The 63274-nt window shown below is 47.4% G+C and overlaps 2 protein-coding genes across 2 annotated transcripts in view; both read right to left on the bottom strand.

The window, feature by feature from the left end:
- Positions 1 to 3505: 3505 nt before the first annotated feature.
- Positions 3506 to 46013, bottom strand: CMTM7 (CKLF like MARVEL transmembrane domain containing 7). The gene is made up of 5 exons (XM_024743503.1): positions 45811 to 46013; positions 13006 to 13179; positions 8270 to 8368; positions 5588 to 5669; positions 3506 to 4091 (listed from the first exon to the last, which is right to left on the bottom strand). The coding sequence occupies exons 1-5, from the start codon at positions 45967 to 45969 to the stop codon at positions 4078 to 4080; spliced, it is 528 nt and encodes a 175-aa protein (XP_024599271.1). The 5' UTR covers positions 45970 to 46013; the 3' UTR covers positions 3506 to 4077.
- A 10430-nt stretch (positions 46014 to 56443) lies between these two features.
- The window catches only part of CMTM8 (CKLF like MARVEL transmembrane domain containing 8), an 89700-nt gene continuing 82869 nt past the window's right edge, over positions 56444 to 63274 (bottom strand). The window contains exons 3-5 of the mRNA XM_024743473.1: positions 62409 to 62582; positions 58307 to 58423; positions 56444 to 56877 (exon numbers count right to left, since the gene is read on the bottom strand). Of these exons, the coding sequence (XP_024599241.1) occupies positions 56794 to 56877; positions 58307 to 58423; positions 62409 to 62582 (375 nt within the window). The 3' untranslated portion in view covers positions 56444 to 56793. The remainder of the gene's footprint in view (positions 56878 to 58306; positions 58424 to 62408; positions 62583 to 63274) is intronic.

Below are 63274 nucleotides of genomic sequence, written 5' to 3'. Positions count from 1 at the left end.
CCCCAGCACCGCCGCCCCGGGGGCGGGGTAGTAAACCTGGGGCCCGCAGGCCGCAGCCAGCCCCACGCAAGTTTTTTTGGCCTAAAAATCCGGATTTTCACTTCGTTCAGTCACTTGGGGCATGAGGGTTTCTTTTTCCTTTTTACAGTTTTGGTCAGATCAATAGAGTGCCCATTTTCCTGGCGGCTATCACTCTTCAGAACTGAGCCCTGCGCGCTTCATACCATAGCATTTCCTCTTTTGCACAATTTTATATATTAATCATGGTCTTTTTTGGGCATAATTACTTATCTATACAGAAAATTACAGTAAATCCTCAACAAGCCACCAGTGGCCTCAGTCTCCTTACAAGGTCCAGAGGCACCAGATATTCTCACCGCGGTCTCCTGAGGAAGTTTCTCCCGGTGTCCGCCCCCTCCAACCTGGGCCGGTCGCTGTGTCCATTTGTCTGGTGCCCCGTGGGCAGCCTGGCAGCTCCCTTCAGTGCAGGGGGTGCCTGACTTTTTTTTCTTTTTTAAAGCAGAGAAATCCCCTTTCTCAATCAAAATCCCCCATGAAATTCCATTATATAAAACAGAAAATATAGTATTCATATAAATTACTCATTTACATTTATAACACTGACTTATTATGAAGTGAGTCTAGAAGAGTAATGGGATTAATTTGAAAAGCGTATGATTTGGAGGAAGGAGCTAACTGGGGCTGTAGCCTCATTTTCCATTCATTCCACTGCTTGGTGCTGGTGGCAGGAGTTGGAGGAAGCCTGGCTCGCCCAGGACGTCGTGGAAGGTTCTCAGCCACTCACCTCCCACTCCTGGTGTCTCCCTGGACCAGCCCAGGTGCAAGGCCAGCCTTCCCCAAGGGCTGCAAGAGGCCAGGAAGCCTGTGCTGGAACACGGCCGGCCCAGGGGTTCCCACCGTTCAGTGTGTGCCACTGATAGCAGAAGAGTGTGCGTTTTAAGATGTTAACATTATTTTGCACATAAAATCGACATCTGTGAGCTCCTCGGAGCACCTGTGAGAGTTCACAGGCTGCACTTCAGAAACCACTACAGTGGGGAAAAGATGGGGCTGAGAAGGGGCCCCAAGGTCTGCAGTGTTTCCATGGCAACAGAAGTTAGCTATCCTTACTAAGGAAGAGGCCTGGGAGGTGGTGGCACAGGGAGTGGGACAGCTCTGGGTCACCTGAGCATCCTGGCTGGAGGCCCAGGCTGAGGGCCGAGCAGGTCACCATGTCTGGAAGAGAAGCTGCCAGGCCCACTGCAGCACAAGGGCTGTGTCAGGCCAGGGCCTCTGTCAAGAACACACTTGTGGGGCTTCCCCGGTGGCGCAGTGGTTGAGAGTCTGCCTGCCAATGCAGGGGACACGGGTTCGAGCCCTGGTTCTGGGAAGATCCCACATGCCACGGAGCAACTGGGCCCGTGAGCCACAACTACTGAGCCTGCGCGTCTGGAGCCTGTGCTCCGCAACGAGAGGCCACGATAGTGAGAGGCCCGCGCACCGCGATGAAGAGTGGCCCCCGCTCGCCGCAACTAGAGAAAGCCCTCGCACAGAAACAAAGACCCAACACAGCCAAAAATAAATAAATAAATTTATTTAAAAAAAAAAAGAACACACTTGTTTCCTTCTCTGGGCCTCCTGCAGACACCAGGGCTACCCGCCTGTGGAGGAAACCAGCTGGCACAGGCTGGCTCTGGCCCCACCCGGCCTGCCCCCCCAGAGGACCTGGACTCAAATCCCAGCTCTAGCCCTAACCTCACTTCCCCTCGGCTGTCTCCTTGGGTCTCCCTACTCCACGGCCCGACCTTCAGGATAGATGTGCTTCCTAGCGGGGCCCTCAGAGAAAGAGGCAGTACGATGGCTGCACGCCACCTCCTGCAGAGAGAAGCACAGCTAAGCTGTTTTCCAGAGCCTCTCAGTCTTTCTTGTGGGTAGTGAGAAAACGCCTGTGCAGAGGCCTGCCAGACAAAGGGCACCAGGTCTCTGCTGGCCAGGAGCTGCCTGCTCGTGGGAGATGATGTGGGCAGACCCACTCTGGTCTCATCTCCCAGTGTCCCTAGTGCCCCAGGTGCCAACACCCTATCCCGGGCCTACGGTGGCCACAATGAGCCAAGGCTGGCTCTTGGTCCTTGGGGCAGGTACCTGACTCCCATCCTTCCCCCATGGGTCCAGTCTTCCCTCCTGTCACACCGTGGCTTGGTCCCGCCCAGCTGTCTGTTCAGTGGGTCACTTCCCCGTGCTGCGACAGAGTTTGGCTTACGCCTGGGCACTCCCCCTGGGTGAGCAGCCCCAGAGAGCACCTGGTGTAGAGAAGACACACACGTCCTGCAGCCTGTATCCTTTAGACCTGCGACGCTTAGCTGTTAGAACACGGCGCTGGCCTCTGCTGGACTGTGGTGCCTGCTGTGGGGTGTGCGTAATTGGACCTCTGCCTTCCTCCATTTCCCAAGTAGCTTTGCAGCTACTTAGGTGCCTTAGACAGAAGGTCCTGCATTGCTTTAAAAAAAGAAAAAATTGTGGTAAAATATACGTAACATAGAAGTTAACCGTTTTAACAAGTTTTAGTTACACAGCGCAGTGGCACTAATTACATTTAGATTATTGTGCAGCCATCACCACCGTCCATCTCCAGGATGCTTTTTTTTTTTTTTTGGCTTCTCGGCATGTGGGATCTTAGTTCCCCGACCAGGGATCAAACCTGTATCCCCTGAAGTGGAAGCACGGAGTCCTAACCACTGGACCACCATGGAAGTCCCAACCAGAATGTTTTCATCTTCCCAAATGGAAACTGTAGGCATTAAACATTCACACCAGGGCCCCTCCCTCCAGACCCTGGCAACCAACCACCACTTTACTTCCTGTCTCTCTAAATTCTGCCTACGCTATGCACCTCATGTAACTAAAATCATACAATATTTGTCCTTTTGTGTCTGGCTTATTTCACTTAACACAATATCTTCAAGGTTCATCCATGGGGTAGCATGTGTCAGAACTGCCCTCTTTTTAAAGGCTGCCTGTGTTGCTTTTGAGTCTTGTGTAAACTGTACTGGCTTCCACCCTTTATATCAATTTACTTTGAAAATACACAAGGACTTCCCTGGTGGCGCAGTGGTTAGGAATCCGCGTGCCAATGCAGGGGACACGGGTTCGACCCCTGGTGCGGGAAGATCCCACATGCCACGGAGCAATTAAGCCCGTGCGCCACAACTACCGAAGCCCGCGCGCCTAGAGCCAGTGCTCCACAACAAGAGAAGCCACCGCAATGAGAAGCCCGCGCATCCCATGGAAGAGTAGCCCCCGCTCTCCGCAACTAGAGGAAGCCCACGCCCAGCAACGAAGACCCAACACAGCCAAAATTAAATAAATAATTTATAAAAAAGAAAGAAAATACTCAAATCTTGAGGCCAGGACCATCTGCACCCTCCGCTCCTCTTACCTCCAGTGGGCCTCCAGGTAGCGCTCACTTCACAGCCTTCTTCTAACTTAATAAGAAATCCTTCTGCAATTGGCCAAGTCAACATTTTATTGAAAAACACACAAACAAGTACACAATGGTAACAACAAGAAAGGAGCCAAGACCTCCTATTTGGGGACAGGCTGACCGCATGGTGCTCCCGTAAGCCTCACTTTAAGAAAGAGGGTACCTTCAAGACCAGATTTCCAAGCGAGATAAATTAGGAGGTGGCTGTGTTTTCATAAGAGGATTTAAGGCAGCGCCCCTTCGAGGTCTGGGGAGAGGGGAAGGGTTCGGCAAAGTATTCAAAAACCACCCCTTCACCTTAACGAGGGGAGGGGGGCATCAGTCCCTGAGGCGGTTCTAAAGCAGGAGGGAGAGATCAGATTTCCCTGGAGGCTGCTTTTCTTTCCCGGACGGGGAGGAATATTCTCTGAGGAAGTGAAGAAGGCTGGCGAGAGAGGCTGGACCCGCTCAGGAGCCGGAGGAAGGGCCCGTCCCGCACCCACCGGCCCGGGGACCCAGACCCCGGTCTCTCCTGCGGCCGCCGGCTCAAGCCCCTCCATCAGCGTGGGTCACACGTCCTGCAGCGCCTCCTACAGGGCTGGCGGGCTGTTAGGGCATCAGACGGCGGCATCTGCGGAAGGAAACGGCAGAGTTGGGAGAGCTCGGCCGGCAGGGCCGCCCCACGGCTGCGCATGCGCTGCCTCCCCCCCGCCCGCACCACCTCCCGTGGGAACGATGATTCCTCTCCCTGCTCCTCTCCACCCCAGGCCTCTTCCTCAGAGGGACTGTAACTTCTTCAGCTGTTTGTTTTGGCTCTTCCTCCGTAATTTTACCTAGTATATGTATACTTACAGATTACGTTTAGACATTACCTATTAACTTTTTCGCATTCTTTTTTCATCATTCAATTTTTCTTAAACAGCTTCACAGACATATCATTCATATACCATACAGTTCACCCATTTAAAGTGTTCAATTCCGCCGTTTGCACTATATTCACAGAATTGTGCAGCTACCCCGATTTTAGAACATTCTCATCACTTCCAAAAGAAGCAACCCCTACCCTACTCTCTGTCTCTGTGGATTTGTCTATTTTGGATATTTTTCCTAAATGGAATCCTACAATATGTGGTCCTTGGTGACTGGCTCCTTTCACCTAGCCTTCTGTTAGCTTTTTGCCAGTGGGACCATTAAGATCGAAGCGCTGCTGTTGGCAACCTCTCTGCTGGGCAAGGTAAGGTGCTTCGATATTTTTAATGTATTTTTAAAAAACAAACAAAAAGAAGAAAGAAAGGAAGTGCTGGATCAAAGAAAGAAGTAAATTAACCGAAATAGCTGGTTTGATTTTCAGCAATTCTATTTCTAGAAATTTATTCTAAAGATAAAATATATTAAGTGTGTGTATAGGGATATATTTACAAGGATATTCATTACAGCACTGTTTAGTAGGAAAGAATTAAAAAAAAACAAACAAACGTAATGCCCCCAAATAGGAGACAAGTAAACTACGGCACCGACATGCAATGGAGCCAGTGCAACACTGTGGAGCCACGAAGGATGCCAGAGAAGGACACCTAATGATGTGGGGAAAGTGCCTGACAGGAGGCTAGGTAGGAGCAGAAGAGAAGGTTACAAAATAATACATGAACTCTGATCCTTTAATAAATGCACATGTGTTGGGACCTCCCTGGCGGTCCAGTGGTTTAGACTCTGTGCTTCCACTGCAGGGAGCATGGTTTCGCTCCCTGGTCGGGGAACTAAGATCCTGCCAGCCGCACGGGGCAGCCAAACAAACAAAACAAGCACATCTCTCTCTCTATATATATACTCAGAGAGGAAATGCAGGAGGGAGAGACACCCAGCAGGTGCTATTTCTGGGTACTGTGATAATGGTTTTTATTTTTTTTAATTTCTTTTTCTTATTTCGATTTTCTAAATGTACTACATTTTATTTTTGTCATTAGGAAACTCATTTAAAGAAAACGCTTGGCCATCAGAGACGCAGAGAGACGGAGCAGAGGGTCCTCTGCAGCAGGGTGGCTCCCTACTGCCGAGCTCCAGAGCCTGTGTCCCCCCGTGCCTGAGCAGAGGGAACCTTCTTGGTCATGTTTTCAGACCAGAACTCACCTGTTGACTGGGTCACGCACGAGATCTTGTAGGACAGCCACACGCTCGCCAGGCAGAGGAAGGTGGCCAGGAAGCCGAAGATCTGCACGGGAGAAAGGGGGCAGCAGACGCCCAGGCCAAGGGCAGTCACTCGGGCAGCCCCTTCTGCTGCTCATCCCTGGGCCTGTTTCCTATACCAGCTGTGGCTGGGAGGGAGCTCAGGGACTCAAGTGACCCGGCCACCTGTCCTCGCTCAGGTGTGGAGGTGATGCCCGGGCCCTGGCCGGGCCTGCAGCTGGGACACAGTCAGGCCTCCGGTCGCCACCCCTCGCCTCTTCTCTAGGCAGCTACCTGCCCACGCTCGGGTTTATGTTTACAACAGAGCTAGGGCCAAGCCACCGGACTTTAATTATCCTGGGCTAATAAGACAGAAGAAGGAGGATAAGACAGAAGAAGGAGGAACGGTACCTTTTAATTTGGGTTTTTAACACATTAACGTTCAAGTGGATTTTCTTGGTGTGGTGGCACCATCTGCACTTCACCCATAAAGGCTTTCTGTCTGTCTGGCTTTACAGCTGTGTCGGAGCCAGAAGCTGAGGCCCCAATACCTAGTCTTAGGTTTGCATGTATTTCAGTAACATTAGGCTGAAGTAAGTTCAGGCAGCGCTCCTTTCCTTTCTGTGCTCAGCTGTGAGCACCTAGCCCAGAGCGGCTGCCTCATCTGTGATAAGGAAAGGGCCTCACGGTGGCGCATTAAATGATGGAGCAAGAAACAGGCAGGGACTCAGGTGTCTCTGCCTGGAACTTGGAAGCCTGCAGCCTCTCCTGACTTGTCAACAACACTGGCAGCTGCAGCAGCTAACACTGACTGAGCACTTACTTCGTACCAGGCAGTGTTCTAAGCCCTTTAAAGGAACCCGCACAGCTCTGCCAGGTGGGCACGGCTGTTACGTCTCCCCCCATTTTTCAGCTCAAGAAACCAGGGACAGGAGGTCAACTCTTCAGCCCAGGAATGTGGAGCCAGCAAGGGCCAGACCAGAGATCTGAGCCCAGAGTCCACCTCTGCTTGCCTGTTGCCCAGGTGTCCTCGGGCCCTCCAAGTGCACGGCTGGGAGCTCCCTGAGGTCCAGCCCAGGAGCAGCCAGACCAAGCGCGGGATCATCCAACCTAGCTGCTGGTTTCCACACGTGGCTGCCCGTCACCCCACCCCCGACCCCGTCCACTGCCGTGCCTCCTTTTGTACCAAGTGTCTGCACCACATAATCAGCCTGTTAGAGCCTGTCCTGGCCTCTCATTGTCTGTTCCGCACAATTAGCACATTATACACCATCCCAGTCTCCAACTGTCCACACTGCATAACTGAACAGTTTAATATTGGGCTACACAACGCTCCTCTGGATGACAGTGCCTTGTGTGCTCATTGTTTCATGTGCCCCGGCCTAAGCTAGATCGCCACTTTCTCATCAGCACGGACCATGTCTTTTCATTTCTCCTGGCCCCTTGCCTGGCCCATGCTTGGTCCTAGGCACAGAGATCGTGTACGACAAATGGGGTTTACTGGGATTCCAGGGCTAACATTGTCATGTGCCACCTCAATGAGGAAACCCAGTGGGAATCTCCCCGCGTGGTCCTGAAACACAGCGGGCGCCAAGCTCTTCTGTCCCCCCCTCCGCCAGCCTGCCTGCAGCTGGGCAGGGGGCAACCATTCCTCTTCTTGGAAACTGCCTGGGGAGGGGGGGAAGGTGCTTAGGGGGCAAGAGTGCTCAGGGGTTTGGCTGCCCCTCCGCGGTGACCTTCTGCCCCATGCAGACTCCACCCCTCCGTGGAATTCCAGGCACTCATCCACTCTTGGCCCAAAGTCCAGAGAATTTTGGTACCGTGCGGAAGTGAGTGACTATCACACAGAGAGCTTTTCTTCAAACTCATTTGAAAAGTGAGGCAAATCAGTTCTGGCCTACAGACTTCCAAACTGTAAACAATTAGCTAAATCAGAAATCAGATGACAGCAATCTATAGATCTTTTTACAATAATGTATATACACATATGTGTATCTGTGTGATAAACATATATCGCTCCCATAGCACTATGTTCTGTCCACTTCCATGCTACTTCTATTCATGTTAGCAGATGGGTCATAGATAAATATATATAGCTCCCATAGCACTATGTTCTGTCCACTTCCATGCTACTTCTATTCATGTTAGCAGATGGGTCAATTTTCACCTATGAAAGGTATAGGAGTGTTATTTCCTGGCCTGAATACTGTTAAAAGTCAGGAAGGGCAAAGCTAGGACTCACGGCAGATTATCACTAGCTGATCACAAAAATGTTCCCCTGGGCTGGAAAAAGGCCTCAGAACCTTTCCCTGAACGGGGCTGAGACAGCCATGAGCAAATGACCAGAGTGAACATGAGAATTAAAACCTACTTGCCCTGTGATTTAAGGAGTGGCTGTAAGAGAAAGAGGCCTGGGCCGCTGGGGCCATTTGAGTTCGTAACAGTCCTGCCCATCCACCTTCTGACACCCTCCACCGTGGGCCCAAGTTTAAGGCTATTTGGAAACCACTGCTGGTGGATCATAGGTCCAGACTGATTCTGAGAAAGAAAGGCCCCAGAGAACAACCCCTTTGCTGCCCTGAGAGGAAGAAAATGAGCATTCGGAACAGGAATTCACTCCTGCCGCTTCCCGGAGAATGTCCTCACCGCTCCAGCCACCAGTCGGCTCTGGTTGTAACTCTTGGAAGCTGCCACGATGGACGCGATTAGGAGAAGCAGGGTACCGATTAAATAGTGCAGGAGTTCCTGGGGGCAAAAACAAAGCAGAGCAGTGGGTAGGGAGCTCCATTCCTGGTTCTCAGAGGCACCTGGGCGTTAGGAGAGATGAATGGAGGGGAGGGAGTGACACTTCCTCTTCTCCCTGTAACACCCTGGCAGGAGCAGCGAAGCTCACTGGCAATGAGAAAGGAAGGCCAGCCAGAATGAGGCCACACAAGAGAGAAAAGACGCCAGGCAGGCAGGAGGAGAGGCGACAAAGAGAAAGGATGCTTCTCGGGTGAGGAGAGATGTCCCCTAAGGACCACTCCCCTCCTGAGGTCAATCTGTCCACGGTACCTTGACCTCCGGCCAAAGCTACTAACAAGCAAATGAGCTGCTTCTAACTCCAAGGATGGAGAGTTTAAATGAAGCTCCAGCTCTGAGAAGCAAAGCCCCTTAAAAAGATGTGTGCCTTTGCTTCTGCTTCAGAGAAAGTTCTGGGCTAGCAATGTGCTGGTTTTGGTGGCTGCCTGGAGGGTCTCCCCATTCCATGAACAAAAGTCCTCCCAGTTCTGTCCTCATTTTGTCTTCCCTCTTCTTTTCTGTTGGAAGTGTGCCCTCAGGCCAGACTGCTGAGGGGTCTGCAGGAAGGGCTGACTCTGCCTTTGCTTCCCTTGGGTCCACAGGGGCATCCATTTCTGCCCCATTCACTCTCCATGATAAAATGGGGTCTTTGCAGGCCCTGGATGAGGCGGGGCCTCTATCATTCGACAACAAAGGAATGCTTCGCCTCATCCTTTCCCCTCCCCACAAACGCCAGATCAGAGGAGAACTGGGGCTTAGGGCCACTGACAGTGGGGTGTGCTCCCGAGAGAAATTTATAGCTGTCAAGGCTTATATTAAACATGAAGAAAGGTTTCAAATTAATAACCTAACCTTTACCTTAAGACACTGGAAAAAGGAAAGCAAACTAAACCTAAAGCAAGAAGAAAGAAGGAAATAAAGATTGGAGCAGAAATGAATGATACAGAGAACGGAAGAAAAATAGAGGAAATGAATGAAATCAATAGCTGGTTGGTTGAAAAGGTCAACAGAATAGCGAAACCTTTAGCTAGACTGATCAAGAAAAAAAAAGAAAACATTCAAATGACCAGAATCAGAAATGAAAGACAGATGGGAATCCCCTGGTGATCCAGTGGTTAGGACTCAGTGCTTTCACTGCTGGGGCCTGGGTTCAATCCCTGGTCTCGAAACTAAGGTCCCACAAGCAAAGAGGTGTGGCCATAAATAAATAAATAAAAGCGGGGACATCACTACTGGTGTTACAGAGATAAAAAGGATTTTAAAAGAATACTATGATCAATCATATGCCAATAAGTTAGATAACTTAGATGAAATGGAGATATTCCTAGAAAGACATGCTACTGAAAATGACTCAAGTAGGAATAATCTGAATAAAATTTATAGCAAGTAGAATTTGAATTAATAATAAAAACACTACCCACAAGAAAAGCTCAGGACCAGGTGGCTTCACTGCAGAATTCTACCAAACATTTAGAGAAGAATCAATTCCAACTCTTCCCAAACTCTTCTAAAGAACACAAGAGGAGGGAACACTTCCCAGATCATTCTATGAGGGCAATATTACCCTACTAACAAAACCAAAGACATCACAGGAAAACTAAAGACCAATAATATATCTTATGAATACAAACGCAAAAATCCTAGCAAACCAAATCCAGCTCCACATAAACTGAATTATACACCACAGCCAATCAGAATTGTCCCAGGAATGCAAAGTTAGTTACACATGTGAATATCAATGTAATATGCCATATTAATAGAATCCTGGGGGGAAAACCTACATGACTATCTCAATAAACAAAGAAAAAGCATTTGACAGATTCTAACACCCTTTCATGATGGAAGCAACAAAGCAGGACTAGAAGGTAAGTTCTTCTATTTGATAAACCTCCTACAAAACCCCCACCTAACATCATATTTAACGATAAAAGATGAGTGCTTTCCTCCTAAAATAAGGAACAAGATAATGATATCTGCTCTTGCCACTTTAATGCAACATTCAACTAATTTCTTGCAATGAGCCAAGAAAATGAAGCAAAAAGCATCTAGATTGGAAAGGAATGTAAAACTGTCTCTATTCACAGATGATATGCTCTTATAGATAGATTTGAAAATCCTAAGGAATCCACTAACAATCTATTAGAGCTAATAAATGATTTCAACAAGATTGAGGCTACAAGATCAATATACAGAAATCAATTGTATTTCTATCCACTTGCAATGAACACTCCAAAAATGAAATTAATAATTACAGTTGAAATAGTATAAAAAGGATAAGATACTTAGGAACACACTAAACAAAAATAGTATAAAACTCATACTCTGAAAACTACAAAACATTGTTGAAAGAATTTTTTTTTTTTTTTTTGCGGTACGCGGGCCTCTTACCATTGCGGCCTCTCCCGTTGCGGAGCACAGGCTCCGGACGCACAGGCTCAGCGGCCATGGCTCACGGGCCCAGCCGCTCCGCAGCATGTGGGATCTTCCCGGACTGGGGCACGAACTCGCTTCCCCTGCATCGGCAGGCGGACTCTCAACCACTGCGCCACCAGGGAAGCCCAAGAAATTTTAAAAGATCTAAATAAATGGGAAAACCTCCCATGTTCATGGATCATGACTTAATATTGTTAAAATGGTAATACTCTCCAAACTTATCTACCGATTCAATGCAATTCGTATTAGAATCCCGGGTGACTTCTTTGTAGAAACTGAAAAGCTGACTCTAAAGTTCATATGGAATGGCAAAAATCCAAAACAATCCTGAAAAAAGAGGACAAATGGGAAGACTCACACTTCCTAATTTCAAAACTTACTGCAAATCCATAGTGATCAAGGTAGTATAGTAAGATCAGTGCAACAGAGTTGAGAGTCCAGAAATAAATCCATGCATTTATGGCCAACTAATTTTCAACAAGCTGCCAAGACCACTCAATGGGAGAAAGAACAGCCTTCCCAACAGATAACTGGGACAACAGGATATTCACATGCAAAAGAATGAAGCTGAATCCTTCCTTCATACTATATGCAAAAATTAACTCAAAATGGATCAAACACCTAAATGTAAGAGCTAAAAGTATGGAAGGCTTAAAAGAAAACACAGAGGTGAATCTTCATGATCTTGAATTGGCAATGGCTTTTTAGATATTATACCAAAACCATAAACAACGAAAGAAAAATATAAATTAGATTTCATCAAAATAAAAAACTTGTCCTTTAACAGATACTATCAAGAAAGTAAAGACAAAAAGAAAAGAAAAAGAAAAAATTATGGGAGAAAATATCTGATAAAGGACATTTAACTAGAATATACAAAGAACTCTTACAACTCAATAATAAAAAGACAACTTAATCAAAAAATTGGCAAAGGATCTGAAAAGACATTTCTCTAAAGAAAATATACAAATGGCCAAAAAGCACATGAAAAGATGACTAACACCGTTAGTCATCAGAGAAATGCAAATCAAAACCACAAGCTGTAACTTCACACTCACTGGAATAAAATCTCAGTCAGAAATAACAAGTGTTGACAAGGATGTGGAAAAATTCGAACCTTTATACACCGCTGCTAGGAATGTAAAGTGGTACATCCACTTTGGAAAACAGTCTGGCAGTTCCTCAAACAATTAAACATAGTTACCATGTGACCCAGCAATTCCACTCTTAGGTATATTCCCAAGCAAAATGAAAATATGTCCACACACAAAATTTGTACACAAAATGTTCATAGCAACATGATTCATAATTGACAAAAGGTGGAAATTCATAATTGCCACATGTCCATCAATGATGAATGAATAAACAAAATGTGGTATATCCTTTCCATGGAATATCAGCTATAAAAAGAAATGAAGTACTGATATATGCTACAACATAGATCAACCATGAAAACCCTCTACTAAATGAAAGAAGCTAGTCACAGAAGACCAAATATATGAGTCCATTTACATGGTATGTCCAGAACAGGAAAAGTTACAGAGGCAGGAAGCCAATTAGTAGTTGCTCAGGGCTGGAGGTGATGAGGGATAGGAGGTAACAGCTAAAGGGTACAGAGTTTCTTTTTGAGGTGATGAAAACATTCTAAAAATAACTGAGGTAATGGTTACACAAGTCTGGAAATACACTAAAATTCATTGAATTGTACACTTCAATGGGTAATTGTATGACATGTGAACTATATATCAATAAAGCTGTTTTTAAAAAGAACATAGTGGGAAGAAAAAACCCTAGCAATTTCTGACATGTTTCCTCAGACTCTGCCAGTCCACTTTAGCTGACAAATCTTATCAATACTCACACAGTGTAAATACCCATTACCCCTATCAGCTTCTTCCTTCTATGTTCCTCCTCCAAGTCACACACACACACACAGCCCATTTTCTGTCACTTGAGAAAACAAGCACTGAGGTGAGAGGCACAGCCTTCTTGTAGCTGGAAGGTGAGTTTTAGAAACCAGTGGGACATGAGGCATAGACGTGCACCCAACAGTGGGAAATTCAGAGCTGAAGCAGCCAAGGATGGTGCAGGAGGCGGGGTAGGCAGACAAGAAGGACTCCGTCAGGTCTCAGTGCCCAGCCTGCATCCTGGCCCGGCCACTCCCTTACCGACAGGGGCCAGCTGATACAGGTGAGCACACGGTACAGGCGGAAGAGGTGGACCAGGTAAAAGGCAAGAATCATGATCAAGTTGCAGATGGTGACCACTTCAAAGTAGCTGTAGGCACTGTAGCTGGTCCACACAGAGTTCCTCACGCAGATGAAGGCAATCAGCAGCGAGACCTGGGACGTGAACACAGAGACATCAGAGAAATGCCCACCCAAGATAGGCACCCAGGGAACGAACAACACCACAACAGAAACACAGACAACCACAGGGGACCGAGGAGCTGCCACAATCCAGGTTTACCCCATCACAAACTGGCTGGAACAGTGTAATTTCCCACAGTACAAGCTTTTGAAACACAAGCCATCGTGAACGCCAAGGGCGGCAGGGAGTGGTCTGTTCTCTCTGTTCTCTGAGGTCCATGTGCTGGCAGGATGCATCCTCAGGGAGAGGGCAGGAATTCTGGAAATAACCAGGCAGGACCACCTCCCTTATTTGCTGGACCTCCACCGAGTCAGCGTGATATTGAACCCCAGGTTTCCATGTTAGGTTGAACTGAAGGAAGTTGCCAATATTTGACTGTTTTTGACCCACCAAGATGTCAGTTCATACGTATAACCTACCAGCTGGCAGACAGTAAGCTACTGTCAACGAAAAATCAAATAACCAGCAAGCTAAGAAGAAAAGAGAATTGTATTCGAGCCAAACTGAGTACTATAACCTGGGAAACAAATCATCAGAAGCTCTGAGAACTGCTCCATTGATCAGGCATTAGAAATGCAGTTTTTTATATATTTTTAATACATTTATTTATTTCTTTTTGGCTGCATTGGGTCTTCATTGCTGCCCATGGGCTTTCTCTAGTTGTGGCGAGCGGCGGCTATTCTTCATTGCAGTGCGTGGGCTTCTCATTGCGGTGGCTTCTCTTGTCGCGGAGCATGGGCTCTAGGCGTGCAGGCTCAGTAGTTGTGGCGCACGGGCTTAGTTGCTCCACAGCATGTGGGATCTTCCCGGACCAGGGCTCGAACCTGTGTCCCCTGCATTGGCAGGCGGATTCTTAACCACTGCGCCACCAGGGAAGTCCCACAGTTTCATATATTTTTGAGACAAAGAAATTACGTATCATATTGACAGGTTAGCATTGTGTACACAGTTCCTCAAGTGTTTGTTTTTTTTTCAATTATGCATGTAGAGACAAACTTTTTAGTTAATGCAACCCCTTATAGAAGATGAAAAAGAAATATATTAATCATAGAATTCCAATGCTGGCATGTGAAGAAAGGGGCCAGCTTTTTCTCAAAGGCTGACCTCACCCTCCTGCTTTGAGGAGGTCTGGTTAATGTGTAATGCAGAAGCACACTGCCCGTGGGGTAAGGCCTACCACAAAGGGGGCATGTCATTTGTCGTTGCTGTTTTTGTTTTTTTCTGTTTGTTTGTCCTGCCATAGAAAATTTACGATTTTCCTCGTCGTTACCACTTACTGATGCTTGATGTACATGATCTCCTTGGGACTCCCCACAACTCTGCCAGGTCAACAAGATCACCCCCATGCTCATAAGGGGAAATGGAGGCACACAAGCCTCCATGATTAGCTTAAGGCTACGTCCACTGTAAGCTGCGGAGTCACGATTTGAACCTTAGTCTATCTGATTCCAGGGATCGTGTTCCTCCATGTCAGATGCGGCTTTGCCTTCCCAAAACTATGAGCCCTCACCACAAACGACCTGAGGAAGGCAGATGTGCCATCAAATGTGTGGGAATCCTGGCTACAAGGTGGTGCTTGCTCCCCCCTGGGCCTGCGCTGAGAGCTTGCTAAGTATATTGTTACATGAATGAATGAGCGTGCGGAATAAATAATGACCTAGTAATGAATGAACGACCAGGTCAATTATTAGCAACATAAGACGACCATGGAAGGGCAGACGGGAAGAGGGGAGAGAAGATGCTGAGTTTCTGGGAAGGCCACTCACAGAGAACAAAGTCTTGTTCACCCCACACAGGGGATAAACCAATAACACACAGGTGTTCAACGTATGTAAAGTCTCAGGGTCTATTTTAAAAGCACAACTAATTTAGGACAAAGGTTAAATATTTCACACTGCCTCTTTCCTACAGAACAGTGACTCTCCAAGGGTGTGTGTGTGTGATTTCGTGTCCTATGGGACATTTGGCAATGTCTGGAGACACTCCTGGTTGTCACAGTTGCAGGGGGGATGCTACCCACCCTCCACAATGCACAGGACAGGCCCCGTGATACAGAACTATCTGGCCTCAAGTGTAGCCTTCAAACTACTGTCCTACCGTGGAGAAACCCCGCTGTAGAAAATTGAGTCTACAATGAGAATTAGATCACGAAATGGATCTAACGCTGGTTAAAGAGGCTAACGCTGAAAACTCTATTTTCCAAAGCCCCTCATTGCTAGCATTCTACCAAGGTCCTCGGGTACAGGGACACCAGCTAGCGAAGAACACTCAGCTTAAGCCTAAAGTGGGCGTGCAGAGTGTTCTGCTTAACAGGTCAAAGCAGAAGAGTGTGGCCCTGACACACAGGGACCCTCAACATTTGCGTATTTCCCTTTGCTAATGAGCAGCGCGAGGATTTTCATTTTCTCAGTTCCTCTCCAGCCAGCCCGCCACAGTGATACAACGATTCACACCTTGAGGTTGTTTTAAAGCCTCAAAGGGAGGCTTTGCTTCACTCAGGAGTGTGCATGATGGTCAGAGCTCTGCTGCCCTATAAGCCCCCATTGCCAGGCCTCGTCTCTCTGGGGAGTCTGGGGGGTCTCCCCAGCCTTTCACTGACCCTCTCACACACACTGGGGCATTTTAATTCAAGGCCTGCCTTAAAATGCAAATAACCCAGGATTATGCAGTGGATTTCTAGGTGGAGAAGCTGTTTTGCACCTAATTCAAAGACTAGAATAATTTTTATAAGTCTTCATCTGTGACAAAGTCTGCAGACACGTGGGTGGTAGTTTCCCCAACCAACGAAAGGGGCCCGGGCAGGTCTTCCCCTCTGAGCCCCGGGGCTGAGCGCCGTGCAGCAGGAAGTACATTATTGCTCTACCCCAAACTGTCTCAGACCTCTCTGGGAAATCTGACTGTTAAATAAGACTTCCTGAATTCTGACCCCTGGGTCTCAGGCCGCCTACCACGTGCTCTTCTCCAGCAGAGCCCAATTTTGGACAATCTTGTTTAGACAGCGGATGGTGTGTACTTGTGTACATTACCAGAAGTGTCCTTTTTGCCGAAGCAGTCATTTATTACTACTTTAGCTAGCCAGCATCTTAGCTAGTGCACTTAAGAAAAAAAGAGAGACTTGATTGACTCTAAACTTTCCAAGAACTCCTCCAGGGCCAGTGGGTAACCTCTGCAAGTGCCCTGAATCCTCTAGACCAATACTCAGGGGGCAGCCAGGAAGGTGAAGCAGAAGAAAGAACAGACAATGGAGAGAAAAGGCCTGGGATGTGGGCGACTGCCCTGCCCCCTGCAACCAGCCCTCTCATGACCTCTTCTTCCCCCACCCTTTTTAAAAATTTGAAGTAGAGTTGATTTACAATGCTGTGTTAGTTTCAGGTGTACAGCAAAATAATTCAGTTATATGTGTGTGTGTGTGTGTGTGTGTGTGTGTGCGTGTGTGTACATATATATATATATCAGTTATACATATATGTTCTTTTTCAGATTCTTTTTCTATTATTCAATATTACAAGACATTGAATAGAGTTCCCTGTGCTGTACAGTAGGACACTGTTGTTTATCTATTAGGACCTTTTCTTGTTCTCAGTGAGAAAAGCCTGAATTCAGAGAAACTGAAGTGAAGAAGGCTGGGAGGCTTTTGGAAGACACATACGGTTCCGTTTATTCATTTATTTTTTCTTAAAAATTTATTATTAGTTTTTGGCTGTGCTGGGTCTTCGTTGAGGCACTCGGGATCCTCGTTGCGGCACGTGGGATCTTTTAGTTGCGGCATGCAGATTTCTTAGTTGCAGCATGCATGCGGGATCGAAGCCGAGCCCCCTGCATTTGGGAGCATGGAGTCTTACCCACTGGACCACCAAGGAAGTTCTGGCTCTGTTTAGAGTAACGTCAATGTGATACCACCTAAAAGGACTCAATTGTTTCTCTGGGTGCTTCCTAGCTCCTCTCATAAAGGTCTGTTCTTTTTTTATTTATTATTATTATTATCTTTTTTGGCCTCACTGTAGGAGCTTAGTGCCCCATGCCCCCTGCAGTGGAAGTGAAGAGTCTTAACCACTGGACCATCAGGGAAGCCCCAGGTCTGTTCTTTTATAATGAACTGTCATGAAAGTTGAAAATAAGGTATCTAACATAAATGTCCAGGGGTTTAAAAGTCATGTTGCAAGAACCCTCAACCCAAAGCCGGGTCTCAGACGCCCCGCGGCGCTGTCTGCAGACACTGGCTTTCCCTCAGACTAGAAACCACTTCCTCTCCCTCAAACTGTGTCCTTTCTGACCCCATGCTATCAGAATTCTTACCAGAAGGAAGAGATAATTTTTGTGAAAGCAGCAGTGTTTCAATTTCACAGGAGACGAAGCACACTGAACGTTACCTGAAAGAGACGATCGACCCCTGAGAGTTTTGGAACTAAAACAGGCTGGTCCCTAAGTCCACGGCCAGGTGCTAGGCAGCAGGCCCAGGCCTGGGTGGGTCTCCCTCAAGGAGGAAATGGAATTTTGAAGTCTAAGATGGACAAGTTCTGGAGAAGCCTCCAGAGGCAGTACTCAGGAGATGACCTCTGGTGGTCTCAGGGTCCCGGCTGCCTGTGCCCCGGGACATTCCCTCAGCAGGCCTGTCCCCCCATGCCCTGCCACGTCTGGGGCACTGAGTGTGCCTGTGTCTGGCTGCAGATGGCACCAGACACCTTTGTTTGAGAGCCCGGGGCTGGATGCCAGCAGGTCACCCACCCCACCCTCTCACAGGGTTTTTATTCTGACCTTGGGATAATGTCTCAGTGAGAGAGACAGGCAGGAGGAGAGAAAGTAACTGATAAAAGGCAACATCAAAAGGCCTCAGACCAACTCTAAGAGGCTTTTCTGGAAAAGCCCAGGAGATGAAAGCCAAGCTTGTTCAAAAAGTCAGAGATGTGGACGATGATGCAGGGATGGGAAACAGCCATTTGTAGATTCAAGCAGGCCCCTAGTGACTCTGCTTGGCAGCAGGCAGGCAGGCAGGAGACTCTGCAGTGTTCCAGCTGAGCTCTGCCCTGGGGCACGGGGAGACGCACCTGTCTGCTGGTGAAGCCCCCTCTAGGGACCAGGAAATGGCCCCGTGCAATCTCATGAACAGCCACGTGTCACAGGATTATTCATTGGTTATTAAAATCCACTTATTTTGCTTTCTTGTATTACAAAGATCACACGTCAAGTTGTAAAAAGCACCTTATGACACGTCTTGGAGCTCTTTAATGGCACATATATAGATCTACCCTTTCCTTTTCATCAGCTGCGGCTTCACTGGACTCAGGGTCTCTCAACCTTGGCACCACTGACGCTGACCAGGAGGATGCACTGTCGTGGGGGGCTGCCCTGCAAAATGCCTAGCTGCCACCCGGTCTCTTGTTTCACATGTGGATTTCCTTTCTGTCACACTGGCCCTCCTTGACTTGATGCTCCACAAAGGACAGCCCTTCGTGAGCACTGACTATACCCAAGCCCAGGGCTAAGTGCTCTACAATTTTTAACCAAGTTCATCCTCACACAGCAGTCCTGGAAGGTAAATACTACTGTCATCATTTTACAAGGAAAATGAGGCACAGAAAGGTTAAGTGACTTGCTGAGAGTCACACAGCAGGGGAGTAGAGCCCGCTGGGCCCCGGCATGCGACGGCATGTCCTTGCTCCCCGCCGTGATGCTGCCCTGCCTACAGGACCTGTTTGTTTCTCTCCAGGACCGTTTCCTGGCTCTTGCCTCTGTTTTCAGCCAAGGGCTTGAACTCTCTGTCCAGTTCCCACTACGGGCGAGCACGGAACAGCCTGTGGGACCCCGGATAAAAGAAGGGAATCCTACCCTGATTCAGATTCCCACACACTCGGAGGCAGGGCTCTGGGGCTCCAACTCAGAAAGGTGGGCCCGTTAAAAATGGTGGTCATGTCAACAGGGTTACTCTAATTACATAATCAATACTTATTCAGTATAGAAAATTAATTCATACAGGTGTCTATTTAACAAAAATCACCAATAATCCCACTTCTCAGAGATAACCACCACCCCTGGTATTTTGGGGTATTTCTTTCCACATATGGATGTTATGAGCACATATGTATTATTTTTCCTTTTTGAAGATTGGATTACATGCTATATACAGTTTTATACTCTGCTTTGTAAAAAGATTAAGTATTTTACCATTTGTAGTCTCTCCTCACTCGGTTATTCTGCTTTAGAGCCCCAGCAAGCTGTGTATTTCACCTGCTTATTTCTGTTGTCACCCCCCGAACATAAGCCCCCTGATGATGGGGGCTTTGCTCTGTTTTGCTCACTGTTGTTGCCCCAGAGCCAGGAACCCTGAACGGTGCGTGGGTTCTCCATAGTTATTTGTGGCTGGAATGAATGAATATAGTTTACGGTGCACCCCTGAGGCCTTCCACGTGCCAGGCACTGGGCAAGGCCACGCTCCTGCTGCCTCGTGCTGAGAGGGGGACAGAGAAAGGAAAAAGCATCGCCCTGGACAGGCCCTACCGTTTACGCGCGGGAGGAGACCAGCACGTTTGCGGTTCTCCTGTGCATCTGAAACAACTGCGAGCTTTAACCCCAGAAGCAAGGGGTCACCAGGGGAGCTGTGCAAAATACACACGCAGACCTTCAGGTGTGGATCAGGCCAGAGTGACGCCTTGACAAGCTGGCCACCCCAGCCGAGGCCACCGCGTTCCTCACTGGAGATGGGTCAGCTGTGGGCACACGGGCAGGGCCCAGAGCGAATTCCCTGCTGTACTCCCAGGGCCCAGCACAGAGGAGGCCTTCAGTGACGTGTGCAGAACTGCATTTGGGGTGAAACTGGATTCTCACCGGGACCCCGTAGTAAACATGGCCTGTGGGCGGACTGCAGCCTCTGCTCCGCAATCACGTCCCCTTGGCTCTCAGGTTACAGGAGGCAGCGCACTGGACGCAGGCGTTTGCTTTGGGGGCACAAGCAGGAGGGGGGCTGCCTTAGCAGGGCCACCACAACAAGCAGATGGAGTGCCCAGCAAGTGAGACACACCCTGAAACATTTATGGATGAGCCAGAACATAATATAGGAGCTGCTTCACAGTAATATGGGAGCAAGTGGGCATGAGGGGTCTTTGGGGGGTGATGGAAATGTTCTAAAATTGGATTACAGTGATGGCTGCACAACCCTGTCAGTTTACTCAAAATCACTTAATAGTATGCTTAAAGCGAGTAGCTTTTACAGTATGTACATTATGCCTCAATAAAGCTGTTAAAAATAACATGGGAAGAGTAAGGGGATGAGGCTGTATTTCAAGGAGGACTGGGCATGAATTGGTGACTGTTACAGCGGGTGATGAAGGTGACAGTACACCCTCTAAGGATGCGATGAGGATTAACTTCAGTTAACACATGGAAAGTCCTGGTGCTTCACCCCAAATAAGTATGCAATGAACCGTGAAATAATATTAACAGTGAACTAACATGTGAGGGTTAATATTGAGCATGGGGGACTTCCCTGGTGGCGCAGTGGTTAAGAATCTGCCTGCCAATGCAGGGGACACGGGTTCGAGCCCTGGTCCGGGAAGATCCCACATGCCACAGAGCAACTAAGCCCGTGCATCACGATTACTGAGCCTGTGAGCCACAACCACTGAGCCCGCGTGCCACAACTACTGAAGTCTGTGCGCCTAGAGCCCGTGCTCCGCAACAAGAGAAGCCACCGCAATGAGAAGCCCATGCACCACAACGAAGACCCAACGTAGCCAAAAATAAATAAATTAATTAAAAAAAAAAAAAACTGAGCATGGGCTTGGGAGGCACTGCTGGGCTCAACACCAAATTGTCAAATATCTTTTAAAAATGCGTATTCTTTGACCCAGTAATGCCATCTCTAGTAAATTATCCTATTGAAACAGTGGTGGGTTTTTTTTCGTTTGGCTTCTAGTCTTGCAGAATCTTAGTTCCCCAACCAGGGACTGAACCCGGGCCTCGGCAGTGAAAGCGCTGAGTCCTAACCATTGCACCGCCAGGGAATTCCCCAGTGGTGGGTTTTCAATTGAGGAAACATAATATTAATTTAGGACAGGGGGAAACATAGAAAATACATTAAATGCTCTTTTTTAAGATTCTAAGATCAGGATAAAATCAGATGATGAGACCCCTGTGTGCAGCCAGGGTCCGACTCAGTAGGAGCTAGTGTTTCCCAGAGGTTCCCTGATGAATAACAAAAATTAAATAAAAGAGGGTGACTGCCAAGAATCTTCTCCAGGACAGGGGGAGCAGGGCAGGGTCCACAGCCCTTGCTGGGACGTGAGCTTTTTACAAAGTGCTGAAATAATGATGATTATTCTCACGAATGGCTACTACTCATTAGGTACCTCCCACGTGCCCGGGACAGGGTTGTGCTATTATGACTCCCCTTCTACAGATGAGGAAACAGATGTGGAGAGGTGCCTGCCCCAGGCCATAGAGCTATTTGCACAGAGATGGGATTCAGTCTTTTCCATCTGGCTCCCAAATGCGGTTCTTAACCACAGTACCCTGCTTCCTGCCTCTTTTATGTGTTTTTTTTCCCCCAAGCTGTGGGACTGGGCAGATGACTTCATCAGCAAAGCTTTAACTGTAAAGCTTTCCCTGAAGACTCAATGGCCTGTGGTAGGAGACGGGACGGGACCGGACCGGGCTGCACAAGAAGCTTAAACTCTCTGCAACCAGATATTCTGATTCCTTTGGCCTCAGCAGTGCAGGGTAAAGGGAACATCCGACCCCCCGTTAGCACACTGACTATGGCTGACTATGTTTTCCAAAAACGGCCACAGCAACATTTCCAGGCTCCTGTGCTCTTCCAGAACCTTGCTGCTCCCCACCAAGAAGCAGAATCCATCCGCTCCCCTTGAATCTGGGCAGCCTTGGCACCGCCTGGAATGTGGTGGGATTGACAGGGCAGGCCTCCCACGGCTGGGTTAGGGGCCCCGACATAGCTTCCCTGTGGCCCCCCCATCTGCAGATGCACCCCTGGAACTCTCCCACCAGAGGTCACTTGGTGAGGCCACGGGTGGGCATCTGGCCAAAACCCCAGCTAAGGGCTGGTCACCAGCCAGTATCAACCACCACAAGAGAGAAAGCTAGTCTTCAGTCATTCCAGCCCCAGCTCTCGAGGTCTCCCAGATGCAGCCCAGTCATCCTGGAGCAAAGACAAGCCCTGTTCACTGCATCCTGCCCAAGCTCCTGACCCACAGACTCTGTGAGCGTAGTAAGTGGCTGTTTTACAGCTACTAACCTTGGGCGTGATTTGCTGTGCAAGCACAGCAGCTGGAGCAGGCGCTTAAACAAAAAAAAAGGTCCCGCTTGGTCTGTTTTGAAAGTTGCATATGCATTGTTCTGGGTTTCGTGTTTTGATTCTTTGCAAGGGGAAGTTGAGGTCCGCTCAGAGGGCAGTGGTGTGCCCAGGTGAGAGATCACATCTGCGTCTCGCACCTGGCACTCTGGCTTAGACACGTCCCCTCTGCGGAGACGCTCTTGGGGCAGCTCAGCTGGAAGGCAGCTGTCGCCTCCGAGAACCTTGTCGCTGACTATTACATAACGAAGCGGCTGTAAAGGGGATGGCGGAGGATGGCTCGATAGATCCCCACCTCCGTCCCATATCGCATCTGAGAGGATGCTTGTCCTGGATCGTCCTCGACGAGAGGCTCTGATGGGGCAAAAACTGCTGGGCCTGGAGGCTCCGGGTTCGATTGAGAAAAATGAAAAATGCCAGTGACAGTCAGAGGCTACATCCTCGAGCTCTCGGTCTGGGCTTCCCTGCAGCCGTGGCATCTAAGAGGGAAAAGCAGGAGCCCAGGACAGCTGCCTTAGCATCCTCTCAGCCCACCCCGAGTGGCTCAGCTGGTGAGAACCACCTATTTATGCTTCCTGTTAAGATTTCACTTGAAAAGAAGATCCTCCTACCAAATACATCTATGTATTGATTTTCTTTACATTCAGGGCGGCAACTGTCTACACAGGGCTGAACACAGGCAGCTCCTTAAGTCTGGGGAGCGGATACTGCCCACCATGAGCTCTGTGACCACACCACCTCCCACCACGTCACGAGACTCAAGCTGCTAGACTCCCAGAAGGTGACAGACACGTGGATAGTGCTGAATCCAGTTACTCCAGCTGAACCCAGCTCAGATCAGACTAGAAACTAACCTCGAGACATGGAAGCCAGCCCGGGTCATGATTAGCAGGGTCAACCCCAGCTGACCTCCGTCATGTGAGCAACAAACACTCATTGTTGATGCCACCAAGATTTTATGACTGTTTGTCATGCAGCAAAAGCTAACCGATGCATCTGTTTTCAGAATTTCCCTGGTTTCCCATTCAGGCAACCCCAGTTTTTAAAGTGGAAAGAAGAATAAATTATTTATTCAGTGATTATTTATTGAGTCCTAACCATGTTCCCAGCCCTGCTGAGGGACACACGGCTACACTGGTTTCCACTTTGCCAAAGACAATCCTACAGAAACCTTGATGCAGAAGAAAGGGTTATGCCACTCAGTACTTTGGCCAGATCCTGGGGAAGTAAATATTTGAAGAAGCTGTGCGGCCAGCCCCAGCAGGAGGCCTGGTATCCAGCCCTGGGCACGTGCCAGAAGTAAGCACCTGCTGAATTTGAGAATGTGGGTGTGGGACACCTTGATTAAAAACCCAGGCAGCATGATGCCAAATCAGTGCCAGCCTGGGGGAAAAAGAAATCAGTCTGGGCTAAAAAAATGACAAAGCAAGTACCTAAGAACCATTAAAGGATTGTAAGCATGTGTCACTGATGGAAAACCACAGTGGTTAAGGATGCATGATTGTCATCTGGTATCCTGTGAGGAGTGGAGAAGGACGCCTGAGTGTTGGCCAAAGGCTACCTCCAATCAGAACGAGTGAGGCTGAAGGGGAACAGTAAAGCACGGCCAGCAACCATGATAGGTCAAATAGTCACTTAACAAACACAATTACTAATGGGCCAGTTAAGCTCGCTGGGCCTCAGTTTCCTCATCTTTAAAACGGGGATAGGGTTTCCCTGGTGGTGCAGTGGTTAAGAATCTGCCTGCCAATGCAGGGGACATGGGTTCGAGCCCCGGTCTGGGAAGATCCCACATGCCGCAGAGCGATTAAGCCTGTGCGCCGTGACTACTGAGCCTGCACTCTAGAGCCCGCAAGCCACAACTACTGAGTCTGCGTGCCACAACTACTGAAGCTTGTGCGCCTAGAGCCCTGCTCTGCAACAAGCCACTGTGATGAGAAGCCCGCGCACCGCAACAACGAGTAGCCCCCGCTCACCCAACCAGAGAAAGCCTGCGTGCAGCAACGAAGTCCCAACGCAGCCCAAAATAAATTAATTAATTAATTTTTAAAAAGTCCTTGCAGAGGTATTTTGGGAAGAATAAACAGGATGATGTTTGAGAAGCTCTTAGCACAGAGCAGCACTTAAATGGTGGTTCATCTAAGTGCAGCCGGTTTTCACCAGGAGATGAGCACAACGTAAGGACCGTTTAGACACCCATGCTGTCCAAAGGGCGAGGAGCCTCAGACCCAGACACAGGTACCTAAAAAGAAAACAGGGGACGAATGCCATCAGGGAGGTATCATCTGTAAGGAAGGATGCTGGAGGAGAGGAAGGCCAGGGACGTCCTCTGTGAAGAGCGGGTGTGGCCCAGCGTGGACCCACGGGAGGCAGGATCTGAACACGCAGGGAAGGGAAAAGGAGGCTTCCAGCTGAGGGAACCTGGTGGGAAGGCGTAGGGTGGAAAAGCACAGGGCGTATTTGGGGACAGGTGAGTTGTTCTCCATTGTAAGCAAACCGCACAAGTGCATGACGGGAGCAGAGCTGGCAGGGGCGGGGGTCGTCTGATTCCAAGCTGAGGAAGTAGATATTCCGGGCGGGCAATGGGGAGCCAGTGAAGGTTACTGAGCAGGGAAGAACCACAACAGAACTGCAGGCTTGGAAAACGAATCTAGTGGATCTGGGGCAGAAGGGGTGCGGGGTCAGTTAGGAGGAGGCTGTCCATCCTTGCAGGGGACAAGGAGCGGAAGCAGACATTCAGCCAGAGGAGCGGGCAGGGAAGGTGGGTGGCAGGGGGACGGCAGGCGGCACAGATGTTCCGGGGACCCTTGGGGGTGGCGTGGGGAGCAGCCCCCGCATCACAGCAGGCGGAAGCCAACAAGAAACTCCCCCTGCGAGCCCATTCGGGAGGGGGCTGCCTCGGATTCCTGACTGCTGACCACAGGCTCCAAATGAGCCGGCAGTCCCATCTGTCCAGACCTTGGCACAAAGCCACTCATGAAAGAAAAATGTGCCAGGCCTCCCCCTCCTGCGGGCCGCCAGCGCCCCCTCTCTTGCTCTCTGGCCCAATTCTAGAGAACAACTCCCCAGAGAGGACAAGACCATGGGGCTGGCATGGACACCTCGCCCCTGTCTTCTTCCCTCTCCAGCCACCATGTCCTCGGTTCAAGGGCACAGTTACTGTGACCTGCGCCCCTAGCTTCAGTGACATCACTCCCAAAAGCAGGCCCTTCTCTGATGCCTCGCTCTCCTTTGCTCTCTCACTTTCGAGTCACCTGTGTGCCCGGTGAAAACAAAGACTTTCCTTCAGAAAGTTCCCCACCCCCTTGACCTTCACTTACAAAATAATGGGTAAGGCTAGAATGTGGCCCCTCCCTACACTTCCCCTCACCAGGCCTGCAGGGTCACCCTGAGCCTCCTGGCTGCTGTAAAACCTGCCTGGTGGTAAGACACAGGGCCTTTCGGTCCCCACGGAGCAGCCCTGCCTCTGCCCTGGTCTAGATGCCTGTGGAGGAAGCAGGAAGGACAGAGACACGAACATAAAGTTCATCCTAAACAAAGCCCCCTCTCGTGCACCTGCTAAGAGGGAACCAGACCATTCAGATAAATGCAGCACAAATACACTGTCCCCAGGGCTGCACTGGGGCCGGGCACAGAGCAGGACCTCAGTGAGGTGAGACAAGTGTCACCTTGGATCTGGAATCAAATGCTTCTTTTTACATCCTGTTTCTGAATTGAGTTTCACTACGTTATGCTGTTCTAACACATGGGCAGAAGTGAGACACAGCTAAAGCCCAAAAGAGCAGCAACCACAGGAAGAGGAATGAGAGACAAGGATTCAGAACAACCCGCACTGGCTTATCAGTATGTGAATGTCTCAAAGAGAAGGTCTGGAAGTGGGCTGGGTCATTAGTAAGCTGCTGGATCAACTCTTTCCAGGCTATCAAAACCCTCAACAAAATATTGGCATATTGAATCCAACAATCTATAAAAAAACATAAATGCTCAAGAATTAACTAAAGTTTGTCCCAGGAATGCACGGCTGGTTCAACATTTGAAAATCAATGTATGTACCGTATTAACAGACAGAAGAAGAAAACCCAAATACTCATATCAACTGATACAGAAAAAGCATTTGACAAAATTCAATATCCATTTATGATAAAAGCTTTCAGCAAACTAGGATAGCAGGGAACTTCCTTAACCTGATAAAAGGCATCTACAAAATAATCTAAAGCTAACAATGTACTTAGTAATGAGAGACTGCATGTTTCCCCCTAAAATAGGGAACAAGGATGTCCTCTCTCACCACGCTTATTCAACGTATTTCCGAAGGTTGCAGTAAGAAAAGGAAATAAAAGGCATGTAGATTGAAAAGGAAGAAACAAAACTTCTTTATTTGTAAACAACTTGATTATTTATGTGGAAAATGCCAACAGAATCTACAGAAAAAGATTCTAGAACTAATAAATGGGTTTAGCAATGTCACCGGTTTCAAGATCAATACCACAATCAACAACCTGCAGATCTAACTGCCAACTGGTAGGAAATACTGGGGACTGAAGAACTTGTTAAGGACACTGCAGGGATGCGCTCAGACGCATCTACTCAATGGGAGTGAACCAGGAATGAATGAACAGCTTTATTCAAGAAATAAATTGTAATGAAAAAGAAGGAAGAGGAGGAAGCCGTAGATTAAAAGAGACTTGAGAGACACATGAACAAAATACAGTGTGTGGTTTTTATCTGGATCCTGATTTGAACAAACCAACTGTTTAGACACATACACACATAACTGCGGAAACCTGAACAGACTGGATATTTGATATTGCTTGTCTTTTAAGCTATGACAACAGTAATATAACAATATAATATAATATAGTAATAGTGGTCACTATTAAAAAGTATACATACTGAAATATGGAATCTAGGATTCGCTTCAAAACAATCCGTGGGGTAGATGGGAGACAGACATAAAACAAGATTGACGGTGTGCTGATAATTGTTTTAGTTGGGTGATGGATGCAGGGTCATTAGAATATTCTCAATATTTTTCTATTGAAAATTCCCCATTATAAAAACTTTAAAAAGCAACGTACAGAGAACTGTGAGTAGACCCGAACCATGGAAATAATGCTGCGACCAGGGAAGGGTGGCAGCTGAACAGAGGTGTCAAGAAACTTTTTCCCAGTTTATCCTGTTTAGACTTTCAATGAAAGATCCAGATGATACAGGTAAATTAACACCCTCACTGCTTGATTAATTCCCCCAGCAATTTTGATGAGGCAGTCGACAACGATGGGGAAGCTGTCAAAGCCTAACAGAACCATGACGAACTGATTTCTATGGCTGACAGCGCTTCCATACCTCACCACTACCAAAACGCCCATTCTGTGAAGCAATCAAGAATTTTTCCAAACTCTACGCCTTTGCACAGGCCGTTCCCTCCTCCGGAACGCTCTTCCCGCCTTTACCTCCTGCCTCGCCATCATCCCATGCTCAGGTCTCAGCCTGGAGGCGCCTTTGCCGGGAAGGTCTGAGCACAGGCTGGGAGGACCCAGAGCACCCTCTGCCCCCTCCTGCAAAACCTTGGGTCCCTATACGAATCACACTTCAAGGATTCAAAGATACCCCGTCTTTTCACACCATCCCTTCCCTCCAGCCAGAGGCGGAGCTACACCTGCTGCTGGCCAGACCAGACAGCACCTGTGGAGCAGTTACCATTGCCTGCCATATGCCAGCATCAAAACTTGCGAATGGATGTCAGCACATGGAAGAAAATCCCAGAGGCCAGAGCGGAGCACTCTTCGAAGCCCTGGGAACCAGAGGTTGTGGGGCTGAGATGGTGAAACAGGCACATTTAGCATCATTTCCAGAAGCAGGAGTCAAAAGCCAGCTTACGAGCCCAGCACCAGTAGCTTTTAATTCTTTCATGGATTCTTCTAAAGAATGCTGCACTGCTCACACTTTGGATGGCACAGAGGACCAGAGTATGCAAAGATATTTAAAAAGGATTTCTTTAAAAAGAGTCCTTAAAAAAAAAAAAAAAGAAATTTAGAAGAGGGCCACTTTAGGAATATCTTAACCAATTTATTTTCCTTCATCGTTTCCTTTTTATGTATTCACAAGAATATATAAAATCTCCATTTAGTTAAATCTAAAAGAACTCTTTCAAGGAGCATAAAATAAAATTTCTAGGGACTTCCCTGGTGGCGCAGTGGTTGGGAGTCCGCCTGCCGATGCAGGGGACGCGGGTTCGTGCCCCGGTCTGGGAAGATCCCACATGCCGCGGAGCGGTTGGGCCCGTGAGCCATGGCCACTGGGCCTGCGTGTCCTGAGCCTGTGCTCCGCAGCAGGAGAGGCCGCAGCAGTGAGAGGCCTGAGTACCGCAAAAAATAAAATAAAAAAAAAATTTTTTTAAATAAATAAATAAATAAAATAAAATTTCTAAATGATAAGAGGTTTGCATCCTCATATAGTTAACATTGGCTTCCTTTCCTAGCAGTGCCTAAAACAATGCGGCCTTGGAGGTGATGAAACACAACACCTGTATAGTGTCCAGATCTTCTGCCCAAGGGGAAAGGTCTGATCAGCCTTGTTCACCGCTGTCCCCCTCAACATCTGGCACAGGGCTGGGACAGAGGAAGTATCAAATAAATATCTGATGCAGTGACATGAAGCAGAGCCTCTGCCAGACAAAGAGCCACGACTAGGACCACACGAAGGCTTATCACTCGAGCCAGAACTAGAAATCCGAAAGTGAGCTGGCTGCGTCAGGTCTTCTATTCTCTCAGCCTTTAATCCACTACAGCGATGCCATTGTTCAGTGTTTGCTGGTGTTGCTTTAAATTAGGAGCCCCGTCCTGACAGCTTGACAAACCAGCAGACACTTCTCTCATCCCTCAGCTCAGCTCTGCTTGCTTTGGCGTCGGAACCCCGTTTTGCGTGTGTAAGTCAGTGGAAAGCTGTTGACCCAACAACTAAATAAAACTGAGCATCCAGCTTCTCCCCGCAGGCTCCTGCCTCCTGGCCTGCAGGCCTGAAGCGACTGCCCCGGGCCCTTCCACAGCTGGGCCACTCCCCTCTCCCTCATTATCCCTATTAATGACCATGATTAATAATTATCATTACTGGGTCTTCTGAGGAGGTCCACGTCTCTCAAGCACTTCACCCAAGCTGACTTTTCTGAAAGGAGTGCTGTTACCAGAGGCTTTGGCAAAGAAAATCTTTCATTTCATTCAAAAAAAAAAAAGATTCTGCACGGACATAGAGAACAGACTGGTCGTTGCCAAGGGGGAGGGGGTCGGGGGAAGGATGGAGAGGGAGGCTGGGGTTAGCAGATGCAAACTATTATACACAGAATGGATAAACAACAAGGTCCTACTGTATAGCACAGGGAACTACATTCAGTATCCTGTGATAAACCATAATGGAAAAGAATAATTTTTAAAAAGAACGTATATATATATATATATATAATTGAATCATTCTGCTGTACAGCAGTAATTAACACAACACTGTAAATCAACCATATTCAATAAAAAAATTTAAAAAAAAGCAAAAACAAACAAACAAAAACGACAACAAGAAAAAAAGATCCTCAGTGCTTTCTAAATTCCAGGCACCCTGTGGTGAACCCAGATAGGCCGGTCACTGCCCCTACGCAGGTTCAGGTCCTGGTAGAGAAGACCCACCACCAACAGGTAATGAAGATGTGAGCAAGGGGGTTTCAGCTAAAGAGGTGCTGGGAAGAAAGCAGAACTGGGCAGCAGAACAGGGTGATGGGGGGGTGGCTGGGTGGAGTTGTGGGGGACTACTTTAGATGCAGGGGTCCTTCAGAGGCAGAACGGGGAAGCAGGCCGTCTCTAGACCTGGGATTGTTTCTGTTTCCTTATCTTTAAATAGGAAAAAAAGGGGAAAACCACACGATCCAGTGGTTACGACCCAGCGCTTTCACTGCCGAGGGCCCAGGTTTGATCTCTGGTCGGGGAACAAAGATCCTGTAAGCCGTGTGGTGTGGCCCAAAAAAACAAAACAAAACAAAGCCATAAATATGAAAAATACGGCCTTGGAGTCCTCTGCACACAGCTGACAGAAAAATGAGTAGAGAATCCTGCCTCTTAAAAGCCTCAAAAAGGAAGCGACAAATAACACTTCTACGCTCATTCCATGGGTGGGAACTAGCTGCATGGCTGCACAGCTGTCGACCAGAAACAAGCCTGCACCCTGGGAGAGGGAGCATGGGTTTTTGGTCAACAGCTAAATACTTCAGCTGAACTCTGTATATGATGGCATAAATTACTGTGAACTAGGGTGCATGGCAAAAAAAAAAAAAAAAAAGAAAGGAAAATAACAGTAACTAAATGATAGAGGCTGTTGTGAGGAATCCCCCAAACAATTTTAGCCGTTGTCCCAAGGATATTACATTTTGGCCGAGCCATGAGGCATGCAGGATCTTAGTTCCCTGACCAGGGATCGAACCTGTGCCCCCTGCAGTGGAAGTGTGGAGTCTTAACCACTAGACCGCCAGGGAAGTCCCTTAAGGATGTTACCTTTGAGCTAAGCCATTTTTGTCTTTTCTTTTTATTAACAGGACATGCAGTTAAGCTCAACTTGAACTATTACCTCCAGATAGGAAGTCTGCTAAAGGGACTTTTGTGAAAACAAAAGCACTAAAAGGGGGATAAGTCACCATGATCCAAACACTTTTCTTTCCTTTCTTTCTCTTTTGTCTCTGTTGTAGCCACAAAACACGGAGAATCAGAGGGTCCCTCCAAACCAACTTCAATATCCAATGATGGGGCTGCTCTGTCCTGGACTCTTCACAAATGTCAAAGTCACAAAAGATAAGAGAGACCGTTCCAGGTTGAAGAGATTACAGAGACACAACCACTGAAGGCAACACTAGACCAGAAAAAGGACGTTAGTGGGTCAACTGGTGAAACCCGAATAAGGCTGATAGATTGGGCACGACAGCACTGGTGTCACTGATCTCCTGATGGAGGGAGCCACACTGCAGTTTGTAAGAGAAGGTCCTTCTTAGGAAATGCTCACTGAAGCACTGGGGACAAAAGGGCATCATGTCTGCAACTTACTCTCAAATGGTCCAGAGAAAAGTAATAACATGTATATAAATTAAAAATGATTAAACAAATGTGGCAAAATGTTAACGACCGGAGAACCTGAGGGAAGGGTATGTGGGGAGTTCCTTGTGCTGTTCCTGCAAAGTTTCTGTATATCTGGAATTGTTTATAAATAAAAAGTTACAAAAGTATATAGAGTTTAGAGACAAATCATTGGGCACTTCAACAAACATTTAAAACAGCAACTATTTCACAAGCAGTAAATTAAGCAGGGTTCACTCGACCATTTTAAGATGTATTTGAGCTGCAGTCTCTTATCTGTGAAGATCCTACTAGAACACAGTAAAATTTATTTGGCATTCTAACAGTTTGCGGGAATTGGGGACACTTCATTTACTGTCTGTAGAAGGCCAGACAGCACATCTCTGGAACCCACTTTTCATCTTTTGCCTCCACCCTGCCATCTGAGAATGACTCTGATGCTCTCTCCCTTCAAGTTTGCTCTGTCTTTATGGTTCTGCTTTTCTCAGCAAAAATTCAAGGACCGCTTCTCTCTCTGAAGAAGCTATTAAGGAAAAAAATGTGCTAAAATAAAGAAGATGGAGGCATAACTGCCAGCCAGAGTGGCAGAGGGTGGCCATCACCTCTCCAAAACTTCATGCTTCTGAAAGGACAAACTAGGGACTTCCCTGGTGGTTCAGCGGCTAAGGCTCCACACTCCCAATGCAGGGGGCCTGGGTTCGATCCCTGGTCAGGGAACTAGATCCCACATGCATGCCGCAACTAAAGATCCTATGTGCTGTAACTAAGACCCGGCACAGCCAAATAAATAAATATTAAAAATAAATAATCAATTAAAAGGACAAACTATGAAAAGTCTGCCCACAACGGACAGTCTTTAATTGGTTTATTAGCGTCCTGTGGCTGCTGTTACAAGTTACCACAAAATTGGTGGCTTAGAACAACAGAAATTTATTTTTTCACAGCTCTGGAGACCAGAAGTCCAAAATCAATATAACTGGGCTGCAATCAAGGAGTTGGCGGAGCTGAGCTCTCTCTGGAGGCTTCAGGGGGGTGTGTTCCTTACTTCTCCCAGCTTCCATGGCTACTCTGGCCATCCTGGCTCATGGCTGCATCACTCAAGCTCTGCCCCATCTTCACATCACCATCGCCTTCCCCATAACCCTGCTGTTGAGTCTCTTATAAAAACACTTGTCGTGGGATGTAGGGCCCACCCAGAAAATCTAGATAATCATTTAAAGACCCTTAACGTGATTAAATCTGGAAAGACCCTTGTTCCAAATAAGGTAACATTCACAGGTCCCTGGGTTTAGGACGGGGATATAAATTTGAGGGGAGGGGGACCAGATGACCCACTACATCTGGAAATCAATTTTTTATCCCTAAATGACACTAAGACAATTATATGTTGAAATGGTGATCATAGCGCTAAATATAGGCATATCTTGTTTTACTGCATTTTGCTTTATTGCATTTTTTACAATAGCACTGGCGTCACTGACTTCCTGGAGTATCTATTGGTGCCTGTTTTCCAACAGCATTTGCTCACGTCATGTCTGTGTCACACTTTGGTAATCCTTGAAGTATTTCAAACTTTTTCATTATTATTATATTTGTTATAGTGATCTGTGATCAGTGATCAGTGATGTTACTATTGTAATTCTTTCGGGGCACCACAAACCATGCCCGTGAAAGATGGTGAGCTTGGGACTTCCCTGGTGGCGCAGAGGTTAAGAATCTGCCTGCCAATGCAGGGGACATAGATTCAAGTCCCGGTCCGGGAAGATCCCACATGCCGTGGAGCAACTGAGCCCGTGCGCCACAACTACTGAGCCTGCGTGCCACAACTACCGAAGCCCGTACACCTAGAGCCCGTGCTCCTCAACAAAAGAAGCCGCCACAATAAGAAGCCCGCGCACCGCAATTAAGAGTAGCCCCCGCTCGCCACACCAGAGAAAGCCTGCACGCAGCAACGAAGACCCAACACAGCCAAAAATAGATAGATAATAATAATAAAAAAAGATGGTGAGCGGGCTTCCCTGGTGGTGCAGTGGTTGAGAGTCCGCCTGCTGATGCAGGGCACACGGGTTCGTGCCCCGGTCTGGGAAGATCCCACATGCCGCGGAGCGGCTGTGCTCGTGAGCCATGGCCGCTGAGCCTGCGCATCCGGAGCCTGTGCTCCGCAGTGGGAGAGGCCACAACAGTGAGAGGCCCGCGTACCGCAAAAAAGAAAAAAAAAAAAAAAAAGAAGAAGATGGTGAGCTTAACCAGTAAGTGTTGTGGGGTTTTGTTTGTTTGCTGGGGGTTTTTTTGGCCACACCCCATGGCATGTGGGATTTTAGTTTCCCAACCAGGACTGACCCCATGCCCCCCTGCAGCAGAAACGTGGAGACTTAACCACTGGACCACCAGGGAAGTCCCTGTTGTGTGTGTTCTGACTGCTCCACTGACCAGCTGTTCCCCATCTCTCTCCCTCTTCTCTAGTGTCCCTATTCTCTGAGACACAACAATATTAAAATTAGGCCAATTAATAACCCTACAACGACCTCTAAGTGTTCAAGTGAAAGGAAGACTCACGTGTCTCTCAGTTTAATCAAAAGCTAGAAATGATTAAACTTAGTGAGGAAGGCATGTCGAAAGCCCCAACAGGCTGAAAGCTCGGCCTCTTGTGCCAAACAGCCAAGCTGTGAATGCAAAGGAAAAGTTCTTGGAGGAAATTTAAAGTGCTCCTCCAGGGAATACACGAATGATAAGAAAGCAAAAGAGACTTAATGCTGATATACAGAAAGTTTTAGGGGCCTGGTTAGAGGATCAAACCAGCCTCAACATTCCCTTAAGTCAAAACCTAATCCAGATCCAGGTCCTAACTCTCTTCAACTCTATGAAGGCTGAGTGAGATGAGGAAGCTGCAGAAGAAAAGTCTGAAACGAGCAGAGGTTGGTTCATGAGGTTTAAGGAAAGAAGCTGTGTCCATAACATCAAAGTGCAAGAGGAAGCAGCAAGTGCTGATGTAGAAGCGGCAGCAAGTTATGTAAAAGATCTAACTAAGATAATTCACGAAGGTGGCTACGCTAAACCACAGATTTTCAATGTAGACAAAACAACCTTCTATTGGAAGAAGATGACATCCAGGACTTTCATAGCTAGAGAGGTCAATGCCTGGCTTCAGAGCCTCAAAGGACAGGCTGATTTTCTTGTTTGAGCCTACTGCAACGTTAAGTTGAAGCCAATACTCACTTACATTCCGAAAATCCTGGGCCCTTAAGAATTATGCTAAATCTCCCCTGCCTATGCTCTCTAAATGGAACAACAAAGCCTGGATGACAGCACGTCTGTTTACAACATGGTTTACTGAACACGTTAAGCCCACTGGTAAGACCTATTGCTCAGAAAAAAAGATTCCTTTCAAAATATGACCACGCGTTGACAAGGCACGTGGTCGCCCAACACCTCTGACGGAGATGTACAAAGTGAATGTTGTTTTTAAGTCTGCTAACAAAACATTCTGCAGCCCGTGGATCAAGGAGTCATTTTGACTTCAAGTCTTATTATTTAAGAAATACATTTTGTTAAGACTATATAGCTGCCATAGATAGGAATTCCTCTGATGGATCTGGGCAAAGTCAACTGAAAACCTCTGAAAGGATTCACCATTCTAGCTGCCATGAAGAACATTCATGATTCATGGGAGGAGGTCAAAATAGCAACATTAACAGGAGTTAGAAAGAAGTTGATTCCAGCCCTCATGGATGACCTTGAGGGGTTCAAGACTTCAGTGGAGGAAGTCACTGCAGATGTGGTGGAAACAGCAAGAGAAACTAGAATCAGACGTGAAGCCTGAAGATGGGACTGAATTACTGCATCTCCTGATAAAACTAGAACAGAACAGAGGTCACTTCTTATGGATGAGTAAAAAAGTTGTTTCTTAAGGTGGAAGCTGCTCCTGGTGAAGATGCTATAAAGCGTGCTGAAATGACAACAAAGGATTTAGAATATTACAAAAACTTGGTTGATAAAGCAGCAGCAGGGTTTGAGAGGATTGACTCCAATTTTGAAAGAAGTTCTCCACTGGGTCAAATGCTATCAAACAGCACTGCAGGCCGCAGAGAAATCATTTGTGAAAGGAAGAGTCAATCTATGCGGCAAACTTCAGTTGTCCTATTTTAAGAAATTGCCACAGTGGCCCCGATCTCCAGCATTCACCACCCTGATCAGTCAGCAGCCATCAAACACCAAGGCCAGACCCTCCACCAGCCAAAAGATTATGACTCGCTAACGGCTAGAGGAGCATCTCTGTGGTACACCTCACTCTCCAGAGCTCCCCGCAAGATCAGGCTGAGGCGAGACTTCTCAAACCCATCTGTCTAGTCCTCCTCTTGCCCTTGACTGCTGCCCTCACTCAAGGACGAGATGCACAAGAACGCCCATCTCTAGCTCTGCTTTTAGGGAAGTTGACTTCAACACTCCCTGTGATGGATGTTGGGAAATTCTAAGAAAAATGCTGGTCACGCAGGTCTTCTTGTTCCCTGGACTTTTCTGGTTCTTAACATCTTAAATAAAGTTCAGTGGGAGTCTAGAGCAGTGGAACTCTGAACCCTGAACACGAAGTAGAGTCTCTCAATGGCAATGAATGTGGAAGACCCCTGAAACCCTCTGGGAGATCACAGGAGATGTGTGAGACTAAATTACAGGACAGATGAAAAAATTTCCAAGAGCAGGCAACATCTGGTCCAGGAATTCTACTTTTAGGAGTTTCTCCTTCTGATTACCTTGTACACACACAGAACTATGATATGTACAAGGGTATCCACAACAGCACTACGACATAACAAAAGATGGGAAATAACCTAAATGCCTGTTGAGAGGGGACTGGTTAAATAAATTATGGTACATCTATTCTCTGGAACACAACGCAGCTGTTAAGGAAAATGAGGAGAATGAGAATATACTGAACACATACAGAATTATCCCCAAGATGGAAAGAAGATGGACAAACACACAAACACACACACACACACACACACACACACACATCGAAACATAAAATAACTCCTGAAGGATATACAAGAAACCAGTATCACTGGTAGCCTCCAGGAGGGAAAGCAAGAATTGGAGGACTTTTTGAACTTTAAAAATCTTGATCATGTGAATGTCATCTGTTCAAAAAAACCAAATACAATTTTAACAATTGTACAACCATAATTAGTTTGCATCAGGATTTTTATTTTTTAGAGTGGCTCTGGGAAGTGACCCTGGAGGACAGTGGGACTACTGGGCGGTAAAGGCCGTTCTTACATGTCTAGTAGCTGCACAGAAGGTATTTAAATTCCCCACACGGTTTCCTCATCTGTAAAGTGGAAGTACTGACACCCCTGAGGGATGCTGTAATGACGAGTGAGTTCTTGCATTTAAAGCATTCAGCATAATGCCAAGAGCAAGAACTCAGCCAACAGATTTACTCCACAGGAATTCAATGACATGTGACCACAGCCCAGATAAAAACTTGTGTAACTGTTATTGTAAAAATGGCCACTGTACCTCCTGTCTCCTGCACGGCTGTTGCCCCATGTTTTCTTGCTAAGGAGCAGCCGTGAGAGCACCAGATTTGATGCAGGAGGCCCGGGCTTCTGTGGGTGTGTGAGACGTCTACTGCTGCATAACAAATTATCCCAAGTTGGTAGCTTAAAACAGTATTCACTTATCATCTCACAGTTCCCACCAGTCAGAAGCCCTAGCAAGAGACTTCTGCTCAAGGCTGCAGTGTAGGTGGTGGCCAGACTGGGGTTTCATCTGAGGCTTGGGGTCCTCACCCAAGCTCACATGCTACTGCAGCTATAGGAATGAAGTCCCTGTTTTCTGGCCGGCTGTCAGCAGAGGGTTGCTCTCAGCTTCTAGACAGAACCTACAGACGCTCGTCACGCGCTCCTCTGCCAGGCCCTCTCCCAGCAACAGTACAGCAGGTGCCCTATGTACGAACCTCCAAACATGCGAACGTGTGTTCTCAAGTCCAATCACATAAGTTAGCTCACATGTCTGGCGTACACGTGCGTGCATCCTCTACAAGTGGTTGTGCTTTTGTGTACTTTACTGTACAGTACTGTAGAGAGTACAGTAGCACAGTATCTTTAATTCAAGCCCAGGATATCCACAGAGATTCACAATGCAGGAAATGGCAAGGGGATTTTCTTTATTTGAGGAGGCACTGTTAGTTTTTGAAGCACAGGACCTGAACATAGAATGGTACATAAAGGTTGCAGCAGCCATTCAAAATGCAACCCAGTGCTACCGTGTCATCCATGATGAGAAAAAAGGAGCTACTAGCAGTGATAGCTACTACTATCACTGGATCATTTTTCAAGAGGGTAGACAGAATTGAATCCAGCAAGGAACCAGAACCTGTGCCATCAATGTCGGGCGTGAGTGAAATTGCAGCTTGCCCTCCGTCTCCTATAGCTGACGATCCCTCAGCTCTACCATCTCCCACCTCCTCTCCCTCCTCCAGTCAGTAACTCTTCCTGCCTGTTCACTCGATGCCAGCCCCTGTGTGCCAGCTCTTGTACTGTACTACTGTACTTTTCAAGGTACTGGACTGTAAGATTAAAAATGTTTTCTTTATTTTTTGTTTGTTTTTTATGTATTATTTGTGTGAAAAGTATTATAAACCTATTACATTATAGTACTATATAGCTGACTGTGTTAGTTGGGTACCTAGGCTAACTTTGTTGGACTTACGAACAAACTGGACTTACGAACGCACTCTTGGAACGGAATTCGTTCATACGTGGGGGACTTAATTGTACCTCTTTTGAGGGCTGTCACCTGATTAGATCAGGCCTACCTGGAGATAATGTCCTTTTGATCAACTCAGAATCATGTGATTTAGAACCTTAATTACATCTGCAGCATCCCTTCACCTTGGCATATGACAGAACCATGGGAATGACATCCCATCATCTTTGCTATTTCTTATTGGTTAGAACAAGTCACAGGTCCTGCCCACACTCAAGAGGATGGAATTACATAAGGTTGTGACTCATTGGGGGTCCCCCTAGGGTGTGTCTGCCACAGTGGGCTAGCCTGGGAGCCTGTCTGCCATACACAGACAGACAGACAGCACACCACTGGGGGAAGGGTTGGGCCTTGGCCACACCTAGGCTCAAATGCTGGCTCCAGAATTTAATGGAATTTTTGAAACTTGGGCAAGTTACAAACCCTCTCAGCCTTCATTCAACCAACAGAAAGGGAGAATAAATAACAGTCATTAAGGGTTAAACAAAGGGAAACTGCATGTAAAATTGCCTGACATAATAAAGCAGACACCCGAACCTTAGTTCTCCTCTCAGGAGGAACTTAGGACTTAAACACAAAGATGATACTAATGGTTTCCTCTTAAGCCTTCCAGCAGCCCAGAGAGTAACATGTGAAACGCTTTATAAAATACGACGCCCACTGTCTGGCCTATACCCCAGTGAGGGGTTTTCCCCACTCTGGCTGAGTTCATCTCTGGCAAAAGGTGAAACTGTCATTAGTACCCGCTGTCACATCTCAGAGCACCTCCTTTTAGCTCTGCTACCGTCTGCCCACCAATGAGGAGACAAATGGATAAGTTATGGTCCAACCAACTACCATGTGTAGTTATCACAGCATCCTTTTCAAATAAGGTTTAATCACATGGAAAAATTCTCATGGCATACTGATAATGAAAAAAAATAACCCCAAACTGTCCTTTTATGAGCTCAAGATTTGGACTCAAACTGCTTCGCTATTTATGGCTTTGTGACTTTGGGCAAGTTACCTAATTTCTCTGTGTCTCCTCATCTGTAAGGTGCAGATAATGATCGGACCTACCTATCGTGAGGATGAAATGAGGTCACACATGTAAAACACCGAGCCCAGTGGCTGCCACCTAACAGGAACTCAATGTGTGATAGATGCTATTATAATTAGTTAAGTATCACTTTCATCATTTGAGAGGAAAAGTTTAAAAAAGACTTCTTTATAAACAATATTAGCGTCGCTGCCACCTCCTTAGGGGAATAAAGAAAACCTAAGAGGAAGAAGTGAGTAAAGAGATATGGAGGGTCATGCTATACTTAATCGCTCCCTCTGCCTTCCAGAAGGTCCAATTTACTCTGTACCCGAAAGCCTTTAATTTCTCCCCCCTCCTTCTCATTCCCTTCTGAATTCCCTTCACTTTCTCCATCTCTAAAAAATGAAAATGACACCCTCTTTACTCTTAAATTTCACAGCAACCCCTTCCGTGAGTCATCTGTGGCAACCATTTTATAGACAATTTCTCTTTCTCTATCAATCAATCTATCCTTCTATTTATGTAAAGTAAAAGGCTGTTCAAGGGAAAGGAAGAGCCTTGTCACCGCCGCTGCGAAGTAAAACACAAACCAGGTGAAAGGCTTTCTCAGCAGGATGCTGAGAAGCCTCACGGTGCTGATTTCCGCCAGGGAGCAGGACAGGGCTGCGCTGGGGAGAGGCCCCGTTCTCCTTGCCAGCCCTCATCTCTCAGGAAGACCCGGGGCTGGAGGACCAGCCGCCAGCACCAGGCCCTGAGCCAGGCCACGGATGCCAGGAGTTGCTAAGGACCCCAGAGAGGAATGCCCGGGAGTGAGCAGTGGGCAAAGGAACTGCTGAGCCAAACTGGTGACAAAGAAGGAGAGCATCTGGCAGGCGGCAGCGGGTCAGAGGGAGGCTCCCAGGCAGCAGGCCTGGGGCAGCACCTCGGGCAGATGGCAGGGGGAGGAAACAGATGGACAGCCAGGGGCCCGGGCAGGAAGCGCCAGCACTGAGAGTGGGGGATGAGGGATGGGAGGAAGGGAGCAGAGAGAACGCCTTCCCTGGTACAGAACTGAAATCAATGCACTGACCCACACAGGGAGGCCTCGGAATGTCCTGGAGGGTCTCCAGGACCCACTGTAATACCAGAAACCCTGTGCAACGCTGTCCAGACTCATGCGGGACCATGCACCAGCCCCATCCCCACCCTGGTCCCCCAGCCTCATGGACCCTCAGCTGCTGCTTGCAGCTGGACCATCTTCTCTGGCCAGTGGTTCCCAATCGGGGGTGGAGGGGACAGGCAGTTATTTGGGGTGCCCTGGAGGGGAATTCTTGCCCACAGTTAGGAAATCCACATGCTCTGCAGCCTGAATAAATAATGCCTCATACCCGCGTGGTGCTATCATCCTTCCAGTGCACGCGGCTATTGCCGTAGCTTAAATACGAGTGCCTTTAAAAGTGTTTGACGATGGGCTTCCCTGGTGGCGCAGTGGTTGAGAGTCTGCCTGCCGATGCAAGGGACACGGGTTCGTGCCCGGGTCCGGGAAGATCCCACCTGCCGCGTAGCGGCTGGGCCCGTGAGCCATGGCCGCTGAGCCTGCGCGTCTGGAGCCTGTGCTCCGCAACGGGAGAGGTCACAGCAGTGAGAGGCCCGCGTACCGCAAAAAAAAAAAAAAAGTATTTGATGAAAAGAAACGCTGCAGTAGACGTTATACAGTTCTCATTTCATACTGGACATACAGAAGATGATTTCTCCAAGACCCCTTGCTTTTGGAAAGGACATGCGGCTGCTTCTGACCAATGGTATCACCTTTGAGCCAAAGAATAAAAGAGAACCTGTAAGATCCTTATGTGCTTATTATCTTCTTTGATTTCAGTTGAAGAAGGCATGTGTCATAGAAGGTGTCCCAAAGTCACAGTGGTGACTCCATTAGCCTTGCACCGTGTGACTTGTGAAAAAGATATATTTTCACACCAGCAACCAATGACTGATATAAACTCTGAAGAAATAATAAATCTTTTCTTATTCACCTCTAAAAAAATAAAATAAAAGCATTAAGAAATTCCCCAGTCCACCCATGTCACTGTTCCTTTTCCAAACCAGCAGACACCAAAAATACTACTATGACTTAAAATATTACTACTATCACATTTGGCTATAAAGGGACAACCATTGGTTTCTAGATGTTAACAAGTCTAGACAGTTATTTAATGCCAGCATGCCCAGCAGGGCAAGAGGCGCTCCATTCCTCTCTCTGTGAATGGTGAGGGCCCTTTATCCCCGGGAAGTATTTACGGCTTTGCACACCAAAACTTCTCTACAGGGGAGTTCATCACTGTCTTGTTCGTGAATGGGCAGAACTGGAAGCTTCTTGAGCCACAAAAAGGGGGAGGGGGCTGGTCACACAGACTAAGGGACATTTGTGACTGGCTATAAAAACGCTACTGAAAACCTAATTGCAAACAAGTCTTAAGTGACACGAGAAATCATTCATCACATATTAAGCAAAAAAAGCATTTTACAAACTGTAGAGTATCACCCTTCTTTTGTAAAACCAAAACAAAACCAACAACCACAAATTATCTCTCTCCTATGAAATAGTAGAAAATCTTACTTTAAATATCAATCTTGGGGGAGAGGGAGTGGGAGACTCTAGTTTCTTCCCTGTTTCTCAAAGTTTCTACAATGAGCAAGTATTACTTCTGTTATTGGGAATAAAGCCCATAACTTATGTCTCATCATTTTTATTTGTTTGACCATTGATGGACAGCAGTTTCTTGTTCTTGGATCGGGATTGGGCTGGGGTCAAAGACTCTTGACAGTGAGGCTCTTTGCTGCCCTTAACTCTGCAGCTTCCAGGAAAAAGGGCATGGGGGTGCAGGTTGCATTTGGGAACCAAATGATCTGAAACAGAACACGGAGGGGTGGGCCATTCTGGGCTATGCTAGCTCATTCTCCACTCACAGGTCTATTCACGGTTATATCAGAGGCTGTGATCCCCCAAAGTCTAACTCCATTTGGAATCCCGGCTGTGAATGTCCAAGGGAAGACCATACTTGCTCCGACCTCCTAGAAAGTCTTTAGGATGCTCTCTCTGGCCAGAAAACTCAGGCACTCTCCCCCGACTCACACACCCACTTAGGCTCCTTCAATCGTATTTCTGACAACTCACCTCTTTAGAATCGCAAATAAGTACTTGCAGTGCCTTCCTTCTATACTGAAATGAATAAGATGCATCCTGAATATGAGCCTAATCCCTGTGACAACCAAACAAAGCTTCCACAAAGTTCCAAAATGACCCCTAGGGGGCTGTACAGCCCCAGGTTGAGAACCATCACTTCAATGGTGGGTTGATATCGACATGATTACTTCTGGGCTAGTCTCAGAATAAGGACCATATCCTCAGCACTATCTGGCAGACCCTAGATGGTCTAGTCTTGGAATACTTCTCCAGACTCACCCACATCACTCCCAGCCTTGTTCCTTCCCTCCAACCATTATCACTACTCCTTCCTCCAGCCTCAGAGCCATTGTCTGTGCTCTTCCTTCTTTCGGTAACACTGTTCCCTCATCCTTCAAATATCCTTTCCTCAGAGAAGCCCATCCTTACCTCCCAGACAGGGCAGACCCCCTAGTTAATTCTCTATGACACTGAGGACCTCTCTTTCATAGCTTTTGTCCCAGTTTATAATTTTATATTTAAAATCATTTGATTAATACTTTCCCTATTACAGCATAAAGAGAACAGGAGCTGACCTGTCTGGTTTACTCTGCTTTCCACACTGCCCTAGCATATAGTAGGTGCTCAATATTTACTAAGTAAAGGAACCTTCTTGGAATTCCCCGGTGGTCCAGTGGTTAGGACTCCATGCTCTCACTGCAAGGGCCTGGATTCAATACCTGGTCGAGGAACTAAGATCCCACAAGCCCCGTGGTGCAGCCAAAAAATAAAAATAAAATAAAGGAACCTCCTGGAAGACACTTAAATTTCCATCTTTACTGCTTATGAAACTACACACTGATTCTCCTTCCCTATTATGGTTCTGCAAATGTCCCAGTCACTGCCGAAAGGATCTATCTTGTTAACGGCTGTATTCCACACGCCTTGCTTGCACAGAGGTAAGAAGAGAACAGATGCTCAAGAAGTGAGAGAAGCCTCTTTCTATGTGTCAGGGTGGGAAGGGGAAGAACTGCCCAACACTGGCCCATGTCTCGCCCTACCTCCTTCCTTTCCACCACCCCAGCATCACCCAGCTCTGACTTACGCACACTGAATAAGGACGTGGAGAGGCCAACGGGGCACGCCCAGCCCGACACACCCAATTCATCTCTCAAGATTCAACTCAAATGTCACCTTCGTCTTCCCTCCATCCTTCCTCCCTTATGTGGGCAACCACAGAGCTTTCATCTCCCCAACCTGGGAGTTTGGGGACTTGTGCGTCTCCTCAGAACCAAAGATTCCTTGAGGGCAAGGGCTTTGTCAAATCCATCTGTTTCTGCAGAAATGGAGATGAACACGGCACTCACAAATGTCTGCTGAACAAACAAACTGATGAGGAGTGCTGGTGGAGCCCTGAGCAAGGCCCTCTGGATCCCTGCAGCTCAGGCCCCTCAGGGATCCAGGTGATGCCAGGAGACCCGGCTCCAGCTTACACTTTGTGAAGTTCCAGATGGACATTCCTTCCTCGAGTAGTGGACTTAGGGAGACTCCCAGAAAAGAGAAGAAGGAGGAGAATGGGGAAGAGATGGACAAGGGGCCCAGGCAGAGAGTCCTAAGTGGTCTCACTGTTGTAATATGACCATCCAGCAAGGGCAACTTCATTCCCAGGGGCTCTGCTCAAACCTGCAGCCACACGGCAGTCCCCAGGGAAGGAAGATGTGAGAGTCTCTGGGCACAAAGAGAAGCAATCCTCCCAGTCTTTGTTCTCTTTGGAACAAGCGGCCCATCACTGTCACCTGCAACTTGGCACAAGAGCCTGATGTAAGAGGCTAGCTTAGGAGCTTAGAGTGAAACGGAGGTTTCTCTTCTCCATAATCTTTGTCCATTAAACTCATGGACCGAAACGGAGGATCTGACCGTGATTTTTCTCCACCAAACTCATCATTCAGCTCCTGATAACATTTTCCAATGCTCAGTTAAGGCCTGACCCACTCCCACCCATTTTTTTTTAAGGATGGGGAGGTAGGCTGGTCCCCTCTATTTGGCTGATCAGATCTCTTAGCCTGAACCCCAAAAATGCCTTGCTCAAAACCAACACAGCTCAGCATAATTCTTTTTGTTAGTAACTAAAATGCCTCTACTTCCTAATTTTTAGTCCATCTAGAAGCTCTTCTTTGAGAAAAGGGAACTAAGTCCCTCTTTCCTTCAGGTCTGGCCCAAGCAAGAAACCAGAGCCCCCTCTACACACACTCAGCACCCAGAGTAACAGAGCTGTGGATGCCTGGGCAGCCCTCACCCCGTGTCCAGGCCTGGGGCTGGCCCACCTTGGTAGGCCCTGCCTCTGGATCTGTGACCTTGCGTCTAACCCACATCCCTTCCTTGACCCCCCCCCCCCTTTCAAAACTACCACTTCCCCCTCACCATTCTGGCTGCAAACATGACAAGGAGTGGAGTCACAAAGAGCCCAGCCCAGTTTCAAAACTTACCGAACAAACGGGAAAGGTGTCTAAAATTTTTAAATTGTAAGGAAGAAAAACATGGGAAGGAGAACAGGCCGGGAAAGGTCTGCGCTGCTGGAGGTCCCTGCAGCGCCGGTGGCACTCGGCGCCCAGGCCTTCGTCCTGCCCGCTCCACAGTGACCCCCATTCCGGCGACTCCCGCTCTCCCCAGATAAGTACCGGCTCCCCAAAAGGCCTTCCCCATTGACCGCTGCCGTCCAACGGCCCCGAGAACCGGCCCGCCCTTGGAACTTGAGAGGCAGGGCCCGGGACGGCTGCCCCAAGGGTCCCAGGGCTTTCTACCCCAGTGAACGCCTGGCCTTCGGACCCCGCGCTCGGGCGAGGGTGAGCCCCGAGCAGGAAGCCCTGCGGCGCGGGGTCCGGGGAAAAAGGCGGCGGGAGAAGGTCGGCTTCCGCGGCCTGAGCGCCGCCGCCCGGCCGCTCTCCACCCCCGGCCCGGGTCCGAAGCGGCGCTGCCCGAGAAGAGGAAGGAAGACACACAGGAACTTTGGCCGTGGTTTCGGTCACCAGCTCGCAGGCTCCGCAGAGTGGCTGGAAAAACTTGGGACCTCCGAGAGGGGGCGGCGCGAACAGGCCTGCCGGGTGCGCCGAGTTCCAGCGCGGGGACTGCACGCGCAACTCGCCCGAGGAAGCCCCCTCCAACTTGACTTGGGCGGCAAGACCCCCGCCCGGGGCGCGATGCTCCCGCCGCGGGAGCGGCCCCTCCGCGGCCACCCCGTGTGACCCCGGCTCGCGCCCGGGCCTCTCTTACCATCTGCGCCACTTTCAGCAGCGCTGCGTGGGTGCGGGGGTAGACGGGGTCCAGCAGCCCCTCCGAAGAGCTCGCGCCCAGCTGCCCCGCGCCGGCCCCGGCTCCCGGGGCGCTGCCGCTGCTGCACGTGGTGCGGACGAGCCCGGGTCCGTGCGACATCGCGCGGCCCTCGCCGGCCGGCAGCCTCCAGCTGCAGAGGCCGAAGGCCATTTTTTTTCGTGGCTCAGGGGCGGGGTCCTGGGGTGGGGCGGGGCCCGCGCCCCCGGCCCGCGCTGAGGACGCCCACCCAGCCTCCGCCGGACGCGCGGGGGAGGGCCTGGCCCGCGTTCTCCGGAAAGGTGGCGGCAACCCCCGCCCTCTGGGAGGCGCGAAAGTTGGGCTGGAGGGAGGAGGGAAACGGACGCCCTGGGCCGTGGCCTTTCCGAGATGGGCGAGGCCAGGGCACAGCTGGGTCTCAGCCTCCTGGGATCTGGTTTGGGTGCGGCTGCGGGTATGTGCTAAGTGTACTTGATTGAAGTATAACTCACATACACTGAAATGCCCAAACCTTCCGTGTTCAGCTCCGTTAATTGTTCTGTATGTGTATGTACACCTGTGTAACCACCGCCCACAGCAACAAATACCGGGCCGATACCCCCAAAAAAGTTCCCTCGTGCTCCTTCCCTCTTTCTGTCACTATAGATTCGTTCTGCCTCTTCTCAGACTTGATGTACTTGAAATAATACAGAATATTCTCATTTGTGTCTGGCTTCTTTCACTCAACAAGGTGCATCGAGATTAATCCCAATAAAGCTATGGTGAACATTCTGGTGAGATTTTTTTGGTGGACAGAAGCTCTCATTTCTCCTGGCAAAATACTTAATGAGTGGGTTTGCTGGGTCACAAGGTGAACATAGGTTTACTTCTAGTAGAAGCTGTCAAACAGAGATGCTACATTGCACTCCTTCCGGGTTACTTTTAAAATGAGCAAGCAGGACTACAGAAATGAAATGTTATCAGTGTTCTCTCTGAGCAGAGTGTCCCTGTGGCCAAACTTGATATATCTCCAAATGTTTCGAAATAACACAAAAAATCTACCTCATGACATCACTGGATGCCTGTGCTGTCCTGTCATCAGAAGACTGTCAATGTGGCAAAGTCCTGATAATTCTAGAATGTGGAGATAATCATGCAATCTCTGTTTTGACAAGTCTCCCAGGTGATTCTGATGACCACTCAAGTTGAGCACCATCATTGCCAACGTTGAGGCATTTCAGGAATTGTAATACCATGTTCCCTACTTGTGTGTACATTTGAAAGTTTTCATGACCAAAAAAAATTGCCTCTAATATCTGTTTTCTGTTTAGATAATAGTCACGGTGCCTTCCATTTCGTTCTCTATAAAACAAAGATAATTGCATCTCGGGGCTCCTGTGACAATGTGATAGCCGTGCAGGCGCTCTGTGACAGCTCCAGATGCATGTCGTTTTCCATACAGATTTACATCTTCACTTCTGTACTTTTCCAAGGCTTCGGAACCCATCATGGAGATGACAGGGGGTCTTTGTTGAAGTGAAGGCTTCAGGGAAGCAGAAAAACCCAGCAGTGGATAATTTCCCCTCCTTCCAGGGGGCCTTCATCCAATTCTCCAGCAATCTTCTAAATCAGTGATTTTCAATGTATGGTCCCCAGCCCAGCAGCACCAGCATCACCCCGGAACTGGTAAGAAATGCAAATTCTTAGCCCCACCCACCCCCATCCACCCCAGACCTGCTGAATCAGAACCTCTGGGGGTGAGGCTCAGCAATCTGTGTTTTGGCAAGGTCGGCCCTCCACCTCCCACGTGATTCAGATGCATGACGGAGTTTGAGAACCACTGGCATTTCTGGAGTCCACTGGAGCTGAGACTTGGCTGGGTTTCTCGGACTGCTGTTGGCCCACGTGCCACCCAGCTTAGATCGGAAATAATCACTGCTGGTGGCCACTCTGTGTTAATCATTTTATCATGATCACTTAAAAGCCCGAGCGAGAGGCTTGGCAGCACAAGAGCTGCGTGCTGGCCCGGAGTGCAAGAAGAGGTTCCACAGACCAGACCTGCGGCCAAGTACACGGAGGTGTCTACACGGGGTGATGACTTCTTGGTGGGAAGGGCTGCCCCCTGGGGAGGAAGGGCTTTGGTGGGTGCAGGGCTGGGTGCACTCAAAAGAGTGAGGGGGCCCACCCACCTTTGCCATCTTGTCTTGCCACCTCTCCAGCCACATCTAGCAGCTTCCACTCCTTTGGACCCCATGCTCAAGCCTGAATGAACGTCACGCCCTCTGCTATATCACCCTTCTGAGTGTTTGTCTGAACTCCCTTCTCCACTCACTGATGGCTGGTTAACAGCTCTTTATCCTTCAGTGTGTGTGGTTGAGATGGCCCCTCCTCCTCCAGGAAGCCTTCCCTGACTTCCCACCACTTTCCAGTAAGGGTAAGGTGACCCTGGTGGTCTCCCATCATTTGATTAGGAAGTTGCATGGTGATACTGTCAAGTCATCTTTGGAAAATACCACCTGCCACGACTCCTATGAGGATTAGATAAATTAAGGCCTGGAAAGTCCTCAGCACAGTGCCTGGCATATAGCAAGTCCTCAACAGTGTGCAGGCTCTTCTGGGCCTTTATCCTGACATCCATGGCACCAATCACAATGCCTGGAACACAACGGTGCATCTTTATTACTTTTCAATTTGATAGTGGAAGAACCATTTATTTATGCTTAATTGCCATGAAGCCCAAGAATAATCGTGACTATCAGGTGTGACTAACAGGTCACATCAATTTCACTGGTTTTAATTTAATATAAATTAAAACTAAGTCTGAACATGAATGCTCACTTTGCATTATTTGTTGTGCATAAAGAATAATCTTCTACTTGAAAATGGGGGGAAACCTATCTGGAGATTCAAGAAAAGAGTAGCGTGGAAAGAGCACTGGATTCAGAGTTAGAAGACCTGGCTGGGAATCCAGGTGCCTTGGAGCAGGAATCTCCAGATCTGCAAAGCAGGGGGCGGCGCTGCTTACTCACAGGGCTGCTGTGAGGAGTGGATGAGATTACACGTGTTCAGGCATTTGGTACACGTTAGTGAACCCTGAAATAGGCTGGGATGGAGGACGGCTGTGTCTGGCAGTTTGGGGCACTGGCAGACGGGCAAACAGCATTCTGAGCCAGGGCCTAGCAAAAACCAAGCAAGCAAACAAAGCAAAAACCTCTGGGCTGCCCTTGGTTCAGACCTGCCCTTTTTGTTCATAAACCTTGACCAGCTTACACGCCTTGTACCATGTCCCTCCGATACCCCCAAGAAACGTCTGTAAACAACTGAGGGACACGAAACATTGCTAACGCTTGCTGCCCCGCTCAGGATGTTTGTACTTGGTTCCTGCCTACACGTGAGAATATGGCGCTGACTCACACAGGTGGTCCCCGAATGACCCCCACCCCCGCCCAATGTGTCTCTGGAAAGCCCACCCTGTATGGTGGATGTCACGTTGCAGACTGATGTCTGGCAGTGGTTGATGAGAGCATGGTGACACTGGATGGATCAGCAGCGGAGCTGACCTTGGACAATTTTCTCTCATTTTCTGATAATTTCCTGTGTGTTGCCGTGACTCCTCAAGTAGACTGTAGGCTCCCTGTAGACCATCTGCTTTGTGAATGCTCTCCACTGGCTGTGACTTGCTATGCTTTGGGGCTGTACATTTGCAAGAGTGGGGCAATGGAGGACCCCTAACTCCTTTAGCAGTGGGACAATCTGCATAAAGGTCCTGGTTTTATTTGCTTGACCTTTGGAATGAGGAGATGGGACTTTGGTTGCTGGTCTGCCCATAAGTGAAGTTATCTGGACCTCAGTGTTCTTATTTGTGAAATGGGCTGATAGCGCTCATTTTTGAGGTTCAAACAGAAATGGATCTGAAAATGTTAAGAAAGGTAACAAAGCAACATACAAATGTAAGGAATAATTAGCTTTTTGTGCTAACGTTTTCTATCAGCATCAGTATTCCTATGAAGTTATCAGGACAGGGGAGGGAAGGAAGGGGAGAGGGAGGAGAGGAGAGGAGGCTCTTTTTCCTTCTTTATCCATGAAATCTTTCATAAATGAAATAAATGATGACCAAAGATGACTACACTTCCCTTCAAAAGGAGACCAAGGAATGGGCATAGTCCTCTGAATGGTTTTTATGCAATGGCTCTGGTCACCTGCCCATAAGAGAACTTGAAGATGTTATTTTTTCCACAAATAATAAGGATCATTTTTTTTTTTGACCTACTGAAACCACTGCCTTCTCTTGTCTTTTAAAAATATTTATTTCCTGATGATGAAGGTATTTCCTGCTCATTGTAGAAAATTGGGGGAAATTCAGAAAAAACAAAGAAAACTGCAATCACCCCACGATCCCACCACCTTTTACAGTTTGGTTTGTTCTGCCTTTTGTAAACTCCAAGTTATACCGCAAACATTTCCTGTTAAAAATTACTCACAAAGGGTTTTTAGTGGCAGCATTGGTTTTTTGTGTGTGCACAACTTATTTTTCTCCATTATATATTTTTAGGAAGACAGCACTTTAACAACTGCTCCTCGTTTTAATAACCAATCTAGCAACCACAGTTCAAGCACAGCTTGAAAACTGTGTTAAAAATACAAAGTGAAATCATTAATGATGGTGACTCTGAATAAACTTGGGTTGTAGTGCATTCATTTCTAAAGTCTCATTCAATGGATTTAATTAATTATTGAATCATTCTCCTACTGTTAGGGTTTTAGGCTAATTTAGTTCTTTTCCCCCCCCATTATACATAAGACCAGGATTAGCATCTTTGTGCGTGAATCTTAGACTCCTAAGAGAAACATCCCCAAGTTCAAGGGAATGGATAACTTTTAAGGCTCTTCATATGTATAGTGAAATAGATTTCTGGAAATGTACCACTTCATCCCTACAGCCTATGTAGTTTTCACCTGGTTCCTTTCCTCACAGTACAGATGTTCTCTATCCACTACGCTGGAGGAGCTGGAAGCTCAATGATGTCATCATTAAGAAGTTTCTTTCCCCCTCCATCTCTCTTCCAGTCACCTTCATCCCGCGACTGGCTTCTCCTTGTGGTCGCAAGATATTTGCCAACAACTTCCTGCCTACGCATTTCCTCAGAACTCCTTTCCCAGAACTCCCCAGCAAGCCTGGTCACGTGCCCCTGCCTGAACCAGTCGCTGTGGCTGAGGTGGGACTGGCTTAGGCCATCCCTACAGCACAGTGGAGCTGGCTTTCCCTGAAGTTGCTGGGGTATAAGTGGGTGGTATGGATGTGCAATAAAAACTAGGGTAGTCGGATAACAAGAGGCGGGGAGAAGGGATGCTGAGGCAGCAACAAGGTCGGCTACATCCTGGATGAGTTATTCCGAATATTCTAGAAAAAAGTCTGCCATTGACACACATTTTCTCAAAACACACCTTCCAAATGGAATGTCTCTTCAACTTTCTTGCCACTCACCCTCCTAAGTTTCTGAAAATCATCACCTCTAGATTGCCAAGCACTTTCCCCCAAACCTGAACCTCTTTTATATACACCGAACACCTAAGTTTACTTATAACAACACATATTCTAATCTTCCCCATTATCCTAGGTCATCAGCACTGGAACAGTTACCTCACCTTCCTTTACAGCTGTCTGCTTACAACTGGCAGCAAGAACACAGCCAGAACATCTATGTAAGGCCAAGTTAGGAAATACTTCTCAGGTTGCCCTGTTTCAGCGAAAGTGTGCACACGTCTGCCCCAGGCTTATATGGGCTTTCCTTGGAAATACGGCAGCTCTGGTCCCAGACCACCACGATAAGGCAAGTCACAAAAATCTTTTGGCTTCCTGGTGCATATAAAAGTTCTGTTTAGGGCTTCCCTGGTGGCGCAGTGGTTGAGAGTCCGCCTGCCGATGCAGGGGACACGGGTTCGTGCCCTGGTCCGGGAAGATCCCACATGCCGCGGAGCGGCTGGGCCCGTGAGCCATGGCCGCTGAGCCTGCGCGTCCGGAGCCTGTGCTCCGCAACGGAAGAGGGCACAACAGTGAGAGGCCCGCGTACCGCAAAAAATAAAAATCCTACCCATCACCTGAGCCTTCAGTGAGTCCTAATCTTTTTGCTGGTGGAGGGTCTTGCCTGGATGTTGATGCTGCTGATCAGGCGGTTGCTGAAGGCCAGGGCGTCTGTGGCAGTTTCTTAAAATAGGACAACAGTGAAGTCGGCTTCATCAATTGACTCTGCCTTTCACAAATGCCTTCTCCGCAGCCTGCAGTGCTGTTTGATAGCATCTGACCCACAGATCTTCTTTCCAAACTGGAGTCAATCCTCTCAAACCCTGCCACTGTTTTATCAACTAACAGTCTGAACCCTCGGCTGTCATTTCAACAAGCTTCACAGCGCCTTCACCAGGAGCAGACTCCATCTCAAGAGACCACTGTCTTTGCTCATCCGTAAGAAGCAAACTCTCTTCTGTTCAAGTTTTATCAGGAGATGCAGCAATTCAGTCCCATCTTCAGGCTCCACATTTAATTCTAGTTCTTTTGCTGTTTCCACCACATCTGCAGTGACCTCCTGAGGGCTGGAATCAACTTCTTGCAAACTCCTGTCAATGTTGATATTTTTTACCTCTTCTCATAAATCAAGAATGTTCTTAATGGTATCTACAACAGTCAATCCTTTCCAGAAGATTTTCAATTGACTTTGCCCAGATCCGTCAGAGTAGTCACTATCTATGGCAGTCAAAGTCTTATGAAAAATGTTATTTCTTAAATAATAAGCTGAAATGTCTCCTTTATCCATGGGCTGCAGAATGGATGTCGTGTTAGCAGGCATGACAACAACATTATCTCATTGTACGTCTCCATCAGTGCTCTTGGGTGATCTGGTGCCTTGTCAATGAGCAGCCATATTTGGAAAGGAATCTTCTTCTGGGCAGTAGGTCTCAACAGTGGGCTTAAAATAGTCAGTAAACCATGTTGTCAACAGATGTGCTGCCATCCAGGCTTTGTTGTTCCACTTACAGAGCACAGGCAGGGTGGACTTATTAGCCTAACCCTTAAGGTCCCTAGGATTTTCACAATGGTAAATGAGCACTAGATTCAACTTAAAATCACCAGCTGCATTAGCCCATAACAACAGAGTCAGCCTGTCCCTTGAAACTTTGAAGCCAGGCACTGACTTCTCCTCTCTAGCTATGAAAGTCCTAGATGGCATCTTCTTCCAGAAGCCTGTTTTGTCTACACTGAAAATCTATTGTTTAGTGCAGCCACCTTCATGAATTATCTGATCTTCTGCACAACTTGCTGAAGCTTCTACATCAGCACTTGCTGCTTCACTTGCACTTTTATGTTGAGATGTCTTTTTTCTTTAAACCTCATGAACCAACCTCTGCTAGCTTTAAACTTCTCTTCTGCACCCTCCTCATCTCCCTTAGCCATCACAGAATTGAGATTTGGCTTAAGGGAATGTTGAAGCTGGTTTGATCTTCTTTTTATCCAGACCCCTAAAACTTTCTACATATCAGCAGTGAGTCTGTTCTGCTTTCTTATCATTCGTGTATTCGCTGAAGGAGCACTTTTAATTTCCTCCAAGAACTTTTCCTTTGCATTCACAGCTTGGCTGTTTGGCACAAGAGGCTGAGCTTTGAGCCTGTCTGGGCTTTTGACATGCCTTCTTCATTAAGTTTAATCATTTCTAGCTTTTGATTTAAACTGAGAGACATGTGAGTCTTCCTTTCACTTGAACACTTCGAGGTCATTGTAGGGTTATTAATTGGCCTAATTTCAATATTGTTACGTCTCAGGGAATAGGGAGGCCTGAGGAGAGGGAGAGAGACGGGGAATGGCTGGTTGGTGGAGCAGTCAGAGCACACACATTTACCGATTAAGTTTGTCATCTTGTATGGGCATGGCTTGTGGTGCCCCCAAACAATGAACAATAGTAACATCAAAGATCACTGATCACAGATCACCATAAGAAACATGAGAAAGTTTGAAATATTGGGAGAATTACAAAAATGTGACACAGAGACATGACGTGTGAAAATGCTGCTGGAAAAATGGCTCCTTGCTCCACATAGGGTTGCCACAAACCTTCAAATTGTATAAAACACAGTATCTGTGAAGTGCAGTAAGGTGAAGCACAATAAAATGAGGTCTGCCTGTATGCCTGGATTATTTTCTTCTGTGAAAATCTCTCTTTTCAATTTAATAATTGTCTAGGGAACAGAAATACAGACTTTTAAATTGATTTTCTACCCAGGGCTGCATCTTCAGTTAGTGGTTTTAAATGTCTGTCCTCTACGCAGAGGTATTTTATGTATTTAAAATCTTTTGTGTGCTGATACCCTGAAGGGATTTTCCTATGAAGGGAGCAATTTAAAAATGTACAAAAGCAACTGACACTGAACATTCTTGTCTCTAGATTTGCTTATAGTTTTAAAATATTGGCTAAATATTTACCTTTGGGGGCTATGAGTTGGAAATAGCAATGGAGAGAGATTAAATGCCTAAAGCATTTCATTGATTTGCCATGAGTGTGGAAATACATCAAATTAAAACCCACCCGGCTCTATCAAAGAGAACGTGATGGTTCTGGAAGGGCTGAGAGGTGAATGCAGACAGCAGAGTGTAAGCACACCCTATACTATCCCTGTAACAATATTTTTCAACCCCAGAAACCTATTCTTCTTGTTATGCTGGCTGTGTTGCATGTGGCTTTGCTTTTGTTTTTTTCTTCTTTCTCGAGAGAAAAATTAAACCCAGTTCAAAACTTACAGCTTTAGCTGAATAACAGAGAATCATTTTGTTGTCTAAAAACCCACACTTAAAAATTATTCATGAACAAAGTCTCTCAGCATTCAAAAGAAGAGATAATTTCCTTTCAGCCAAAAATAAATGTTTTTTGGTTTTTTAGTGTTTTTTTGGGGTGAAATTTTAAGGCAACACAAAGGGTCATGCTCTTGAAAAGCCATATATAAAAACATGACAGCAAGTCCCCTCCGCATGGATGCAAATGAATCACTATCTCTTGAAATAGATCTCTTTGGCGCTACCGGTTCAGGAAAGGCCTGTGGCTGGTTGTGGTCTATTTGGAAGACATTTCAAAGTGGCTTATGAAATCTTTTACTCCAGAAGTTACTTGCTATATATGTGTCCATGATTACAGAAATCACACTCACACACACACACCCTCCACACAATCATAAAAGCAGGCTTCTTTCTTTATGACTGTTTCCAGAAACAGACCTCTTAGGTTACAGTTTTTCTGCCTCTTATGGAGACTTGATTGCAATATAAAGTACTTTAAAAATCTACCAGGTAATGAAAGAGAATGTAAAAAAGAACATATGTGTACATATATATATATAACTAAATCACTTTGCTGTACACCTGAAACTAACACAACATTGTAAATCAACTATATTTCAATTAAAAAAAAAATCCACCAGGTGCATGCAAGGTGAACATGCTTCTGGGAGTGTGAAAGGGAGAGATAGACAGAGAGGCAGCACACACAAACCCTGACTAGTCATTTCAGCTCTTCTTGCAAAATCAGCGAGTCGGAGGCTGTCCGGGTGATGACTGGGAACACTGCTCCAGAAAGATCGCAGCCCCGGTCACCTGCAGGTCTGCGTCACTGAAGCTGAAGCTTCGTGGCTACATGCGGGACCCAAAGAGGCCTCTCGTGTTCCCCACGCCCACCCACTCCCACCGTCCCCTCCCCCCTACCTTTTTGGACACACAACCCAAGAACATTCTTCATTGTTCCTTTCAAAGGTCTGGGGTGGGTGTCATTAGACACTGAAGAAATCCCAACTCTCCTTTATAGGGGGAAACAGAGCTTGTTGGCTAAGGAATTAGATGAACAGGAAAACCAACGCAAACAACACAACAGAAAGAAAACAGCACTGCCACAAGAGCAGAAAAGAGGCGGCCACGGGGCCATGTCCACAGAGTGCACGGCTGAACCCTCTCCCTATCATCAACTATACTAACGTTTCAGTGGTTTTTTTTCAGTTTGAAAAATCACCCAAGATACACTGCCATTCCAGCAAGAACCATCTTGCCTAAAAACACTTCCTCTAAGTGCACATCTGCCTTCGGAACACAGTTCTTCCCATGGTCTCATAATATCTAATAACAATGTTACAAAATATTAGGGCTTGGAGATTTGGAGCCTTTTGGTCCAATATGTTCCACCTAATATGGTACCTGTGTCTCTATGATCAGCAAGATGGTTTTTAAGGTACATGCAAGTATTTATCCTTTTAATGGTTATGAGCTTATTTTAATCTGTATTAGAAAAAAATACCACCAGCACATCAGCCACTGTGCTCAGAGCACCACTTAAGGCGAGCTCATTACTAAGTTCTAAGGCTAGTGTCTCATTAGATGCTTTCTGTGCCAACCCGTTGGCATGTGAGACTCATGCCGCCAGCGATCCCCAGACTTGGGGAGATGGGTCTCCCTGACCACGCTGGCCTGGGGGCTGTGGACAGTGTCTCCTGGCAATATCACCCCAGGCAACCCCATGAGGATGAAGAATTCCCCACAGCCCCCAGCTTCAGGCTTCAGCAATAGGTCTCCTTTCTTGAGTCAGACGCCACATTACCCTGGATTGCGAAACATTTAATGAAAAAAGAATCTGGCATTTTTAAAAGTTAGGTTTACAAACTTGATGCATTCTTAATATTAGCAATTTATCTATTTCTAATACATTGCCTAAGAAAATAAGGTCTATGAAGACATCAACAAGATATTTAAGATTCATTATAAGCTACAGCACTTTGCAAATAAGTATCCAGTTTAATTATAACAAACCACTGTGAGCAAATTTAACTAAGTATATAAAAACATTAGTTAAATACAATTCTCTGGAAATATACATTATACCTACAGCTGTTTTTACAGGGAGAGTCTTCCTTTTTTTTTTCCCTTTTAATTCTCAAAATGGCGAATCACTGTATGGTCCTGGATCTCCAAGCTATAAAACTGAAATATGTGTTTCCAGCATAGCAGATGGTGACCAGGAAGGCGAAGAACTGGAGAAAACAAAGCATAATAGAAAAACAAAGCATAATCAGCAAAAGTTGTCATTTCACCTCTACTGAATAATGCACTTATTGCATCCCTTGACTCCAAGCTTTCTCATCTAAACCTGCTTTATTGGTTCAATTACTTTCCTTCCGAAACAATTTCAGGCTAGGCTGTTTTTCTTTTTTGGAACCTATCTGGAAAGCCTGTAGTCTTACTCCAATACGCCCAGGGTGTTCACGTGGGGGTGAATATGGTGGTGTGCATCTGAGAAAAGCCCGTGTATTTCTAATTTAGTATCGGTGATTTTAGACCAAAGCTTAACCTCACACTGTCACAGGCTCAGTTTACACAAACAAGCTGAGTGGGCGGAAGGAAGCCAGGGGCCCACATGGGGTGTGAGTGCAGAGGCGGGAAAACGCCGGGCCCTCTCCTGGGGCAACCGCAGCACAGTTCCACCTGATTCTTCATTTTTAAAAAAATTTTATTGACGTCCAGTTGATTTACAGTGTTGTGCTCATTTCTGCTGTATAGCAAAGTGACTCAGTTATACATATATGTACATTCCTTCTCTTATTCCTTTCCATGATGGTTTATCACAGGATATTGAATATAGTTCCCAGTGCTATACAGTAGGACCTTGTTTATCCATCCTATGTATACTAGTTTGCATCTGCCCAGCTGATTCTTGCTGTGTGCTAACTTGAGCCCTGTGACTTTTAATCTCACATGGACCCACGCTCTTTACCTTTAAATAGAGGTTTTGAGATATAGGTCAAGAACACGATGAACACCCATGGATCACCCACCAGCTTTAACATCGTACTGTTGGTCTTCCTGTCTGTCTGCCTCCCGCCCCCATCACTTCTACTGCGGATGGAATATTATAAGGCCCATCTCAGAGAAACTTTTAAAATTAGTTTTTTAGATTTGAAAAATACACACTTATGGTTTAAAAATGCAAACAGTACATAAATACATAAATTAAAAAGTAGAAGCCCCTCATCCCACACTCCTCATGGTCCATCACAGTCCCTGGAAGGAGCCTCTGCTGGTGTCTATCTTCCTAGGCATCCTTAGAGCATGAACAAACATTTCTACTTCAACAAACAGAATCCCAGTGTGCTCATTTTCTGCCTCTCTCTCCCACTGACACTGTAGGCAGCAGAATTATTCTTAGAATCCCTCAAACGTTTTTTCTCCCTCAAACACTTATTTTGTTCTAGCATTTGGCCTTCACTCGAGCGGACTCTTTCAGCCTCTTTGTGCTCCAGGCCATCGGGAGGCCCCATGAGGCTCAAACCAGGAAATTCACTGCCAAGGTGTCCCTCCCACAGGTGATACTTTTCCCTGCAGATAACTTTGTCCTCCTCGCCCAGATCCTCAGCCGGCCTTGGGGAGGGAGGAGGAGACCGTGGGGATGAAATGCTCACTCACCGACGAGGCTGCCCAGCTGTTGAAGTTGTGACTGTCCCTCTCCGGGGAGACAGAAGACGCATCCACAATAGCGGCTGAGAGGTATAAGACGAAGGCACTGCCATTAAAGCACAGACCCTGGGAGACAGAGGCGCAGAGTGTTTAGGGAGCCTGGGAAGGTCCGGGCATACCCGGACCTCAGAAGCGGCCAGAAGCGCACCCCGGCTGTGGCAAGGGGCCCACCTGGACTCGTGAGCAGGGCAGGGGACAAGGGCGATGAGAAGGCAGCTCCTCGGCGCCTTGGGGGTACTCAGTGCACGCTGCTTCCTCGCTTACCAACGCTTTGAGGGGTTGCCAAGGGGCTCCTCAGTTGGAGCAGCAAATAAAATATCCCAACCAGAAGGCAGACGCGTCTGACGTTTAGCATCTGCCAGCAGCAAGCAAAATTTTCAAAATTTGTCTGTAAACATCTTAAAACTGGGGGAGTTTACACAGAAACCCAGATGTCTGGATTCCCTTAGGAAGGGAAAAAAACAACAACAACAGAAGATGTAGCGATCCTGGGTGCACATTTCCAGCTTACTTCTCTGTGAAGAATATCCTGCAGTTGTTTAAGTCAGTGCATATGGGTGGCAAGGATTCAACAGTTTACGCTCACTTGCATGACTTTCTGGTCTCTTCACACGCGTGAGTGTGGAACCCCAACGTGGAGGGGTCTCCTGACTGCTGGCCAGGGCTCTACTCACTACTCAAGCAGAGCACCCAGAGCAGGATGACATCAGAAAAAACTGCTGGATGGAAGTCGAGAGACATGGGCCCCATTGTGCATGAACCTGTGCAAAGTCAGGAGGCTCCAAACCTCAGTTTCCTTAGCTATGAAATGGGGACACACCTCATGATGATAAATTCTGAAAATGCAAATCAGAGCATTTTAAAGCCAGGGAGTTTCGGAAGGGAGCAGTGTTAAACAAGAAAAAAAAAAAAAGTAACATGAAAGGCGATATTTTAAGTTCTTAATGTAATAAATCAATGAAGGAGGCTTAGGTTTGGAGGAGAGACAGACTAATAGATGCTCTAGGCCAGAGGTCAGCAAAATAAGAACCCCAACCAGCAGTCAGGAGACCAAGACTTCGAGTCCCTTCAGAACTGTCACAAAATAGCTAAAAATATGGAAGTGGCTTTGGCACTGGCTAATGAAGAGCGGCTGGAGAGTTCTGAGGCACATGCTAGAAATATGGATGTTTAAGGAGATTCTGGTGAGGTCTCAGGTGGAAATGAGGAATATACGTTATTAGAAACTGGAGGAAAGGTGATCTTGTCTGAAAGGTGTTCTAGTGTTTTGTGGAAGGGAGAACTTTAAGCAATGACACTGAACATTTAGCTGAGGAGATTTTTTTAGCAAAGTGCCGAAGGAGTGGGCTGGTTCCCCCGACAGCTTGGAGGAAAATGCAAAAGGAGAGAGATGAATTGAAGAAGGAATTGTTAAGCAAGAAAGAACCAGAACTGGGACTTCCCTGGCAGTCCAGTGGTTAAAACTCTGCACTTCCAATGCAGGGGGTATGGGTTCCATCCCTGCTCAGGGAACTAAGATCCCACACGCCGTGCGGCGCAGCCAAAAAAATAAAAATAACAAAACCAAAAAGAACCAGAACTTGAAGATTTGAAAAATTCTCAGCTCAGCCATATTGTGAAAAATGAGAAAGCTCTTTCAGAAGAGAACACTCAGGGTGTGGCCGAACAGCCTTTTGAGAAAGAGATTACAGGTACAAACCACAGATCTCATCGACCATCTCAGCAGAAGCCAGGAATAGGTAAGGGATTATACCAGTAGAAACATTACAAGTTTGAACTGAAGGGGATGCAGATGGGCCAAAATGAAGGAGGCCTCTGGAACTTCTTGGATTCTATGGGACAGAATGAACCACAGAACTATTTGACTGCGAAATAGCTTTATCTTTCACGAAAAGAATGAATCACCCGAAGGTGATTCAGAGATCATCAGGGCTGCCACTCTCATCGCGCGGGCCCAGTGGGCAGGCTGGTTCCTGCTCAGTTTCAAAGGGTGGGTTTTCTGTGAGGCAGGATGTCCCTACCCAGTGCCCCAGGGGCAGGGCCGCCCTGCAGAGACACCAGGGTGACAATGCTGCCCCAATGCACCAGGAAGGCTGAGCACTGAACCAAAAAAAAGGACTGTTCTGGACCTTAAGATCAGATGGAATTTGCCTCGTAACTTTTGGGCTTGCTGGGGACCTGTCACCCCTTCCTTCTTTCCTATTTCTCCCTTTTGAAATGGGAATGTCTATCTGTATCCGTCTCACCTCTGTATTTTGGAAGCACTCAACTTGTCTGGTTTCACAGGTTCATAGCTGGAGAGGAATTCTGCCTCGGGATGAACTGTACCTCAAGCCCCACCCGTATCTGACATAGATGATACTTAAAGGAGACTTTGGATCAAGACTTTAGTTGATGCTGGAATGAGTTTGGGGGATGTTGAGATGGAATGTATTTGCATGTGAGATGGTCAAGACTGGGGGGGGGGCAGAATTTTTAAAAATATATTATTTTTATTGATATTAGTATAGTATTTTTTATACATTTATTTATTTTTATTTACTTATTATTTTTGACTGTGTTGGGTCTTCGTTGCTGCACACAGGCTTTCTCTAGTTGAGTCAAGTGGGGGCTACTCTTCGTTGTGGTGTGCGGGCTTCTCATTGCGGTGGCTTCTCTTGTTGAGGAGCACAGGCTCTAGAGTGCGTGGGCTTCAGTAGATGCGGCGCGTGGGCTCGGTAGTTGTGGCTCGTGGGCTCTAGAGTGCAGGCTCAGTAGTTGTGGTGCACGGGCTTAGTTGCTCTGTGGCATGCGGGATCTTCCCGGACCAGGGCTCGAACCCGTGTCCCCACCATTGACAGGCGGATTCTTAACCACTGCACCACCAGGGAGGCCCAGGGCAGAATATTATGGACTGAATGTGTCCCCCCAAATTCATATGTTGAAGCCTTAACCCTCAACGTGATAGTATTTGGATATGGGGCCTTTGAGGTAATTAGGGTTAGAGGAGCTCATGAGAGTGGGGTCCCCCTGAGAGGGTTAGTATCCTTCTAAGAAGAGATGAAAGGGAGCTCACATCCTCTCTTTCTCTCTCTGCCATATGAGGACACAGCAAGATCAGCAGGCATCTGCAAGCCAGGAGGAGAGCTTTCACCAGAAACCAACTATACTGACACCTGATCTTAGACTTCTGGCCTCTAGAACTGAGAGAAATTTCAGTCATTGAAGCTTTCCATCTAGAGTATTCTGTTTTGGCACCCAAGCAGACAAAGACAGGTTCTGTAATCTACACATTTTCTTATCTATTCCCCCTGCCCCACCCCCAGGCTGTGACTCCCTTTGTAATCATGCACCCAGCATGGAGTCAGGACAAGAATCCAGTCACTGTTTTTTGTTTTTTGCGGTATGCAGGCCTCTCACTGTTGTGGCCTCTCCTGTTGCGGAGCACAGGCTCTGGACGCGCAGGCTCAGCGGCCATGGCTCACGGGCCCAGCCGCTCTGCGGCATGTGGGATCCTCCCGGACCGGGGCACGAACCCGTGTCCCCTGCATCGGCAGGCGGACTCTCAACCACTGCGCCACCAGGGAAGCCCAAGAATCCAGTCGCTCTTGACCACTCCTGCTCCCCCAAGTGAGGTCACCTAGTTGCTCTAACAGTGACTTTCATTTTTCGTTCTAACTCTTCACCTCTCAACATCAAAGAACTCTGGTACAAAAAGGGTTAAAGCCACGGCCCCAGGAGGGGTTTGGAGGACAGAAGATCTGCAGGGGCTATGCCCTGACACACCTGTTCCTAGATGACACTGTTTATAGGGAATTAATAAAACAAGAGTGTATGCAGTGTATCTCTTGATTCAGTCTTCTGAGGACCGGTTTGCTACTTTGCCTAAAAGGAATTCCTGGACCTTCCAACAATGCTGTTTCACACTCAGGTTTAAAACACCTGTGCTGGGTTCTCCCTGGCTTTGCCCTCTGCTTTGTTGGCAGAGACAATCCCGAATTGTCTGGAGAAGGACTAAGTTCCGTCCTACCTAATGGGCAGTGGACAGAAAGAACACCCATGGTTTCCTTACCACCGTGGTCCAAGGCACCTGGGGAATCCTGGTGTAGGTCATCGTTATGTAGATGATGAGGAAGAAGACAGTGAGGACCCAGTAAAACACAGCTACAAACATGACCCAGCCAAACGCAGGGACCCGGAAGTACTCAGTTCCAGCGATCAGTGTCCATACCAGCAGTCCCAGAACCTGTAAAAGAGAAAAGAAAAGGGAGGCGGAAGAGAAAATGAAGAAGGAGGAGGAAGTGGGGACAGAGAAAAAAGTAATTACAATTTTTACTCATATATATGGGTACATGTACCAAATGTGATCTGGCCGCAAGCTCACATTCTTGCAAATGCTAGGAAGGTAAAATGAATGAACGGAACAGGCAGGGCAGAGACCAGGACAAACAAGAAACCCACGCCTTGTTTCCGGGGTAAGTCTCTGCCCAGATCCGGCCAGTTGTGGGCTGGTTTTCTCGATATTTCTCCCACCCCCACCCCCAGGAGAACACAGAAACTCAAGTTTGTACATGATGATCTCGATTTTTAAATGTCAGCACTAATAAAGAGGGGCAAAACAACACACATCTGTGGCTGGAATCTGCTCCCAATACCTGTGAAGGGAACAAGATATAAAGTCATGCATTTATTCCAACAACGGTCACCCAACTTCACTGCTGCTACAGAGCAAGACAAGCCCAAAGCCCCATCACATCACCACTGAGTGAAGGAAGGATGCTGGTCTACGCTGTGTGAGTCTCTGGTCCTCAAGGAGAGAGGCCACGGCGAGGTGTGCCTTCCAGGGCCCAGGAGGACTTTATTCCTAACTCAGGAAAGTTGGCATCTAAACTCTATTCCCAGGAGACAGCATCAGGCGTGTGGGACGGACTCTGGCAG

The sequence above is a fragment of the Neophocaena asiaeorientalis genome, unplaced genomic scaffold, assembly GCF_003031525.2.
Source record: "Neophocaena asiaeorientalis asiaeorientalis breed wild unplaced genomic scaffold, Neophocaena_asiaeorientalis_V1.1 scaffold332, whole genome shotgun sequence".
NCBI classification, from domain to species: Eukaryota; Metazoa; Chordata; class Mammalia; order Artiodactyla; family Phocoenidae; genus Neophocaena; species Neophocaena asiaeorientalis.
The sequence above is the reverse complement of the archived record's forward strand: the minus strand, read 5'-3'. Positions and strand labels throughout refer to the sequence as shown.

What these genes read in the sequence shown, in the direction of transcription:
- CMTM7 (XM_024743503.1), bottom strand. Translation starts at nt 45,969, where the DNA reads ATGTCGCACGGACCCGGGCTCGTCCGCACCACGTGCAGCAGCGGCAGC. An exon ending in GTATCAGCTGGCCCCTGTCG is followed by an intron (nt 8,369 to 13,005) that starts GTAAGGGAGTGG and finishes TTTTGCCCCCAG; the next exon opens with GAACTCCTGCACTATTTAAT. An exon ending in GCCGACTGGTGGCTGGAGCG is followed by an intron (nt 5,670 to 8,269) that starts GTGAGGACATTC and finishes TCTCCCGTGCAG; the next exon opens with ATCTTCGGCTTCCTGGCCAC.